The 54,436-nt window shown below is 60.6% G+C and overlaps 5 protein-coding genes and 2 long non-coding RNA genes across 12 annotated transcripts in view; 4 read left to right on the top strand and 3 right to left on the bottom strand.

Moving 5' to 3' along the window:
* Positions 1-7,436, top strand: part of LOC140696208 (endoplasmic reticulum mannosyl-oligosaccharide 1,2-alpha-mannosidase-like) — a 7,871-nt gene extending 435 nt beyond the window's left edge. Inside the window, exons 2-7 of the mRNA XM_072960563.1 lie at positions 1,483-1,591; positions 2,281-2,393; positions 4,026-4,162; positions 4,424-4,533; positions 5,111-5,296; positions 6,234-7,436. Of these exons, the coding sequence (XP_072816664.1) occupies positions 1,483-1,591; positions 2,281-2,393; positions 4,026-4,162; positions 4,424-4,533; positions 5,111-5,296; positions 6,234-6,358 (780 nt within the window). The 3' untranslated portion in view covers positions 6,359-7,436. The remainder of the gene's footprint in view (positions 1-1,482; positions 1,592-2,280; positions 2,394-4,025; positions 4,163-4,423; positions 4,534-5,110; positions 5,297-6,233) is intronic.
* Positions 7,437-10,043: 2,607 nt separating this feature from the next.
* On the bottom strand, positions 10,044-12,212 carry LOC140696207 (uncharacterized). Its single transcript, XR_012072380.1, has 2 exons — positions 11,225-12,212; positions 10,044-10,408 (listed from the first exon to the last, which is right to left on the bottom strand). It is a non-coding gene; the product is annotated as an uncharacterized lncRNA (long non-coding RNA).
* A 368-nt stretch (positions 12,213-12,580) lies between these two features.
* DPP7 (dipeptidyl peptidase 7) lies at positions 12,581-16,747 on the top strand. Of its 3 annotated transcripts, none has more exons than XM_072960561.1 (13): positions 12,585-13,095; positions 13,166-13,279; positions 13,367-13,506; positions 13,596-13,759; positions 14,003-14,138; positions 14,210-14,291; positions 14,390-14,556; positions 14,753-14,813; positions 15,247-15,344; positions 15,441-15,597; positions 15,757-15,821; positions 16,173-16,243; positions 16,367-16,747. In XM_072960561.1, exons 1-13 carry the CDS (start codon positions 13,008-13,010, stop codon positions 16,494-16,496), a joined length of 1,473 nt encoding a protein of 490 aa, XP_072816662.1. In that variant the 5' UTR covers positions 12,585-13,007; the 3' UTR covers positions 16,497-16,747. The 3 variants fall into 3 exon arrangements, with proteins under 3 accessions (XP_072816663.1, XP_072816662.1, XP_006219736.2); XM_006219674.4 differs by having other exon boundaries at positions 12,588-13,095; positions 15,226-15,344; XM_072960562.1 differs by lacking the exons at positions 16,173-16,243; positions 16,367-16,747 and adding an exon at positions 15,904-16,008 and having other exon boundaries at positions 12,581-13,095; positions 15,226-15,344; positions 15,757-15,869.
* Positions 16,748-17,494: 747 nt separating this feature from the next.
* MAN1B1 (mannosidase alpha class 1B member 1) lies at positions 17,495-28,638 on the bottom strand. 2 transcript variants are annotated; one of them, XM_072960558.1, is made up of 13 exons: positions 28,314-28,638; positions 27,743-27,851; positions 26,941-27,053; positions 25,211-25,347; positions 24,840-24,949; positions 24,077-24,262; positions 23,229-23,377; positions 22,687-22,875; positions 20,559-20,749; positions 20,003-20,123; positions 19,283-19,480; positions 19,068-19,199; positions 17,495-18,392 (listed from the first exon to the last, which is right to left on the bottom strand). In XM_072960558.1, the coding sequence occupies exons 1-13, from the start codon at positions 28,425-28,427 to the stop codon at positions 18,189-18,191; spliced, it is 1,953 nt and encodes a 650-aa protein (XP_072816659.1). In that variant the 5' UTR covers positions 28,428-28,638; the 3' UTR covers positions 17,495-18,188. The 2 variants fall into 2 exon arrangements, with proteins under 2 accessions (XP_072816659.1, XP_072816660.1); XM_072960559.1 differs by having other exon boundaries at positions 25,211-25,344.
* Positions 28,639-30,171: 1,533 nt separating this feature from the next.
* Positions 30,172-33,799, top strand: LOC140696206 (uncharacterized). The gene is made up of 2 exons (XR_012072379.1): positions 30,172-31,534; positions 33,612-33,799. It is a non-coding gene; the product is annotated as an uncharacterized lncRNA (long non-coding RNA).
* Positions 33,442-40,201, bottom strand: UAP1L1 (UDP-N-acetylglucosamine pyrophosphorylase 1 like 1). Of its 2 annotated transcripts, none has more exons than XM_006218247.4 (9): positions 39,856-40,201; positions 38,976-39,180; positions 38,578-38,753; positions 38,092-38,264; positions 37,761-37,954; positions 37,214-37,354; positions 36,501-36,686; positions 35,826-35,892; positions 33,442-35,348 (listed from the first exon to the last, which is right to left on the bottom strand). In XM_006218247.4, exons 1-9 carry the CDS (start codon positions 40,142-40,144, stop codon positions 35,265-35,267), a joined length of 1,515 nt encoding a protein of 504 aa, XP_006218309.2. In that variant the 5' UTR covers positions 40,145-40,201; the 3' UTR covers positions 33,442-35,264. The 2 variants fall into 2 exon arrangements, with proteins under 2 accessions (XP_006218309.2, XP_072816661.1); XM_072960560.1 differs by having other exon boundaries at positions 37,761-37,888.
* Positions 40,202-44,385: 4,184 nt separating this feature from the next.
* SAPCD2 (suppressor APC domain containing 2) lies at positions 44,386-51,963 on the top strand. 2 transcript variants are annotated; one of them, XM_031676142.2, is made up of 6 exons: positions 44,386-45,077; positions 47,655-47,767; positions 48,316-48,462; positions 48,778-48,885; positions 48,993-49,115; positions 49,192-51,963. In XM_031676142.2, the coding sequence occupies exons 1-6, from the start codon at positions 44,486-44,488 to the stop codon at positions 49,318-49,320; spliced, it is 1,212 nt and encodes a 403-aa protein (XP_031532002.2). In that variant the 5' UTR covers positions 44,386-44,485; the 3' UTR covers positions 49,321-51,963. The 2 variants fall into 2 exon arrangements, with proteins under 2 accessions (XP_031532002.2, XP_072816655.1); XM_072960554.1 differs by lacking the exon at positions 48,993-49,115.
* The last annotated feature ends 2,473 nt before the right edge of the window (positions 51,964-54,436 follow it).

Below are 54,436 nucleotides of genomic sequence, written 5' to 3'. Positions count from 1 at the left end.
CCCCCGCGGGGGTCCAGCCCGCCTCCCGCGGGGGTCCAGCCCCCCTCCCGCGGGGGTCCAGCCCCTCCTCCCGCCGGGGTCCAGCCCCTCCTCCCGCGGGGGTCCAGCCCCTCCTCCTGCCGGGGTCCAGTCCCCCCTCCTGCGGGGGTCCAGTCCCCTCTTCTGCGGGAGTCCAGTCCCCCCTCCTGCCAGGGTCCAGTCCGTCCTCCTGCCCGGGTCCAGTCCCTCCTGTGGGGCGTGTTCCTCACAGAAAGGCTTCACAGAGGGAGGTTCGTGGCCTTGGACGGAACCCTCAGACGGACCTGTCTGAAGGCCTCGTGCCTCTGCGTGCCCGAGGTGGTCCCTGCCCTTGGCCGGGAAGTCAGTCCACGCTGAGCGGACATCTGGTGTTCCATTCACACCGCAGCATTGCTGTGTGTGTGTTCCTAGGAGTAAGCCCCTTAGTGGTGTTTTAGTAATCTGATTACATTTCTGTTTCAACTTGGTGCAGTTTTATTCTGGTCTCTAACATCTGCTTCCTGATGGTTTGTCTGCCTCTCGGCTTTCTAATGTCTTCAACATTGTCTATCAGTCCGTCCTCATGCTGGCCTCTAGAGCTAAGACATTCAGAAGGTTTCTTCTCAATCTTGTTTCCTCTGGACAAACTTTGCCCCAGTCACCGTTTTAAGCTTTATACAGACTTCTTTCTCTGACCTGGATTTACATCCTGAGAGGTGATTTTCTTTTACTTCTGTCTAGAATCAGGAGATTTTGGTCTGGCTACTGAGAGGTGACAAACAACACAAACAAATCTCCCTTACCTTCATTCTGTGATTTCAGACTCCATGGTCTCATAGTAATTAAGGAGAAGCACAACACCCATCCCCTTTTCCTGGGCGCCCAACAGGCCCCTTCTGGTTCGTAAGTTTCCATTATATCACTGATCCCAAATTTAAGTTGTGCAAATTGTACTTGACCTCACCTCAATAAATTGTGTTTGCTGAGGGCACAGTGGTCCTATTATAAGACCTAATGGGTCAAGAATATCCAGCGGCCAAAACCATAGTCAGTTAGTACTCAATTTCCGTTCCACAAAGTCTTTAATGAGACACAAAGAACTTGCACATTTTCAGGGGCGAGGAGGTGGGGGCCACCGGTCCTGCTGTCCCGGGTCCCGGGCTGCGGGGCGGCGGCCCCGCACATCTCAGCAGAGGCAAGGCCCCCCCGGCCTCAGCCGGGACACGAGAGTTGCCTGTCTCTCTCCACTGCCCACGCGTGGGGTGGAAGCGCTTCCGACGTGTGTGTTCGTTCGCATCGCGCCACCAGTGCCGTGTGTCAGCTGCAGTGTGGTCCCCGCTGAGACGGAGCTTCCCGCATTTCAAAAGCAACAGGGCCCCTCACTGGACCTTCTGAATTCCTCCTCGTCCTCAAGGAGTTTGCCACAGTTGAGGTTTCCCGTTGTGTTACTGTCAGTAAAGAGTGTCGTTCTCTGCCCGCCCTCAGAAATGGAAGCAGCTGTCCAGGTTTCAGCGGAACGCCATTCTCTTCCTGCTGGCCTTTCTGATGCTCTGTGGCCTCCTGACCTACGTCAGCACGTCTGACCAGTGGCCAGGTACCCGCGGCACCCTCCTGACGGGACAGCTGAGGGGGCTGGGGGTGACTAGGCAGTAGCGCAGCGACCTCGCAGCTGCAGGAGGGGGACCTCACAGACTGGCAGGAAATGGAAATGGAGAGACAGGCCGAGAGCGTCCCCAGCACCTGGCTGCAACGTGGGTGTCACTCTGAGGCCGGCTGGCTGTTTCCCGGGCGTCTGGTTAAGCGCTGGCACCTGCTCCTCCGTCTCACAGTGAGATTCAGGTCCTGAGGGTGGAGGCTCAGTCCAGACACGTTCCGGGAACATCCTCACGCGTGCTGCCGGGCGCTGGGGACGGAGCGGGCCGGGTGCCGGCACACACGCGGAGGACCCCTCCCGAGCTCCTCTGAACTGGCTCTGGAGGAGGAAAACTAAAGGCCCAGTGGGTGCTCGAGCAGACTGCCCGCTTGCCACCGTCCATACGTGCTGAAACCGAAACTGCGAGGGGAGTGTTGTGTGCTGTGGGGGGGGGGGGCGTCGGGACCGCCAGGCGCTTTGGGGAAGGTTGGATTCCCTTTGGCCATTCTTGGCTTCCTTTGGCGCCTCTTCTGAGGTCTCCCACGTCCTTGTACAGGGAGTAACACGTGTGTGGACGTTGTCCTCGGGGCGCTCTGAACCTCCTGCAGGCCTCGTGGCGGACTTGAGATAAAACAGGTTCTCTTGTTCAGCCGAGAACAGGTCAGCGGAAGGGCAGAGGATGAGACCAGCAAACCCACCGGTCCTGCCAGCCCCTCAGAAAGCAGACGCTCACCCAGAAACCTTCCCGGGGCTCTCACCGCAGGTACTTTGAATACACTGTGTGTGGACTTGTAAGCGGGTCCGTTCCAGAAGCACTTCAGAGCAGTACGTGCTGTTTCAGGCAGACTGGGGAGAACTCTTTTTCTCCCGTCTGTTGGAGGCTTTAACCTCACCCTCCTTGCTCAGGGCTGGTCGGGCAAGTGGTAGCAGGGAGAGGAGGAGGAATGTTCTTTGCTCGTCTTACTTGCACACCTGCAGGGCCGGACCCCGGCAGGGTGTGAACAAAACCCATCCCTTCTCTCTGGGAGGTCCTGGCCCGGGCTGTGCCCAGACGGAGGTGTGGGGGCCCCGAGGGTCAGAGTTGCATCCTGGGATACAGGTTTGGGAGTGCTCAGGTGCAGGGGTGCGTGGCGTCCACAAAGGCTGGAGGAAAGGGGCAGGCCTAGCTCTGCGGCAGCCCCACGCGTGCAGTGCAGGGTGTGGAGATTAGAGGGCGTCATTGGCAGCGAGAGAGCCAGGGAAGGACCCCTCCAAAGGCAGGTGGCTCGGGGGCTGGCCTTGGAGAACTGGGAGCTGTGCACCTGGGGAGCCTCCCCCGCTGGCTGGGTGCCGGGGCCGCCAGGAGGGGATCCGGGCCAGGTGCTGGCTCACACCCTGCAGGGCTGCCCTGGGGAGAGACAGGAGGCCGCTCTCCCGTGTCTGGCGTGAGGGCCTGTGGAAAAGGCCAGATTTCTCCCCTCAAGAGCCCAAACGCATTCTGTCCCTCCTGCGGCCGCGCTCTTGCACGCTGACCTTCACGGTCGTGTGAAAGCACAAGGTGGCGCGTTTCCCCAACTGAAAGACACACGTCCACACCTCGACGTCCACGAGCCGGGCGCTGGTGTCCAGGAGGGGCGTGGACGTGACGGGGTGAGTGTGTGCCTCTTCCCTGGCCCAAGTCCCCTCGGGCACGCTGGGCTTCTGGAGGCCACCTTCTTAGACCTTCTGTCGCCTGGACCCCAGCACTCGTCCAGGCCTACTTTGGCTGCAGTGCCTCGTCTCGGCCAGGCCCCCTTCTCTTGGCCCAGGGGCCCCAGCTCCTGGGGTTTGAATCTTTGCAAGGAAGATGTCTTCACAGACCCTCTCCCGAGGCTGCCACAGATCCTGAAAAGCAAGGGTTTTCCGCTCACAAGCAGGCAACCCTCCCTCCCCGGAGCGGTGGCCGAGCACACCCGCTGGTGGGGACTGGCTGTGCCAGGAGCGGGGCTGCTCCCCGCACGGCGCTTTGTCGCTGCCCGGCCACCCCGCCACAGTGCTCTGAGGACCAAGCTGGGGAGCCCTAGACGCAGGCCAGCGACAGCATTCTCTGCAGCTCCGCCCATGGGGACACGGTGGTTCTACCCCTTCTTGGCCACCCTTAGGGTCTGACGTCTGTAAACGTCCTGGCCGGGGCTGGCCCGCTGACCCGGGCTGTCCTCGCCCGTCGGCAAAGCCTCCGTCCGGGTACCCAGAGCTCCCCGCAAATCTGCACATCGCAGGAGAAGTGAAAAGACCTTCCCCTGGGACAGCACAGCCGCACAGCCGGCCCACGGCACTCCGCGTGGCGGGGTCTGGCCACGGAGAGCGCCCCGGGCGGAAAAGGACAGCAGCTCGTCGGCAGGTGCGCCCTTTCAGGAGTGACTCTTGTTTTGTCCAGAAGCCTCCAAGGCATTTCCGACGGGGACCACCCAACCTGCAGATCAGAGCCCCCGACAGAGCTTCCAAGGACAGGGGGCAGGATGAGGCCGAGAGGAGGGCAGACGCGGTGGACGAAAAGGGGCAGAGAACCATCAGGTACGCGGGCAGACGGGTCTGAACGTGAGCAACCAGGAGGCTGGTCTCTTTGCTGTTTTCTTTTCCGAAAAACAAGGAGAACTCCCATGATGTTTGCCGTGTGTTCTCCTTTGAGGCAGACAGTCTGCGCCTGGTGAGGCAGGGCCCCGCCTCCTCGTGGTCCTGCCGCGTGGAGGGCACATCCGAGCCTGAGTTGGGCAGCGACCGCGGGGCATTTGCCCCCCTGAGCTGCTCTGAATGCTTTTCCTTCTCTCCTCCTAGCTGGAGGGGAGCAGTGATGGAGCCGGAGCAGGGCAGCGAGCTCCCTTCTAGGAAGGCAGAGGGCCCCCCTAGGCCTTCCCCACAGGCCCTCGGGATTCAGAACCCGGCAGGTAAGGTCCCGCCTGCGCCCTCCCGGGCCTCACCTGGGCATCTGGACAGAGATGGGGTGTGGACACGCAGAGGCGCCGCGGGGCGGGCGGTGCAGCTCCTGCTGTGCCTCCGGGCGCTGCGCAGCCTGGGACACCCCGGGGGCCCGGCGTCGGGGGCCAGGCACGCACTAGAGCGCTAGTGAGGACACGTGGGTCCTGGACGGTCTGTCGTCCCGTGTCCAGCCCTGCAGCCCCGGGAGGGATGCTCGTCAGGTGTTCTCGTCCGGGTCACCGGCCCCTGTCATGTTGGACGTCCCCACAGCCACTTTGCGCAGCGCAGCTGCCTTGCTTCTGGGGCCTCGGTTACCTTTGCTCCTTGAGTGTCCCGGCGCCCCGGAGGGTCACACCTGCCAGGCCCCTGGTGCAGGTGGACAGCCGGGCTTGGCGGCCAGGTCCGGCACTGAGCGTCCTGGCCTTCTCTGCGGTCCCCTGCTTCCTGTGGCCTGGACAGTGTCCCCCCATCTGCATCGCTCGCTGTGGGACCACAGAGCAGCTGGTCTCAGTGCTGACTGGTCCTCACAGCTGGCTTACCCCCCAGCCTCCCCCAAGGAGCGCCAGAAGGCCGTGATCGACGCCTTCCGCCATGCGTGGGCCGGGTACCGCAAGTTCGCCTGGGGCCATGACGAGCTGAGGCCCGTGTCCAGGTCCTTCAGTGAGTGGTTCGGCCTCGGCCTCACGCTGATCGACGCCCTGGACACCATGTGGATCTTGGGTCTGAAGAAAGGTATCTCTCCTTCCTACTGTGCAGCCAGGTCCCCGTGGGTGACCCTCGGGCCGTGGGCCAGCCTTGCCCAGGAGATCTAAGTGGCGCTCTTCCCTTCTGGACCACACATCCCCCCTTCCTGGGTGCTAGGATGGACGTGCTGGCCATGGGCAATTCCTTTGTCCCCTTACGTCTGGGCGTCCAGGGCTGGCTCAGGACAGGTGTCCCTTCTGGCCCCCGGAGGGCCGAATGTGGGCCCTGGATGTTTCTGTTGCATCAGAGGGGCCTCGTGGTTCAGGGGGTGACCCGTGACCCGACGCAGCCACTGGCGCCCCAAGTCTTGCCCGACACAGCTATTATGCCACAGAGATTGGGTTACGTGAAGATAATGTGTCTCTAGGTGCAAATGACCCAGGGGCAGGGGGCCAGCATGTGTGGCGAGGGTCCCTGCAGTGGCCTGAGGTGCACGTTGCGTGTCCCTCCTGGGTCCTCTGAGTGGCCTGGACAGCACGTTTGCACCTGGGGTGACCTCTGGGCTGTTGCTCCCCAGGACGGCTGCCATGACCATGGCGCCACCCGCACTGTGCTCAGGCTCGGCCACCCGTCTCACAGGCGGGGCCACGGCTCAGAGGTCACTTGACCCTTACCCTGTGGCATGTGAGGCCGTGTAGTTTACTCCCATCACGTGACCTCAGGGCCTTTGCAAGACCTCCAAGGCCCTTTCCATCTGGTCACTTGAGGGCTGCTGGCATCCCCCAGGGGCATCCAGAGGAATGCTGGCTGACTGCCAGGGCGGCAGGTCCCCCTGTGGGCCCCGGTGATCTCCCCATTCTAGTCCCTGCCCTGGGGGACTGTGTGTGCTGCGGTGGGAAGGGGCCTTCAGAGGGTGCCTCTGGCTGGCCGTCCTCGAGAGGGCCGAGCCCGCAGTCCTGACGCTGAGGCCTGGGCTCTCGTGCAGGTCCCCTCGGGCGGCTACTCCTCCATCAGCAACGTGCAGGACCCCAGCAATCCCCAGCCCAGGGACAAGATGGAGAGCTTCTTTCTGGGGGAGACGCTCAAGTACCTGTACCTGCTCTTCTCTGACGACCCAAACCTGCTCAGCCTGGACACCTACGTGTTCAACACTGAGGCTCACCCCCTGCCCATCTGGGCCCCCGCCTAGGGCGGGACGACTCCCGAGTGGGCGCTGCCCACGGGCCTACACTTCCCGTCATCAGGACCCTGACCCTGACCTTGGCTGTGCCACGTCCACCCAGCTGGCTGGACGTGCTCCAGGCCGGATTGATGGCAGCGGCCCCGTGGGCGACAGGGCCGGCACGTGTTGGGGCCCCGTAGGTGCTCGGGGCGGCCGCTGGGCCCGGCTCCTCGCCTGGTTCTCGTCAGGACACCGTCAGGAACAGACAGGAGCAAATGAGCGCTGTGATTCGGGGAGGCCCTGCCCACCCGGGAGCCTTCTTCCTTCTCCTGAGAAAATCGAATTCTGACTGCATTCCTGAGGCCCGACTGTCCTCCTGCTGGCCGTGCAAGGGCTTCGTGGGTGTCCTGGGGCCTCTGTCACCCGGGGCTACTCTGGCTCCCTGGAGCCCAGGGTGTGATCAGAGGCCGGAGCTGAGGGGACAGCCGGGTGCAGCTCAGCCTGGGGTCTCAGAGCCTGTGGACACGCCCTGACCTGAGGGTCTGGGGGCATCTGTGACCTGGGGATATGGGCTCCTGGCTGGCTGTGGTGTTTACACGTTGGACTCAGGGATCCTCCCACTGCCCTGCTCGGGCTGGGAGGGGCTGGGCGGGCAAGTCACCTGCTCCCAGGCCAGCCCGACAGATGGACTTTCAGTCGGGATAAAAGTACATTTGCTCTAACTGTGATATTTCCCATGTTGGTAAGCAGATCTCCGTCATTGTGAAATGTCTGGGTATAGATTGAGAGACTGAAGTTGTTTTGCTGTCACATCTCCAACTCTAGTCCTCTGATAGTCATATTTCCATCCAGGACAATCTTGCTATCTTCAGTCCTTAAGTTAATTCCACCCACAGCTTTCCTTTTGTCATGTCAGGTTGCATATTTAGTTTTGGAATAGGTAGTGGCATCTTATCCAGCTTACCACAAAACCAGACAGGAAAGGGGTGTAGCTAATGATGGAATAAAAGTTAATGCAATACGGAACTTAGGTATAATGGAAAGACCAGCAAAGCCAAAGAAGAGGGTAGGTTGTCATCCACAAGGCAGAGTAGGCAGCTCCAAGCTTTCATTCCCGCATAAACATTAAAAAAATCAGAACCATCAAAACCATATTTCAACAGCAGCAACAACAGAATCACTGGGAAAATTTAAAAAACAAGAAAGTACGGTCCACTCAAAGGAACAAAATGTTGATAGCCACCATCCCTGAAGAACTGCAGATATCAGAATTATTACAAAAAGACATTAAGAGAACTTTCTTTACAATGCTAACAAGAGTGCAAAGAAAACATGCACATGGAAGTAAAGGCAGTCATAAAAAATAACATATGAACAAAATGAGAGTATCAATAAGGAGGAATTATTAAAAGGAAACAAAGTCTCATACTGAAAAGTACAGTAACTAAAATGAAAACTTCATTAGGGGGCTCAGTAGCAGATTTGAGCAGCCAGAAGAAAGAATGAGCAAAGGTGGAGGCAGGACTATTGAAACTAATGTGAAGAGCAGAAAGAAAGAGTGGAGAACAGTGCACAGAGACCAGGGGACCTCTGGGATCCTATCCTAAGCAGGTCTCACGTGTGCATTATAGTAGTCTCAGAGAAGACAGAAGAGGGCAAAAAGAACATTTGAAAAAATATTCTTTAAAACTTCTCCAATTTAATGAAAGGTATGAACCTATAAATCCAAGAAGCTCAATGATCTCCAAGTAGGATCAACTCAAAGAGACCCACACCAAGACGCTTAAATAATCAAATTGTTGAAAGACAGACAGAATCTTGAAAATAGCACAAGAGAAATTACTTGTTATGTACAAGCAGTCTTCAGTAAGATAACATAATTTCTCACCAAAAAACGATAGAAGCCAGAAGACAATGGAACGACATACATAAACTGATAGGGGGAAAAGTTGTCAGCAAAGAATTCTATATCTGGCCAAAATGACCTTCAAAAATATGGCAGAATTTGAGGCATTCCCAGATAAACAAAAAGTGAGAGTTTGTTGCCACCAGCTCTGCCCAGCCAGAAATGCTGAACGGAGTCCTTCAGACTGAAATAATAGGACCTGAGACAGCACCTCGAAGACATGGGGAGACATTAAGATCTCTGTTAAAGGCAAATCCATGGGTAAGTGGAAGCATTAATATTGTATTTTTGGTTGTGACTCAACTTTTTATTTACCACCGGACTTCAAAGACAAATGCATAAAAATAATTACAAATGTATGTCATTGTGCATGTAATGTACAAACACGTAATATGCGATGGCAGTAACACAAAGAGGAAAGGATGGAGCTGTTTAGAAGCATAGTTTATGTATGTTACTGACGGAAGTTGTCCATTGAAGTAGATCATTATAAATTTACAGTGCTAAATGTAATCTCCATGGTAACCCAGAGGAAAAATATCTAGAAGCTGTGTGCAAAAGAATCTACAAGAAAGCTACCAGGGCTAATAAATTCAGGAAAGTGGCAAGGTACTGGATCAACCAGCAGAATCAGTCCTGTTCCTATGCACCTGCAATGACCAATCCAAAAGGAAGTCAAGAAAGCAATTCCATTTAAAATAGCATCTAAAAGAATAAAATGACCAGAAATAAATTCAACCAGGGAGGTGTTGCTGAAAGAAAGGAGACACAAATGAGGAGTGGGAAGACTTGACTTTAGGAGGTCAGTACTGCCCAAAGTCACCTGCAAGTTCAGTGCAATCCCTGTCAAAATTCCAGCAGTTTTTTTTTTGCAGAAGTTGAAAAGTCAATCCCCAATTTCACATGGAATCATTGCAAGGGGCGGGGACTGAATCGCTAAAATAATCTTGAATAAGAACAAGGTTGGAAGACACACATTTCCCAATTTTAAAACATCCTACAAAGGCACAGTATTCAAAACAGGACCCAAGTAAGGGTCTAGAAATAAACTCGTATATCTGCGGCCAGTTGGTTTTCGCAAGGGTAGTAAGTCTATTCCATGGAGGAAATAATTCGTTTTCAACAAATGATGTTGGGAAAACTGGATTTCCACGTGCAAAGGATGAAGTTAGACCCCTACTTCGCACCACATACAAAAAGTTAACTCAAAATGGATCAGTGACCTAAACGTTAGAGCTAAAAGCATGAAAGCCCTATAAACATAGCATACAGGTTAAGCTTCATGAGCTTGGAAATGACAATGGATTCTTAGATAAAACGCCAAAGCACAAGCAGTGGAAGACACAGACAAGTTGATTTCATCAGAATGAAAATTTTTGTGCACCCAAGGACACTAACAAGCGTGAAAAGGCAACCCTTGGAAGGGGAGAAAATACCTGCAAACTACGTACCTGTGCGAGTTTAAACCATCAGAATATATACATATGTGTATATGTAGAGCATTCCTCTTTATTGATGTACAGGCAGTTTACAATGCTGTGACAATATCTGGTGGACAGCATGATGTTTCGGTCATACATACCAGAATATATTTTTTAAAAGTTCTAAAACTTAGTAACGAAAGCAAACAAAACCTTTTGAAACACATCGAAAACAAAAAAACCCAAATTCTGCAACTAAAAACCCTCCTAAAACTCAGCAATGCATAAACAAAGAATGAAAACACGTTTCACAGTGCCACAAGGGAACCTTATGTATTATGTGTAACGTAGCACCCACACACATGAACGTGGACATGCGACTGCAAGGTGCTACGCGGGTCGGAGCTGAGGGCACCGGGACCTGCCTGGGGACAGCCCTTGGCTAGGGCCTGAGCAGATATTTTTCCAAAGAAGACTGATAAATGTTCCATAAGCACATGAAAAGCTGCCCAATATCGCTGATCATCAGGAAAATGCAGATCAAAATCACGAGGGACCGCCTCACCCTCATGGCAATGGCTGCTCTTAAACGGGAAACAAGGGCTCGATGAGGCTGTGGAGACGCTGGAACCTCTGTGCACTGCTGGCTGGAATGCAAAATGGTGCAGCCACTGTGGAAAAACAGTTCGGCAGTTTCTCCAAAAAGGAAACAGAATTACCATATGGTCCTGCAGTCCCACTTCTGTGTATATACTTGCCAAAAATTGAAAGCAGGGTCTTGAAGAGGTGTCCATACACCCAGGCTCACAGCAGCACTGTTAACAATAGCCAAAAGGGGGAAACGCCCCACGTGTCCACTGATGGGGGAATGGACATGCATGGTGTGGTCCACCCGTGCAACGGGGTGTTATCTGCCTTTAAAAAGGGAGGACGTCCTGACATGCACCACGACACGAACGGACCCTGAAGACCTTAGGCTCGGTGAAACCAGCCAGACACAGACAAGTTCTGTGGGATTCCACTCATATGAGGTACCTAGAGTAGGCAAACTCATAGAGACAGAGAGGACAGTAGGGGCTGGGGGAGGGGAATTGGGAATTGCAGCTCAATGAGTGAAGAGCTTCTGTGATGGAAGATGAAGTCGTTTTAGAACTAGATAATAACGATGGTGCGGATGTTCTTGAATCCAATGAACATGAACATGGTAAAAGGGTGTCAGTTCACACACACCCGTGACGTGGCCGCAAGTGGAGGTGCCACATGGGCCAGAGCTGAGAGCCCTGGGACCTACGTAGGGTCCTCCCGCTCTCCCACCCCCATCCTCTGAGCCTGCCAGCTTTGAGGTCTGAAAGGGGCAGAATAGGTTGTGACGAGGGTCTGGCTCCCCAGATCTGTGGGCTGTGGAGGCGGAATCAGGCCCCAGCCTTATTCCCAAAGTCAGCGACCTCAGGCAGCTGGGGGAAGGGCTTCTGGACCCTCAGACACACCTGCATGCTCAGGGCCACCAGGTGTGGCAGGACAGTGTCGGAGGGAATCAGAACGCACCTCCATGGGCCTTCCCGGTACCACCCCAGGCATGGAGGAGCTGCCTGGAGAGTTTGGAAGGGGAGTGTGGTGGGTCAGCGTTGGGAGGTCGGCTCAGGCCCCTGAGCTGAGAGGAGGGGAGGGGAGCGGGAGAAGCCAGGAGAGGGGCTGCGAGTCCTTGTGTCTTGTCCTGGCCCCCAACCTAAAGAGGCCATGGGGGGCTTGCAAGGGCAGCTCTCTCCTCAACACAGAACAGGCATCCCTAGGTGTGGGGACAGGGACACAGGAACAGGGACATAGGGACACGGGAACATGGGAACCTGGGGACACAGGGGTGGGGACATGGGGGCACAGGGACACAGGGACAGGGGCACAGGGCTGGGGACATGGGGATGCGGACATAGGGACATGGAGACATACAGACGGGGACATAGGGGTGGGCACACAGGGATGGGGACACGAGGCCATGGGAGACACGGGGCCACAGGGACGGGGCCATGGGGGGATGGGACACAAGGACGGGGATATGGGATGGGGACACAGGGTCGGGGACATGGGATTTGGCACACAGAGACATGGGAACAGGGGAGACATGGGGAAACAGGGATGGTGGCACAGGGATGGGGACACAGGGACATGGGGACATGGACAGAGGGACATGGGGACATGGGGACACAGGGACCAAAGGATGGGGATAGGGTCACAGGGCCAGGGACACAGAGACTGTGGGGTGATTGTGGTGTGGCACTGGGTGACCTCGGGGTGACCACAGCCATAGGGTGGTGTCACACAATGGACAGTCACTGTCACCCTGCGGATTGCCACAGCAACAGTCCTGGGACAGTGGGAGGGAAAGCCAAAGGGCTGCACACGTGGACCACACCCCACTCACCCCCCAGGCTGGCCCAGTTTCCTGATTTCACAGCGCAGTCAGAGCCCAGGACCCCAGCCCAGCCTGGGCCATCCCAGCACCAGACAGGCCAGGCCTGGGCAGAAGCCATGAGTCCTGCTGCCCAAGGACAGTCCTGGGAGTGGGTAGGGGTGGCTCCCCTCCCCTCTGCTGCCTAGGGCAGGGCCACCTCCCCCCACCTGCTTTGGGCCTGGCTCCCTGCCCACATCCCCAGCAGGACTGGCATGGTGCCCTCTGTGGCCCAGCTGGCCCCTCACCAGGCCCTGGATTACACACAGGGGCAAGGGTTGCCCCTTTGTCCTCTCGGTACTGGCACCTCCTGGGACCCCATCTCACTGAGGAGCCAGGACGGGACTAGCCCGAGGGGGAGGGGAGAGGACCCCAGATCCCTCTCACCCGCCAGGAGCCGCCCTAACTCCTGCCTGGGGGGCTCCCGACCACCCGCCTCCTGCCGCAGCCACACCGGCCCTCACTGTCCCTGGAACAGCTGGGGCTCCGTTCTCAGGGCCGCTGACCCTCTTTCAGGGACCCCGTGACCATCCTCAAGGGTCAGTCAGAGCCACCCCCGCAGGCAGCCTTCCCAGCCCTGCCCTTGGGAGCGCCCCTCCCCTTTGGCCGCTGGAGCCCTCACCCCACTTCACGTGTCCCCACGGAGACAGTCTCCATGGTGACACAGGGCTGCCCGAAGCTTGAGGACCTGGGCTTAAGGACCTGGAAGCAGGGCAGCTGGAAGAGAAGGAAGGACTGGCGCTGCTCACAGCCCCGCCCAGGCCGTCACGTGAGGGTGCCCCGCCGTCACCTGACCTTGCCCACATGACCCGAAGCAAACGGGCAAAATGGACGTGAGCCCCGCGCCCAGGCAGGCCCTGCTCTGGGCCCTGGCACTGCTGCTGGCACTGGAGCTGCGCAGCCTGGAGGCCAGGGGTGAGTGCCGACCCGCGGGCCTCCCCTGCCACCCGCGCGTCCCCTGCCCGCTGAGCGTCCTGCCCTCCAGTCCACAGAGACGCAGACCCTGGCTTTCAGGAGGCCTACTTCGAGCAGCTCCTGGACCATTTCAACTTCGAGAGGTTTGGGAACAAGACCTTCCTCCAGCGGTTCCTAGTGTCAGGTGAGATCACCCTGGGGACCGTTCCTGGTGACCGGTGAGACCCGGGGCGCCCCACACCTCACCCGGCCCCTTGCCTCCACCTGACAGAGAAGTTCTGGAAAAGGGGCGAGGGGCCCATATTCTTCTACACGGGCAACGAGGGGGACGTGTGGTCCTTTGCCAACAACTCAGGGTTCATCTTGGAGCTGGCGGCGCAGCAGGCAGCCCTTGTCGTTTTTGCGGAGCACGTGGGTACCCGCCGCGGCGGGGCCAGGGCGGGGGCGGCGCGGGGCCAATGGGGGCGCGGGACCAGTGTCTGCCGGTCGCTTGCCCGCAGCGGTACTACGGAAAGTCGCTTCCGTTCGGGGAGCGGTCCACGTGGCGCGGGTACACGGAGCTGCTGACGGTGGAGCAGGCCCTGGCCGACTTCGCAGGGCTGCTCCGGGCGCTGCGGCGGAAGCTTGGGGCCCTGGACGCCCCTGCCATCGCCTTTGGCGGGAGGTGCGTCCTCCTTTCCTTTCTCTCCTGGAACAAACGCTTGCTTTTTCTCGGCCAGAATTTCTATGGGCCTTAGAGGTTTCAGGGCCTTCAGGGGCAAGGAGTTGGGGAGTGGCGGCTCTGAGAAGGGAGAGCAGAGTGGGGATGTAGGAGGCGTATGCCGGCTGAAAGGTCGCCCTCCTGGGGCAGGTGGGCAGATGCTGTGCGGGTTGGGGGCCGGAGAGCTAACCTTGCACCCTCGCCCAGCTATGGGGGGATGCTCAGCGCCTACCTGAGGATGAAGTACCCCCACCTCGTGGCGGGGGCGCTGGCGGCAAGCGCACCTGTCGTCGCAGTGGCAGGCCTCGGTGACCCCTACCAGTTCTTCCGGGATGTCTCTGCGGTAAGTGAGGGCTCGGGGCCCCTGGACAGCCCAGGCAGCAGGGCCTGCAGCCACGCCCTCTCCTCCTCTAGGACTTTGAGGGCCAGAGTCCTGAGTGTGCCCAGGCCGCGCGGGATGCCTTCCAGCAGATCAAGGACTTGTTTCTACAGGGAGGTGAGGAGGCAGCCCCCCACCGGCCCCTGCCTCCCTGCCCCACCCCCTGACCCAGAGCCCGCAGCCTCCAGAGGCCCTTGTCCCACCCCTCCTGCCAGACTATGACACGGTCAGCCAGGAGTTTGGCACCTGCCAGCTGCTCTCTGGCTCAAAGGACCTACTGCAGCTCTTTGGGTTCGCCCGGAATGCCTTCACCCTGCTGGCCATGATGGACTACCCATACCCCACCGACTTCATGGGGCATCTTCCTGCCAACCCCGTCAAGGCGAGGCGCCCACTCCCGTCTGGCTGGAATCAGGGGAAGGCAGCGTCCCATGGACAGGGAAGGGGTGGTCAGTGCTGGCCAGCTTGAGGGCCTTGCACCTACTCTGCCACCTGGGAGCAGGGAAGGGTGAGCTGGGGAGGGGGCTGCATGTCTCAAGGAGGGGTCACCGGCTGAGGCACTCTTCTGGCAACTCCAGGTCGGCTGTGAGCGGCTGCTGAGCAAAAGCCAGAGGATCAAGGGGCTCCGTGAGCTGGCTGGTGCGTCTGCCCACCTTCCCGGGCTGCTGCCCTGTGTGAGGGGCCCGACGGTGGTGGTGGGCTGAGGAGTGAGGCCCAGCGAGGGCTGCATGGGGGCAGGGCACACAGAGGCCTCCACTTGGCCCCTGGGGAGGAAGTGGCCATTCCCTTCCTGGCCCAGCCTGGGAGCGGGGCTCCAAGGGCCCTCTGCAGTCCCCAGGTGCAAAGGGTGGCACGCCCTGCTGGGTGGGGGAATATCGAGCGGGCTGCCCAGCTGCCCTCAGCAGCCAGGACAGGAGCTGATAGCCCAGACCCCAGACACCCCACTCCTCACTGGGCCCATGGGATCCCAGAGCTCCTGACACCTGCAGGAACCCTCCAAGGGGGCAGGGTGGGTGTCCAGGCACCTGGCCCCAGCACGCCTCTCCCCCAGGGCTGGTGTACAATTCCTCAGGCCTGGCGCCCTGCTATGACATCTACCTGCAGTACCAGGCCTGTGCGGACCCCACAGGCTGTGGCTTGGGCCCCAATGCCAAGGCCTGGGACTACCAGGTATGGGGGTGCTGGGGGCCTGCGACTTCCGGGTATGGGGGTGCTTAACAAGATGGACCACCCCATCGGCTTGACCATGGTGCGGGTGTCCCACAGGCTTGTACTGAGATCAGCTTGACGTTTTCCAGCAACAACGTGTCAGACATCTTCCCCGACCTGCCGTTCACCGAGGCCCTCCGCCAGCAGTACTGCCTGGACACGTGGGGCGTGTGGCCCCGGCAGGACTGGCTGCAGACCAGCTTCGGGGGGGGCGGTGAGGCTCGAGGCAGGGGTTGGGGCGGCATCCTTCCCTCTGCACTGAGCTGGCTCTGCCCCCTCCCACTCCTGGGATACAGCTGGGGTCTGACCCAGCCCCTGGATCACGGATTTGGGGGGCTGTACCTGGTCCCCACCACCACATGCTCTCTTTCAGATCTTACAGCTGCCAGCAACATCATCTTCTCCAATGGTGACCTGGACCCCTGGGCAGGGGGCGGGGTGAGTCACGCCAGGCAGCCCCTGGCCCCCCTGCTGTGTGGGTCCCAGGCAGCCCCTGGCCCCCCTGCTGTGTGGGTCCCAGCGCTCTGGGCTCTGTAGCTCCTTCATGTACTGTTCCAGTCGTCATCGTTTCCTCCTCTCCCTCTGTTTTCGTTCTCTTCCTAACCTCTGATGGTGACCTTGCATCTGGCTCATTAACCTTAGCCTTTCCTTTCTAACGGGACCTTTCCAGGCTATGCAGCCACCTCAGTGCACCCTGAAAGCTGGGCTGTGTAGCGATCACGTTGTGCTGGGAGGGCTGAGGGTGAGCGCACACCACACTCCTGACACGAGTCTCCTTCACTGACACAGATCCAGAGCAACCTGAGCTCGTCGGTCCTCGCCATCACCATCCACGGGGGAGCACACCACCTGGACCTCAGGTACAGCCCTGCTTTGGGAGGGGCGCAGCTCCTGGCCTGGGCCGATGGCTGGTCATGGGCGAGGGTAGTATGAGTGTCGGGGTCTGCCAGCCTAGCTGAGTGCCCCCCACACCTGCTCCTCAGAACATCCCACCCAGAGGACCCGGAATCTGTGGTGGAGGCGCGCCAGCTGGAGGCCACCATCATTGGCAAGTGGGTGGAGGCAGCCAGGCAGGAGCGGCGACTGGCACAGCATACAAGGCCTAGAGGCTGAGGGGCGCTCCCGCAGTGGGACCAGAGAAGCCTTGCCCAGAGCAGCAGTCTGGGGAGAGAAGCCATGGCCCACCTTCCTAAACCCAGAGCTCAGCCCAGGGTGGGCAGGCCCTTGCCCGAGGGAGAGGCTGAACACTGGCAGCCTGGCAAGCATGTCCTGTCCTGGCTATGGCCAGGTCAGGAGAGCAGGGCACTGAGCACAAACACGTGACCTCCTAAACTCACTGTTGAATAAAGCAGTTCTCAGCTCCACTGCTGGCTGTCTTGGGCAATGGGGACATGGCCTTTACTGTGGCAGGCGGCTAACAAGGCAGGGCCCCTCTGGGGAGCCTGGCTGCCTCCCAGGTTGCCTGCCTGGGGCCAAGCCTGGGTGTGGGCTGGACAGTCGGCTTCTCAGCAGCCTCAGGCTGCACCCTGCAGTAGGACTGGGAACCCTCACGGTCGGGAGTCCCACACAGGTGCTGACTGGCTCCTGTCCTGGCAGCGGTAGGGGGTGACAGGGACCACAGGGCACCCCCCCCAGCTTGGGGGGCTCTGCAGCGAGCAGCCAGCAGCCACAAGGGCCGGGACTAGAGACCACTGGAGAGACAAGCCACACACACTTTCCATGCACATAGCGCGTGGGGCCTGTGAGTGAGGGGAGGCTGGGAGCCCCAGGGCACCCCAAGCCAAGTGGCAGGCCTGGGCCTGGTGACACTGGGGCCGCCCCGGGCACACGATCCTGAGGGGCCAGAGGCTCTAGGAATGACAACTCTGAGACTCCCACACCTGGCAGGGAAGCCGCAAGCAGGGGCCTGAAGCATCTTGCCCATGTCCTTGCTCTGGGCACCACAGTGGCCATCACCTGCCCTGTACAGCCGACACGTCCAAAGTCCCGCCACTGCTGGCAGATGCAGAGCTGACCTGTGGACCAAAGTGCGCCTGACCCAACTACTGCCCATCACTTCCACAGTGCACTTTCAGAGAGCCAAGACTTGTTTAAAGACAGCAGACACCAGATGGAACAAATGTACTTTTATCCCGACTGAAAGTCCATCTGTCGGGCTGGCCTGGGAGCAGGTGACTTGCCCGCCCAGCCCCTCCCAGCCCGAGCAGGGCAGTGGGAGGATCCCTGAGTCCAACGTGTAAACACCACAGCCAGCCAGGAGCCCATATCCCCAGGTCACAGATGCCCCCAGACCCTCAGGTCAGGGCGTGTCCACAGGCTCTGAGACCCCAGGCTGAGCTGCACCCGGCTGTCCCCTCAGCTCCGGCCTCTGATCACACCCTGGGCTCCAGGGAGCCAGAGTAGCCCCGGGTGACAGAGGCCCCAGGACACCCACGAAGCCCTTGCACGGCCAGCAGGAGGACAGTCGGGCCTCAGGAATGCAGTCAGAATTCGATTTTCTCAGGAGAAGGAAGAAGGCTCCCGGGTGGGCAGGGCCTCCCCGAATCACAGCGCTCATTTGCTCCTGTCTGTTCCTGACGGTGTCCTGACGAGAACCAGGCGAGGAGCCGGGCCCAGCGGCCGCCCCGAGCACCTACGGGGCCCCAACACGTGCCGGCCCTGTCGCCCACGGGGCCGCTGCCATCAATCCGGCCTGGAGCACGTCCAGCCAGCTGGGTGGACGTGGCACAGCCAAGGTCAGGGTCAGGGTCCTGATGACGGGAAGTGTAGGCCCGTGGGCAGCGCCCACTCGGGAGTCGTCCCGCCCTAGGCGGGGGCCCAGATGGGCAGGGGGTGAGCCTCAGTGTTGAACACGTAGGTGTCCAGGCTGAGCAGGTTTGGGTCGTCAGAGAAGAGCAGGTACAGGTACTTGAGCGTCTCCCCCAGAAAGAAGCTCTCCATCTTGTCCCTGGGCTGGGGATTGCTGGGGTCCTGCACGTTGCTGATGGAGGAGTAGCCGCCCGAGGGGACCTGCACGAGAGCCCAGGCCTCAGCGTCAGGACTGCGGGCTCGGCCCTCTCGAGGACGGCCAGCCAGAGGCACCCTCTGAAGGCCCCTTCCCACCGCAGCACACACAGTCCCCCAGGGCAGGGACTAGAATGGGGAGATCACCGGGGCCCACAGGGGGACCTGCCACCCTGGCAGTCAGCCAGCATTCCTCTGGATGCCCCTGGGGGATGCCAGCAGCCCTCAAGTGACCAGATGGAAAGGGCCTTGGAGGTCTTGCAAAGGCCCTGAGGTCACGTGATGGGAGTAAACTACACGGCCTCACATGCCACAGGGTAAGGGTCAAGTGACCTCTGAGCCGTGGCCCCGCCTGTGAGACGGGTGGCCGAGCCTGAGCACAGTGCGGGTGGCGCCATGGTCATGGCAGCCGTCCTGGGGAGCAACAGCCCAGAGGTCACCCCAGGTGCAAACGTGCTGTCCAGGCCACTCAGAGGACCCAGGAGGGACACGCAACGTGCACCTCAGGCCACTGCAGGGACCCTCGCCACACATGCCGGCCCCCTGCCCCTGGGTCATGTGTACCCTGGACCTCGAGGGACGTGCCGGGCAGCCGGGCCCTCCTGGCCAGGGTGTGGTCCCCTGGAGGCCACAGCGATCCTGGCCGGTCCCCTAGCCCCAGGCAGGTGGCCAGGGGCTCACCCTGGTGTAGGTGTTGAAGCTCTGCAGGATGTCCCAGCCCCAGTCCTGGTACTTGCGGTCGCCCGTGAAGCGGTACAGGTAGAACAGGCTCTCCACCGTCTCGGGCCGCAGCAGGTTGTGTCTGTCGGCCGCCTGGGGAGGAGCACGAGCTTTGGGTGAGCCCCGGCTGTGCTGCGCCGCGCCGCGGCCCCTAAGCCCGCCCCGGCCTGGCCCACCTTCACCAGCACGTCCTTCTGGGCCGGCTGCGGGGACAGGTTGAAGTGCACGATCTCGGGGCTCAGCCCAGTCTCCATCTGACGGTTCATCTGGTAGCAGGTGTCCATGAGCGCCCGGGCCAGCTCCATGTGGTCAGCGGGCAGGCCGTGGTGGGCGCCCAGAGCCAGTGTCCCTGGCAGGAAGCACACCAGGTGGTCCTGAAATCAGAGGGTCTCCTCACCACCAGGGAGCCTGCAGCCGCACGGGCTCCACACTGGGTCCAGCAACATCTCAGGCCACCCACATCCCCATGAGGCAGCAGACCTGGGTGTGTGTGACATACACGGTGGCAGAGCACCTGGGGCTCACAGTGGGCAGGGGAGAAGCAGCCGGAAGGACCCCCGCCTCCCGGGTCTCCCCCCACTCCCTTCCCCAAACGCCAATGGAGCACAGGCTGCAGGAGGTGGGGGAGCTGGACCCCCTGGGGGAGAGGGAGGGCCCTGCGGGGAGGAGAGGGCTCTGGGGAAGGCGGCCTGGCACCCCACAGACCTCAGCTCCCCGGCTGTCACAGGACAGCCCAGGCCGGGCAGCCCACGTCCCCCTGTGACAGCTCACACTCCGCGGTCAGAAGTGCGTGGTTCCCTCTAACATCCAGACTCTTGGAGCCTTGATACGTCAAGGACAGAGGGAGGGGCCCGAAGCCCCCCAGACTGGACCCTCTGGACCGCCCTCCGGCTCACCATCTTGGCGCTGAAGCGGCCGTGGGTGAGCTCCCCCACGAAGGTGAGCTTCGTTGGCTCGGACCTGCGCAGCAGGTGCCTCTTGATTCCCTCCACAGCTTCGAGGTAGTCCTCCAGCAGCCTGTGGGGACCAGCAGGTCGTGTGTGCGCGCACCAGGTGGGTGCACGGCCCCTGGGACCCGACGAGCCCACCCAGCTCTCTGGGGAATGCGGCCCCCACCCCCGATTCCGGGGCGCATCACCCCCGGGCTTGAGCCTGAGGCGAGTCCAGCTCCCGAAGGAGGCTCTATCTGCCCTCTGCACACTGTGGGACAGCTGCTGCACGGCTGTCCGGGGAAGCCTGCGTTTCACGTCAGAGTGAAAATGTGCGTGACGAGGCCCACAGGTGCCTGGCCGCCTTGCTCCGGGCACCGCCGGGCAGAGCCACGGGCCTGCCGAGCCTGGACGGCGGGGACCGGCCACGCCCACCCCCTGCAGACAGGCCGGGCCGGGGAGGGGCCCGGGAACTGGGGACCTGGGGCCTGGGGACCCGCCCGAGGCAGAAAGCAGGCCTCACTGCGGCTCCTTCTTCCCGCCCTGGATCCACTGCTTCAGCAGGTACTCGTAGTAGCTGTCGGCCCTGGCGCCCAAGGTGAACACGCCCAGGTGGGTGAAGAGGCCGCTGTGCGTGTTGATGAACATGGGTACCAGCCCGTCCTTCTTCCCCGAAAGGGAGTGGATGTGCCTCGTCACCTCCTCCGCGGCCTCCTGGGCAGACAAGGGGAGGTGCGGCTGAGGACCGGGCAGTCGCGGGGGGTCTGCGTGCGCTCTGCCCCTGGTGGCTGATCCCTCCTCCGTGGACACCCAGGTGGGGCCTCTGAAGAAGGATGCACCCCGCAGGGCAGGCAGGTCTGCGCCCTCCGAGGCGACGGGGCTGAGTGTGTCCTCTCAGCAGGTCTCGGCCCCGCCGCAGGGGCCAGGGTCTGAAGACCAGCCACAGCCAGGCTCGGCGGGACCACCTGCCCAGGACGGCCACAGGCTGCTGCTTCCCACGGGGCAGGCGGGCACACTTGCTCTGGCCCCTGGGTTGCTGCCGAACACACTGACCGCCTCGGAGCCCTCATCCACCTGGTGAACTCCTATTCACCCTTCAGCACCTAAGCAGCCCGGGCTCCTCTGAGCTCACCTGTCTGGCCTGGGCAGCACCGTGTGTCTGTGCTGCCACAGCTCTGTGCACATTTTATCACAGTCCTCAGGACCCTGCAGGGGTGATTCCCGGTCTCCACCCGACACACACCCCCACGCCAGTTCAGAGAATTCTCTGGCGAGCGGGCTGGGGGCTGCCTGATGCCTTCTTGATCCCCAGCAACCGCCAAAGCCCGGCAGCATGCGGGTGCGGGGCGGGCATCTCCTGACAAGTGTTAGCGCACCCACAGCACAGGAGATGGCAAGCTCAGTCCGACCGCGGGACCTGAGAACGCCCTTCTGCGCAAACACACCGAGGCTGCCAAGTAAACCGGAGAGGCACCGCTGCTCATCATAAAGGGTAAATCCAAAGGGAGACACCATCGCACACCCCTCACGAGGTTTACCTTAAAGACAGAAGAAACAGTGCTGGCCGGATGCGGAAAAACAGAAGCTCCGCGCAGGGAGGGAACTGCGGACAGGAAACCGTTCTCACTGACCCAAGTGGCAAGGAAGTCACGAGCTCGGTAACAGGAAAGGACTGAAGAGGCCCTGCCTGGCGTCACGGAGGGAAGGGCCCGAGAGGCACCGCACCCGTGAAAACACGCTGACTGACGGACCAGACAGGCGGGCCGGGGTCGGGCTTAACGCTTGCCGTTCAGAGGGGCGCCGTCTACAGGGAGGAGCCGAGCCTGGCAGGCAGGGGCTGAGGAAGGGCCCAGGGGAACAGTCACAAGGAGTCCGAGCTCCCCCTGGGGACTGGCCTGGCCTGGCCTGGCCGGGGATTACGGCGTTGGCCGCAAAGTACGAGCGCACTGCGACCTGCAAAGGAAAGTCACGACTTCCTGCTGTGTAAACTGTGTGTCAGTTTACCAAAAAAAAAAAAAAAAAAAAAAGCTGATGGAATGCAGGTCAAATTTAGAGGACACCCACTTGCTGAAGGTTCACCCTCAAGAGAAGAGGCCCCCCCAACACTTTTGACACGTTACAAACAACACAGGTGGACCCGCCATGCCTCTTCCACAAGCACAGCCTGGCAACAGCAGGGCGCCCCATCGGAGGAGCTGACCCCGGCCACCCGCCCAGCACAGACGTGTACCCAGGGTCTGCTCCAGCTGCCGTCCGCACAGAAGCGGCTACAAACAACTAGTGTCCGGACACACAGCCCAGAGAGGGCAGCCACAACAGAGGCGGCCCCCGCACAGGCTGCAGGTGGACACAGGGCCACGCAGAAGACTGCGTGACAAGCCCCCAGCGCTGTCAGGGCCCTAAGGACAAAAACAGGACAGTACAAACACCAGGCCGGGCAGAAGACTCACCCCCAGTCAGTGCCCTCAGGCCTACACACCTGGTAGCAACGAGAAAACGGGGTTCTCCAGAAAAAAAAAATGTGGCAACCAAACAACAATGGTCTTAGGGCCCAGAATCCACGTCCCTGCGAGCCTGCACGGGCTTCCATGAGCCACGGCGCCTCCCGCACAAAACCTGCTCCAGCGAGAAACTCAGCGCTCCCTCCATACCTGAAACTTCTTAACTCCCGTGAGACGAGAGAGCTCTCGGAACTCCAGCTGAATGCTTGTCACCTCAGCCACCGTGCTGTCAGAGGTCCACCGGGGAGGGTGGGCAGCGCCAGTGCCAATGTTTACATCGGAGTACGGGATCTTGGACGGTGTCTGGAACGCAGGCATTAGCCGATTTCCAAAATCCTCCTGACGCACAACACAGCGCTGAGTCAGCAACTCCTACACACGGTGGCCCCGTCTCGACACTACCACACTGACCCATCACCCGCTCCATCCAACTGAGCAGAGGGACGTTGACTTTGCTGGCTTCACCCGGCCCCAGCACTCAATGGCAGCAAAACTGCTCTGAGGGAGGCTGCCTGCAGCAGCCAGGGACAGGCAGGGCCGCTCCAGCTCAGGCCCGAGCACAGAGACTGGCTCCACACCCTGGAGGAGATGGAGCTGACATAGCCCCCAACCCTTGAGGGAAGGAATGACTGCAGAACACTCAAGACTCGCACTCCCCAGGGAGACAGACGACCTGGTGCTGGGACACTCACAGCCTTCTGCAGGAAGAGGACGTCCCCTGACAGGTGGAAGGCGCTCAGGAGCCCCCCCAGGATCCGGATTGTGCTCTCAAACAGGTTGACGTCCACGTTCTTCTGAAACTCTAACTTCTTGGACACCCACTTCTTGGCTTCTTCAAACTCTAACACATGAAACAGAAGAGCCACAGGAAGACATTCATACTCCCAGAGCCCCCCCGACCACGGCCTCTGGCTCGACATGCGTTCCCGTGTCTGCCTTTCCCTGCAGGGTCTCAACATCACTCCTAGTGCAGAGGCCCGGAGGCCTTAGTTCTGCAGACAGAAGGGAGCCCGCACACAGCTGGGAAGCCCCTGCACGTGGGGGCACGTGCTCGTCATCTAAGGCCCCGCTACACGGGACCCCAGGAGTCACCACGAGGCAGGCAGTCTTCAGCCCAGTCGGAAACCTTAAAACAGCTTTAAGGTGCCAGTAGAGAAACAGCTAGAGACACGTTATCCTCGTGTAACCCAATCTCTGTGGCATAATGGCGATGTCGGGCAAGACTTGGGGCGCCAGTGGCTGCATCGGGTCACGGGTCACCCCCTGAACCACGAGGCCCCTCTGATGCAACAGAAACATCCAGGGCCCACATTCGGCCCTCCGGGGGCCAGAAGGGACACCTGTCCTGAGCCAGCCCTGGACGCCCAGACGTAAGGGGACAAAGGAATTGCCCATGGCCAGCACGTCCATCCTAGCACCCAGGAAGGGGGGATGTGTGGTCCAGAAGGGAAGAGCGCCACTTAGATCTCCTGGGCAAGGCTGGCCCACGGCCCGAGGGTCACCCACGGGGACCTGGCTGCACAGTAGGAAGGAGAGATACCTTTCTTCAGACCCAAGATCCACATGGTGTCCAGGGCGTCGATCAGCGTGAGGCCGAGGCCGAACCACTCACTGAAGGACCTGGACACGGGCCTCAGCTCGTCATGGCCCCAGGCGAACTTGCGGTACCCGGCCCACGCATGGCGGAAGGCGTCGATCACGGCCTTCTGGCGCTCCTTGGGGGAGGCTGGGGGGTAAGCCAGCTGTGAGGACCAGTCAGCACTGAGACCAGCTGCTCTGTGGTCCCACAGCGAGCGATGCAGATGGGGGGACACTGTCCAGGCCACAGGAAGCAGGGGACCGCAGAGAAGGCCAGGACGCTCAGTGCCGGACCTGGCCGCCAAGCCCGGCTGTCCACCTGCACCAGGGGCCTGGCAGGTGTGACCCTCCGGGGCGCCGGGACACTCAAGGAGCAAAGGTAACCGAGGCCCCAGAAGCAAGGCAGCTGCGCTGCGCAAAGTGGCTGTGGGGACGTCCAACGTGACAGGGGCCGGTGACCCGGACGAGAACACCTGACGAGCATCCCTCCCGGGGCTGCAGGGCTGGACACGGGACGACAGACCGTCCAGGACCCACGTGTCCTCACTAGCGCTCTAGTGCGTGCCTGGCCCCCGACGCCGGGCCCCCGGGGTGTCCCAGGCTGCGCAGCGCCCGGAGGCACAGCAGGAGCTGCACCGCCCGCCCCGCGGCGCCTCTGCGTGTCCACACCCCATCTCTGTCCAGATGCCCAGGTGAGGCCCGGGAGGGCGCAGGCGGGACCTTACCTGCCGGGTTCTGAATCCCGAGGGCCTGTGGGGAAGGCCTAGGGGGGCCCTCTGCCTTCCTAGAAGGGAGCTCGCTGCCCTGCTCCGGCTCCATCACTGCTCCCCTCCAGCTAGGAGGAGAGAAGGAAAAGCATTCAGAGCAGCTCAGGGGGGCAAATGCCCCGCGGTCGCTGCCCAACTCAGGCTCGGACGTGCCCTCCACGCGGCAGGACCACGAGGAGGCGGGGCCCTGCCTCACCAGGCGCAGACTGTCTGCCTCAAAGGAGAACACACGGCAAACATCATGGGAGTTCTCCTTGTTTTTCGGAAAAGAAAACAGCAAAGAGACCAGCCTCCTGGTTGCTCACGTTCAGACCCGTCTGCCCGCGTACCTGATGGTTCTCTGCCCCTTTTCGTCCACCGCGTCTGCCCTCCTCTCGGCCTCATCCTGCCCCCTGTCCTTGGAAGCTCTGTCGGGGGCTCTGATCTGCAGGTTGGGTGGTCCCCGTCGGAAATGCCTTGGAGGCTTCTGGACAAAACAAGAGTCACTCCTGAAAGGGCGCACCTGCCGACGAGCTGCTGTCCTTTTCCGCCCGGGGCGCTCTCCGTGGCCAGACCCCGCCACGCGGAGTGCCGTGGGCCGGCTGTGCGGCTGTGCTGTCCCAGGGGAAGGTCTTTTCACTTCTCCTGCGATGTGCAGATTTGCGGGGAGCTCTGGGTACCCGGACGGAGGCTTTGCCGACGGGCGAGGACAGCCCGGGTCAGCGGGCCAGCCCCGGCCAGGACGTTTACAGACGTCAGACCCTAAGGGTGGCCAAGAAGGGGTAGAACCACCGTGTCCCCATGGGCGGAGCTGCAGAGAATGCTGTCGCTGGCCTGCGTCTAGGGCTCCCCAGCTTGGAGCGCCGTGCGGGGAGCAGCCCCGCTCCTGGCACAGCCAGTCCCCACCAGCGGGTGTGCTCGGCCACCGCTCCGGGGAGGGAGGGTTGCCTGCTTGTGAGCGGAAAACCCTTGCTTTTCAGGATCTGTGGCAGCCTCGGGAGAGGGTCTGTGAAGACATCTTCCTTGCAAAGATTCAAACCCCAGGAGCTGGGGCCCCTGGGCCAAGAGAAGGGGGCCTGGCCGAGACGAGGCACTGCAGCCAAAGTAGGCCTGGACGAGTGCTGGGGTCCAGGCGACAGAAGGTCTAAGAAGGTGGCCTCCAGAAGCCCAGCGTGCCCGAGGGGACTTGGGCCAGGGAAGAGGCACACACTCACCCCGTCACGTCCACGCCCCTCCTGGACACCAGCGCCCGGCTCGTGGACGTCGAGGTGTGGACGTGTGTCTTTCAGTTGGGGAAACGCGCCACCTTGTGCTTTCACACGACCGTGAAGGTCAGCGTGCAAGAGCGCGGCCGCAGGAGGGACAGAATGCGTTTGGGCTCTTGAGGGGAGAAATCTGGCCTTTTCCACAGGCCCTCACGCCAGACACGGGAGAGCGGCCTCCTGTCTCTCCCCAGGGCAGCCCTGCAGGGTGTGAGCCAGCACCTGGCCCGGATCCCCTCCTGGCGGCCCCGGCACCCAGCCAGCGGGGGAGGCTCCCCAGGTGCACAGCTCCCAGTTCTCCAAGGCCAGCCCCCGAGCCACCTGCCTTTGGAGGGGTCCTTCCCTGGCTCTCTCGCTGCCAATGACGCCCTCTAATCTCCACACCCTGCACTGCATGCGTGGGGCTGCCGCAGAGCTAGGCCTGCCCCTTTCCTCCAGCCTTTGTGGACGCCACGCACCCCTGCACCTGAGCACTCCCAAACCTGTATCCCAGGATGCAACTCTGACCCTCGGGGCCCCCACACCTCCGTCTGGGCACAGCCCGGGCCAGGACCTCCCAGAGAGAAGGGATGGGTTTTGTTCACACCCTGCCGGGGTCCGGCCCTGCAGGTGTGCAAGTAAGACGAGCAAAGAACATCCCTCCTCCTCTCCCTGCTACCACTTGCCCGACCAGCCCTGAGCAAGGAGGGTGAGGTTAAAGCCTCCAACAGACGGGAGAAAAAGAGTTCTCCCCAGTCTGCCTGAAACAGCACGTACTGCTCTGAAGTGCTTCTGGAACGGACCCGCTTACAAGTCCACACACAGTGTATTCAAAGTACCTGCGGTGAGAGCCCCGGGAAGGTTTCTGGGTGAGCGTCTGCTTTCTGAGGGGCTGGCAGGACCGGTGGGTTTGCTGGTCTCATCCTCTGCCCTTCCGCTGACCTGTTCTCGGCTGAACAAGAGAACCTGTTTTATCTCAAGTCCGCCACGAGGCCTGCAGGAGGTTCAGAGCGCCCCGAGGACAACGTCCACACACGTGTTACTCCCTGTACAAGGACGTGGGAGACCTCAGAAGAGGCGCCAAAGGAAGCCAAGAATGGCCAAAGGGAATCCAACCTTCCCCAAAGCGCCTGGCGGTCCCGACGCCCCCCCCCCCCACAGCACACAACACTCCCCTCGCAGTTTCGGTTTCAGCACGTATGGACGGTGGCAAGCGGGCAGTCTGCTCGAGCACCCACTGGGCCTTTAGTTTTCCTCCTCCAGAGCCAGTTCAGAGGAGCTCGGGAGGGGTCCTCCGCGTGTGTGCCGGCACCCGGCCCGCTCCGTCCCCAGCGCCCGGCAGCACGCGTGAGGATGTTCCCGGAACGTGTCTGGACTGAGCCTCCACCCTCAGGACCTGAATCTCACTGTGAGACGGAGGAGCAGGTGCCAGCGCTTAACCAGACGCCCGGGAAACAGCCAGCCGGCCTCAGAGTGACACCCACGTTGCAGCCAGGTGCTGGGGACGCTCTCGGCCTGTCTCTCCATTTCCATTTCCTGCCAGTCTGTGAGGTCCCCCTCCTGCAGCTGCGAGGTCGCTGCGCTACTGCCTAGTCACCCCCAGCCCCCTCAGCTGTCCCGTCAGGAGGGTGCCGCGGGTACCTGGCCACTGGTCAGACGTGCTGACGTAGGTCAGGAGGCCACAGAGCATCAGAAAGGCCAGCAGGAAGAGAATGGCGTTCCGCTGAAACCTGGACAGCTGCTTCCATTTCTGAGGGCGGGCAGAGAACGACACTCTTTACTGACAGTAACACAACGGGAAACCTCAACTGTGGCAAACTCCTTGAGGACGAGGAGGAATTCAGAAGGTCCAGTGAGGGGCCCTGTTGCTTTTGAAATGCGGGAAGCTCCGTCTCAGCGGGGACCACACTGCAGCTGACACACGGCACTGGTGGCGCGATGCGAACGAACACACACGTCGGAAGCGCTTCCGCCCCACGCGTGGGCAGTGGAGAGAGACGGGCAACTCTCGTGTCCCGGCTGAGGCCGGGGGGGCCTTGCCTCTGCCGAGATGTGCGGGGCCGCCGCCCCGCAGCCCGGGACCCGGGACAGCAGGACCCGCATCCCGCGCCTCCGCACCCCGAGGGAGGCCCCCCGGCTCCGCCCGCCCGCGCATCCCGGCCCCTGCGGCTCCGGCCGGCTTCCCTCCCGGACGCGCGGGGCGCTCGCTCACCCGCCAGCACGAGCGGCGTCGCCAGCCTTTGCTGCCGTCGTAGCCTGGGCTCGGGCTCAGCGTCACCGAGATGAAGTCCCGCTGCGGCGCCGGGGGCGGCGGCGGCGGATACATGGTAGCGGCGGAGGCCCGCGGCTCCCCGCCCGCCTGCGGCGTCAGGACTCCGCGCTCTGAGCGGGTCCAGCAGGTCCAGCGGTCCGACTCCCGCGAGCGGCCATCGCAGCTCCGTCAGCTCCCTGCCCTGCGCGCCGCGCCGCCAATGCGCCTTCGCCGCGCCTTCGTAGTCCCTTCGCGCCTGCGCCCGTCGTCCCCGCCCCTGCGTGCGGCTCCACGGCCGCGCGTGCGTACGCGCGGCCCCGTCAGTGCGCGGTGACGTCACTCCCGCCGTCGCTCGCTGTCCGCGCCTGCGCACGCCTGTCAGCAGTGCGTCCTTGGCTGCCAGGCGGGAGGGGTTCCGCTGGTTCCCGTCTTACCCGGTCCCCGTCGTTGCGCCTCCTGCTCCCACGGCCTGGCTCCCTTGAGTGCCTGTGGGCGGGGAGGATCGGCCGGGCCTTCTCGGGGTTGCGGTGACCGCAGGCAGGTGTCCCACCTGCCCGCAGCGTTAGCAGGGAGTTCCTGCGCACCCGGACCCCGGGCTCGACCCCGCGCCCCACCGGGTGGATTCGAGGAGGGTTCCCGGCCGGGCCCTAGGGAGACGGGGGCAGTGGGGCGGCTCAGCGGGAGGACCGGTCCAGCTGCAGTGGAGGGCAGGGCGGCTCTGGGAGTTTTCATCCATTGGACCTATCAGCCTGAAAAATAAAGCTGCCAGTTTAGCAAAATGAGGAGGCGAGTAAAGACTTGAAAAGTATAGGAAACAATAGGAAGGCCAGTGACCCAGGAGAGGAACTACTACAGAGAAAAAAGGGAAGTCGGGAGGCGGTGCTTTGTAGGAAAGTTCATTGGAGGTGTTGGCCTTAACAGTAAAAGAGGCCGTTATTGTACCAGAAAAATGGGCCCCTTCAGTTATAGCAGAGAATTACAATTTGGGATAAGCACGCAATGGAAAAACTACAGGCAAGTGAGTAGAAACAACGGGGAGGAAAATTCGTTTGTACCTAAAAAAAGGAAGTGAGTTATTTCAATAGTAGCCAGCTAGCCCTAAAAAAGTCTCATAACTGGGGCTTAGTTTTCGGTTTGGGGAAGTTCAGATATCTTGAAACCCACCTGGATGCAAACATCGTCCTTGTTTCAAGATCCTGTGCCCTAAACAGCAATCCTGACGTTGCCTAATTGCGGCCCTTCCTTGGCGCCTTTACGTCCCTTCAAGGCCAAAAGCCCTTACAGGTGGGTGCTGCCTTCTTAGGAAGAGGTTCGAGAAGGGGAGCTGGGAAGCAAATCATCTATACAATTGGCCCTTGAATGATGTGGGGGTTCAGGGTGCCCCCCAACACACAGTCGAAATCCACGTATAAGTTTACAATCAGCTCTGTGCATCTGCAGTCCCGAACCTGTGGATTCAAGCAGCAGTACCGTAGTATTTACTGAAAAAGGAAACCGCCTCTACGGGGACCTGCACACTTCAAACCCGTGCTGTCCAAAGGTCAACTGTACGTTGTAACAAAGTTGAGCCTGCGAAAACTTGTCATCATCCAAATCAGAGCTCAAGGTTTGTGGGAAGCAGGAGGGATTTTCTGCAAAACCTGGGGCATTCCTGTCCAGGTGCACTGTCATCTTTCCCAGGTGAAGGGCAGAAGATCCTGGGCGGCAGCCTCAGCTGGAGTCCTGAAGCGCGCACTGCACAGATCAGTTATGGGGACGTTTTTGCTTTCAGTAGGAAGGCTTGCTTGTAGAATGTGGGTGTTAAGAACGGGGTGTCAAGGGGTAGCAGTGCTGACTGTTGCTTGGAGATCCTGGAAAAACCTCCATCTGAGGCCACTAGGCTTTCTCACGGGTTGAATAGGAGTATTGCAGGGACTGGTGCCAGGGGTAATGGGGCCCTGGGCCTTGTAATCCTCCTATGGGCTTTATACCTTGAAGGGCTTCTTTACTTATAGGGGGTTAGTTCCGGGGAGAGGTTATGAGGGACCTACTGGAATCTTGATGGGAGAATCGCTGGGGATTTTGTCCCTGAGGAGCATGGTAGCCTGTTCAGTAGGAACAGATGGTTAGTGAGCGCCAGGGCCGTCGGAGACAGAGCCAAGCACGGATGGCGGAGGGCCACTTAGTTCAGCTGGCTGGCCGTTCTGATTGTTACCGTCAAGTTCTAGAATTACTTCCCTCTTTGGTACGAAAAATTCCAGCACGCTATTTTCTAAGACATCTTGAATGGGGCAGAGGAGCTAAGGAGGAACGGGTGGATATCTCTCAAAGGGCCTAAACCAGAGGGAGCAGGTTCTGGGACAGGGCCCTGTTAGGGTTCACGGAGACCCTACTATTTGGACCGTATTTGTTCTCCGAGGCAGGGGCTGCTTTTTCGCAGGGAGCTGAGCACTGAAAGCATGGTCCTTGGTGTCAGTAAGAGAGAGACTCATTCCCCATCCGGAGAGGGGTCTCTCTGAGCTGCTGAGGGCGGGGTGGGACATGCCCTGTGAGAGAAGGTTTGGACGGCGCTGGGAAGGCTGGGGAGAGGCTGAGGCGCCTGAAGCGCTCGGGCCTGTGACAGTCTGTTCTCCAGTGTTCTGGCTTCTTCGGCAACAGTAGCAGGAACCAGGAGAGTTTTGTTTCTGTTTGGGGGCTTCCATTTGCTGCTGTTGGAAGTTGAGGGTTTCAGAGGTCTTTTGGCTGAATTCTCTAGGGTACAGGTGAGTTGCCTGGCTAAAGTAACTAAATCTGGAGTAGAAACGGCATCCCATTCCGTCCTGGCCCTTTTAACCAGAAGGGACAGATCCCCATTCTGTCTGTCAGTGAACAGAGAGAGCTGAAGTCTACCTGAGTGGGTTCAGCCTCCCAAGGAAGCCCGGAGTTCTCTTTCAAGACAACCTGAAGTCGGCTCTGACAGCCGTGGTCAGGCGTGTCGGTCTTACCCTGCAAGCCCGACGGTGTGCGTCCCCGTCAGCAGGCTGAGGAAAGACGTTTGAAATTGTTCGGTAAAGATCTCCGGCACGTCCTCGGGCCTCCTGTCAACAGTCAGGGGCTGTTTTTCCAAATCCCTTCCAGAATTTCCCCATCTGGCAAGTTTCATGCCATGTTGGGCCCAACCTTCACCGACAATGATGAGGACTGACACAAATCTGAGAAGCCAGGTTGGTAAGACGGAATAATGTTAAATTCTTCAGCAAACCTGTGGGCATCCTGACTTACCTTTGGGAAACCTTGGACTGTGGCTTGCAACTCAACTTTATTTGACTTAGGGAACGTAAAAACTAAGAATTTAGCGTCTGGACCCCCAGATGGGTGGGTCTTAATAAGCTCAGGGGAGGGGGAAGCGAAGAGAGGTTTGGAGAAAAGGGGGAGGTCAGCAAGAGGGTTAGAAGGAGGGTGTGGGGGGCACAGAGGGGGCGAGCGTGGGCAGAGGGGCAGGGAAGGTGGTGCTAGGGCCACAGGAGGAGGGGAGGGGGGCTTCTGTCAGAAGCCACTTCGTCCTTTGTTTATTGGCGTCAGTTAGTTTAGGAGTGCTATTTCGCGAAGAGGCCACCTTAGACGCCTCAGGTACCAAAAAATAAGCATCGCAGGCAGGGAGGGTAGCAGAGCGTGTGCTGAGCGTGCGGGAGGCGCTGGGCCCAACCCCCAGCAGTTCCATCAGAGAGAAAAGTGAGCACCCCCTTCAGTCTGTGTAGGCTCAGGGCCACAGCTTTCTGATTCGGTTCTGAAAGAAACAAGCTTGGGGAGGCCCAGAGTTCCCTGTGGTGGCCACTGGTGTTCTGAATTATTTTCAGTTAAGGGAGCACAGTTTTTCAGCATGAAACCAGCTGGGGCCCCTGAAGGGGGGCCGCCCTTAGAGCATGTGGGCGACTGGGACCCCACTTCTCAGAGGTTTTCTCGAGAAAAAAAAATTCCTAGAAACCCAGTTCCAAAGGAGTTTTTACCCAAATTCCAGCACGCTTCCACCAGGGAGATAAGATGCGCACTCAGCACAGGGACGAGGCCTCTGCACACGCAGCAAAAAGGAAACCACGCTCCCAAAGCTGGAGCGCTCAGCCGGAGCGAGGGCTCAAACCCCGGGCAGGCCTGCCAGATGAGCGGGAAGGGCTCGAGGAGCAGAGGCAGGGGCTCCTTCAGACCCCACTTCCGGACACCACGTGGCATCAGCCTGAATGAGACAGCCACTTATTCTGCCAGCAGAAAGTTTATTTGGGAGTAACAGGAACTGGAACTAGGACGTGCAAAGCATAGGCAGGTCCAGGGAGCAAAGAACAGGAACGTTACGGAGAAACGGGGGACGTCTGGCCTGCAGGAAAGTCCGCTGGAGGCGGCGGGGCACAGGTGCTGCTGCCGTGGAGGGAGTGAGGGAGCGGTTGCGTGGGCTCCCCCTTTGGGGCATCCTGAGGATAGCAGGCTCCGGGGGGCCCCCTGATGCTCCCCAGTGGGTGAGCCCACTGCTTCCTGCAGTCCTGTCCATGACATCCCTGGGTATTACGGGGGCTCCTCGGTGCCTGCGCCTCCCGCTCAGCTCCTTGGCTTGTCTGAGCCTGCTCCAGAAAGGTCTTCCTCCCCTCCTGCCCCTTCCTTTCTCAGGGCCGTCCCTGAGGTCTCTGTAGGTCTTACCCCACTCACAGCTCTGCTGGCAGTTCCAGCGACACCCTTAGGCACTCCTCCCTGCACAACCCGTTGTCAGGGAAATGGTGGCATCTGAAGGATGCATGTGCAGGAGGGTGAGTCATGGGCTCTCAAAGCTAGGGGCGCAGGAGCCCATCCCTGGAGCACTGGCTCAAGGGGCAGGTTCTGGGCCGGCCCCCAGGGTGCCTGACTCACTAGGTTGTCTCGGGCTCCCCTGAGAGCCTGGGCAGAGCTGGACGGGACTACGGGACAGGGGGCAGCCCAGAGCGGCTTCAGCTCAGTGTGTGGGCTCTCGTCCCCAAAGGGCCCCCAGCAGGCTGCAGCCCTGGATGGAGGCAGACCTGTGAACACCCTGCGCTGTTCCCACCACGTGTGCTGGTCGGAAACTGCACTTGCCAGGCCAGGGATCAATCACTGTACGTGGGCTTTACTGGGAACCCCCCCCCCCACTGTGGAAAAACAAGTTTGGCAGTCTCTCAAAACTCAGTTATTTTATTAGCAGTTGTCTGGGTGAGAGGTGGTGTGGGGTGTGGCTACGAGGGAGGCAGGAGGGAGGTCTTTGTGGTGATGGCACCAACTGACCTTGCTGCCTCTTGAATGCAGAGTGGGCACAGGGAGCCACACCTGCGACAAACGGCTCAGCTCTACCAATGTCTCCTGCCTCGCGGCATCCTCCAACCACACAGGATGCAAACATTACGGGAACTCGGGGAAGGGTGCCCTGGACCTCTCTGTGCTGTTTGAGACTCTATGTAAAGATACAATAAAAAGTTTACTGACTTGAAAATAAAGTTTTTCCAAAAGCAAGCTGTTTCAATAGCTTACCCAACTATCTCTACCTGTGTAGAAAAGAGCTTGCCCGGGTGTCCCACTGGGACTGGGGCGGTACCCGGCACCACGGCCTCTGCCCGAGGGACCCTCCTCTGCCCAGGCCCTCTGCTCGCCTGTGGAGCAGCCGGGAGGGCACTAAGGCAAGGGGCTCAATTTTGAGTCTGAGAAGCCCAGCAGGGCCTGGGTGGGGCAGTGTCCCCTGGGCCTTGGGCAGGGCCCTGACCCCACCATCACGCCCAGGATGGGATGTGTGGACGCAGCCACCATCCGCTCCAGGCTACTGGAGGGACCGTTGCATCTGAACCCACCCCTGGATAACACCCTTCCCTGGGGAAGCCATGGCTCCACACGGGCCGCGCGCTGAGGTGGAGCGGGGAGGGGGGGCAGGCAGCCTCGGCCGAGCAGCGACGTGTTTTGTGACACTCATCACATCAGGAGGAAGAGGTAGGTGCCACTGTGTTGCTCTCCAGAGCAGCAAAGTCAGGGAGGGGCAAGGGACCAGGGTCAGCTGGTGTCTCCCGGCCTCAGCCGGGCTGCAGCGCTGCAGCAAGGGCACCCCGGCCCCGAATGTGGAGGCTGTTTCCCCTCCCCAACCCCCAGCACAGGGGAGGGGCATGAGCACCAAAATCTGCCAGAGCGACAGGCAGGCTGGGCAAAGGGTGGCACTGCCCTCCTGGTTCAACTCCTGATTAATCAGCCCCAACAGGAGGCCACCAGTATTGGTCCCACTGGTTCCTGGGGGAGCACCAAACCAGCAGCCTAAACCGGCTGCAGAAGAGAGACCAAGGGGCTGAGGCCTTGGATGGCAGAAATCGAGAGAACTGTCTCCAGTGCGCAGGCCCAGCTCCTGGGGAGCCAGCTCCCCTGGTGCAGCCGGCCCTTCACTGGGATGATCGGACGCCTGCTGCTGCCGGCCTCAGCTGGGCGGGGACAGGGCTGGGCCGCGGCTCCCAAGTTCAGCTGCCAGGGAGGGAGGGGCAGCCCCTTCAAACACGGCACCCTGGAGGGAAAGACGTCATCCCCCTCCTCTGTCCGCAGAAGAGCTCGGGGTGGCTAGTGCTCCTCACCACGGGGTCTGGGTGTGGGGCTGAGGAGCCACCACCATTCTGTCCAGGCACTCCTCCCCCAGAGCCCACCCTAGCCTCCTTTGAGCCCCACTGTCCGAGGTCCTGAGACCCTCAGACCCCATGGCCAGGAGGGAAGCTGGAGAGCCCGCGCTGGCCCACAGCAGGGCAGAGTCGCTTGTGTCCAGGGGACCCAGTGATGGGAGAGTTCCCAGTGTCGTGGAGGAGACCAGCACGCTTCCCTCTGTGCTCCATGTTCCGCAGGCCAGAAACACGTGGCAGCCTGCTTTCCCACCCAGAGCCCTGGCCGGGGCTGCGTCCTCACCCGTGGGGACCCGGGGCTGGCAGGGCCAGGAGGGAGTCAGGGCTGCAGTGCCCTGGCCTGGTTCTCGTCCAGGATGAACGGGGACCTTAACTCCCGGCCTTGCAGATACACCTCCAGACCCTGGAAACAAGCAAGTCATGACAGCCAAGTGTCCACCTCTTTTGGCCCCGGGGTGGGGGGTGGGGTCCCAATTCAGCCTGGAGCCAGTGAGGGGCAGGGCCAGAGACGCTCCCAGGAACAGGAGTTGGATGCCTCCCCGAGACCTCAGGCTAGCATAAGCCCTCCCACAAGCTCCGGCCAGGACTTACCAGAGAAGGGAAGACGCGGCGCTGCCCGCCCAGCGGGGCTCCCACGGAAGCCCAGCTGGCCCAGGCCCCTGCCGCAGACCAGCCTGCTTGTTCTCCCAACCCTCCCAGGCCTCTGGACACCTCACCACGCCCCACATCCTAGAAAGTCCTCCGCAAGCTGAGGGACTCCTTACCCCACCGGTCAACCAGCGCAGAGCTGGGACTTCCCCCCGCACCCTCCTCGCCCTGGCCCTCCTCTGATCACGCAAGCCCCACTCCAGAAGACCCAGACGGGCCGGGTGGCTCTCACCTCTCCAGAGTACGACACCAAAGGCGAGATCTCACAGACGGCTGCAGGTTCTCCGCTGCTGGGCAGGCTGCGGGAGCCCGCCTGTCAGCATCTGCGCTGGGATGCGCACCCCGGCACCACCCGCCCCAGCACCACCCACCACAGGAGCCGGCCCAGCCCCTGCCTGGCCTAGCAGGCTGTCCACCACACACTCTGCCCTGTCTCGGCAATCTCCTTTTTCTCTGGACACTAGAGCCCTGGGCATTGCCCCACCTGAGAAACAGGCCCTGATTTGGGCTGGAAAACACCCCTCCACCCCCCGCAGGCATCCCAGAGCCTGTGCAGCCAGGTTAGGTGGTGGCCATGGACAACTGGGGAGGTGGACACCTAAGGGCCTTTTCTTTCCCAGCCCTACAAAGAGATCTGCCCACTGCTTTCTGTTTGTCGGGGCTGGGTCTCGGCTTCAAAGAACTTCTGAATAAGCAGGGGAGGGTGTGGTCCCCACTTACCCCAGGGCCCCGAGCAGACTTCAGAGGGCTGGGCCAAAAGGCCGCAGGGGCAGGCACCACGGCCAGGGGGGCACACGGCCCTGGCACTCGGCGCGGTGCTGGGCAGAAGCCCCCACCCCAGCCTAGACAGCGGCAGAGCCAGCAGGGCACCGGGGCTGTAACACCCTGACTCCCTTGTCCCGCTCACCTTGGCTGCTCCGGGAGCCGGGCTCCACGTGGGCCCAGGAAACGGGCTCCCGCCTGCAGGGCCCACCGGTAGTGCTGAGCAAGCAGGGCTCGCCGGGCCGTGGAGGGGTTGTCCCTGTCGGCCGAATCCGCGTTCTTCAGTGGGGAGAACTCCTCCTCCCGCGGCACTTGAAAGGCCACAAAGTTCCTGGTGGGGAAAATAGCTGAGGACTCAATGTCCTGGCCCACAGGCCTGGTCCTGCGCAACTGAAGGCCAGACCAGGTTACAGTGACGAAGTGGGGGCTGCTTTGTGGGCAGCAGGCCAGGGAGGGCCCCACAGGCACTGCATGAGTCTTTGTTCCTAAGCCCCTCAGAGCTACCTGAAGTCCTCCCTTTGCTCCCCTTCCCACCAGCCAGAACCCAGGACCCCACAGGGAGGACCAAATACCCTGGGAGCCCCCAGCAACCCCACCTGGAAACAGCTTTGAGCCCCAGGCCAGGGGCAGATGGTGGGTTCAGCAGGGGACACAGGTGTCTCCCAAAGCACACAACCTAAAGGGCTCTGGCGGCCCCAGGTGGTCCCTATGCTCGCACCCCCAGGGCCTTTCCTCTGGCCTTCTCTCCCTGAGCCCCCTACGGTGAAGCCCTCAGCCTCCACTTCCCTGCCAGGCGGGTCTCAGAAGCCACCACTAGGACAAGAAGGGAAGAAGGAAAAAGCAAAGGACTTCACTAACCTGGCAAACGGCAGCACATCAAACACGAACTTCTCCATCTTTATTCCATTTGGCTTGAGCGGCTTCACTGGATTCCCCTCCTCGTCCACGTAGGGGACCTTTTTCACAGCCACGTGTGGCTTCAGCAAGGGCTCGAACTCCCTGGGGACAAGAGGACAAAGGAGGAAAGACACAGTTCAGACAGGACACCCTGGAGCCCCCTGGAGCTGGGGCAGGCGGGCAGGTGGACACACCCAGCACAGAGCAGTGGGGGCCAAGCCACGTCGCTGGGAGGGTAAGACAGTCTCCTGCGACCTCACATGAGAGCCACGCACCATCCGCCACATTCCTGCCCAAGCGCAGAGGCAGCCGCAAAGCCATGGGGTGGAAGTGGTGCCTGTGGGCAGCAGCCGCTCCACCGGAGGAGGGCCAGGCCAACTCTGGTGCCTCCAGCTTGCTTAAACTCAAGCCCCTCTCTCCACCCCAATCCACAGCCCCACCCAGCTCAGCTCTGCCCCAACCCCTGTGGCCTGGCTGGCCAACACCCACAGCTCCCTGCCGCGCACACCTGGTGACCCTCTGGAGGAAGTCTCGGGTGAAGAAGTGGTTGCAGATATTGCCTGCGTTGTAGAGCAGGCCCCCACCCGGCGCACGAAGCCGCGCGGTCTCAGGGCTGATCTCGCTGTACTCCACCACCTGGGGGACGCCGTCCACCTGGCACACCACGCCCACCGGCTCCTCGGGGTAGGCTTTTTCCACCACCTGCGGCCCACGGGATGGGCTGGGATAGCTGCCTGGGGCGGGGCAAGGTGGGCGGGGAGGGGCGGGGCAAGGGGCGGGGCCGAAGTGAGACGAATGGGGAAGAGGGCGGAGCAAGGCGGGGTGGCGTGCAGACTCACCTTGGCGCCACAGTCTGCGCCGCGCAGGACGCAGAAGCCGATGAAGACCGGGTCGGCCAGCCGCACCAGGATGTTATCCACACAGTACACGTGCACAAACTCCACTCCTCGCCGCTCCATGTCCTCTAAAATCTGGTGGTCCGCCAGTGCGCAGTACAGGCCCCCGTTGCCATCTGCGGAGGGAGAAAGGGATGGGCCTTGCGAGGCTTCCAGCCAGGCCTCAGCCAGCTAGTTGAGGGCATGCGAGAGGCAGGGGAGGCCCCTCGGGGCTGGACCTTGTGCCTGAGGCAGCTCTCTGTCACTATCGAAGTGGCCCTGTGGTTGTTCCATGTGACAGATGGAAATCAAGGCCCAGAGAGGGGAAGCCACTCGCTCAGGACCACACAGCCTCGGGGCAGCATATTCTGGCCTCCATCCGGGGTCTCCTGACCCCTAGCTAGCTTCACATTCCAGGCGTACCCTCCCTGCCTCAGGGATGGGGCGTACCTGGGGCCATGGCAACCTTGTCTTTCCGCTCCAAGATGGCCCTGCCATCGAAGGTCACAGCAGGCAGCATGCGCTGCTCAAACATGACCACGTTGTTGGGGTCCAGGTGGAAAAAGTCATGCTCCTTGAAGAACTCGGCCGTGGGCCCAAGCGTGAATTCACTGGTCATGATGTACCTGCAAGCAGAGGCGAGGGTCAGGGTTAGCCCGCCTTTCAGGGGGTCTGGCCCCCGATAGATGGGGCTGGCATCAGGGCCCAGTCTTAGGGCAGCGGTCAGGCCTCTGTCTGGGTGGGCGCTGGGCTCTGTCAGGGGTTGGGGTTCAAGTCATGGTGGGGGCAGGACTGGGGCTACGTGGGGCAGGACACTCTGGGGCCAAGGTAAGGCAGAGAGGGCACACCAGGGCACTGTGCAGCGGGTCCCATAGCGTTCGCCAGCCAGCTGCTCCACCCGCCGAATCCGTTCTGCCTGCAGCTGATACAGGGTCTTCTGGCTGGGCAGCCCCACCTGATACATGCCCTTGGGGTAGGTCACGCCCAGGCGAGTGCCCTGCCCACCAGCCAGCAGCAGCACAGCCACCTTGTTCAGGGCGATCTGGTGGAAACCTGGGGGTATGGGGTACCATGAGGGGATGCCTGGAACCCACCACACAACCGCCCCTTCATTTCAGAGCAAATCAGGCTTGTGCCTGGGACTATGAGATGCCTGACAGACACAGAAGACAAATTTCCAGGTAACATTCTGATCTGGGCCACAGCCTCATCCGCACCTAACCTTGCCCTGACCCTGCTGAGGTTCTGACAACATCCCCCTGGGTTCATTCCCAACCTGGGTCCTTCAGAAGAAACACTGGGTCGGCCTGGCCAGAAGGGTACAGCTGGGGCCCTGGGAGGTCTCCCCTCCAGGAATAACTGCCTCACATCCAGGCCAAGAAGCTAGAGTGCACCTGTGCCGGGCGCGAAAAGGAGCGTGTGCAAGTGTCCGAGAGGTCCCCTGCTGTCAATATGTGGGCTGGGCAGCTGGCCACCCAGATGTGCTCATGCACAAAGCATTCTCCCCAGGGAATGCGGCCAGGGGGCGGCTGCCAGCTTGGCAGCGCTCAAGGTTCATATCACACCCCAGTTGCGAGCCGGTACGTATGAAAAGGGTTGGCGGTTTCACGAAGGCAAGCTAAACTTTACCAAGTACAACTTCTCCTCTCGCCCCGCTCTGCGGGCGAGGCCCCCTTCAGGCCAAGAGCGCCCGCCGCCTCGATCCCCGCGCCGCCCCACCCAGCCTACCTTCCTCCTCCCAGAGCCGCCGCGACTGGGGGTCGCCCCCGCTCGCGGTGCCCATGCGCTCGGGAGGCAGAGGCCGTAGGCGTGCGGCCAGCTCGGGTGGAGGGCCAGAGGGGTGCGCGCGGGCGGCAGCCGCGCGCCGGCAGTGCTCGCCCAGCGCCTCGGGCTCCAGCGGTTCCAACTGGGCCAGGAGCGCGGCGCGCGGCCCGGGAGCCAGTTCGGCGCAGAAGCGCAGGAGGTGCTCTTGGCCGGCGCGCTGCAGCCGGGCGCGAATGTCCCGCTCTGAAGCCATGTCGCCGCCGCCGCCGCCGCCGGCCTCGCTGGCACTCGTGACCGGAGCGCTCCGACCAGTGTCACGGGACCCAGAGGGCGGTGCCGAGCCCAGCGTGGGCGGGCCCAGGGCGCCCCGCCTTAACCCCGCCCCGGCCCGCCCCGGCCCGGTCAAGGATCCCCCACCCACCCGCCTCTCTTCCGCCCCGACTCCGCCCCGGCCCCGCCCCCTGAGTCCCCGCCTCTCTTCCTCCCCCGGAGGCCACTCCGGGCCCCGCCCCTGCTCGCTCAGGCGCTGGAGGGCTGACTGCAGTTCTAATCACCCCAACCCCGGCTCCCAGCCCTGAAGGGTAGGGCACCCGAGGGGGAGGTTAGGGTCTGTCCTTGCCCGTGGCCACGTTTGCATTTACCAAGACGCCTAGCACCAGGGACAACAGTCCAGGGGCTCAGTGAAGAGGCCAGTAGGCTCAGGGCTGGGCTGAGCTGGGAAGGAGAGAGCCACACCGTCAGCAGGGCCAGAAGTCTGGATATCACCAAAGCCCCCAGAAGGCCACACTGCATCCCGAGGGGCTGCCTACTTCACACGCCTCCTCCTTCCCGTTGCCCTGTGACCAGAACCCAACCATGCAGGGGCTGCTCCTCCCTTGCCTTGTTATTGTAGCTATTGGGTTTTAAATACCTTGCTGTTTATAAGCTTCCTTGTGAAAAATATGAGAGTAGCTTCAGTCACATGGAGACAAAACTTCCTTTTAGAAACTAACTTTATTAAGTCTAAAAGTAATACATGCACTTGTTTTGAAACAAGTTCAGGTGGTGCTCTAAGAGCCAGAATGAGAAGTGGGATGTCCCCCAGCCTGTTCCAGCTAACCCCTGTTAAGACAATTGTGTCTCCTTGCCAGCAGCTTCTGTCCATAGATCCCCACCCCCTGCACAAACCAGTCCTGGGTGAGGAGGCGGAGATTTACAGCAGGCTAGAGGCCTGCTATAGTCCTCATGGACCTGAAAGAAGTAGGCCTGCCTCAGGGCCTTTGCACTTGCTGTCTCTCCTACCTGGATGGCTCGTCCACACAAAGTCACGTGACTTCCTGCCCCACTTTGCCAGATGTCACAGTAAGACCTGTGAGGAGACCCTCTCATCCTTTTCTGCTCCTTCCTGCTTTTCTCCATTCTCTGCTTCCTGACTTCCCCTTGAGAAGTAAACTCCATGAGAGCTGGACGTTTTTTGGCTCACTGCTCCACCCCATCACTTTAGAGCAATGCCTAGCACACAGTAGGCACTCAGAAAATGTTTGTTAATGGAATGAATGTGTTGGATCCCACACATAGCACAGTGACTGGGCCATCCAAGTGTTTGAGAGCAGGTGGTGAATGAGTGGACGTTCTGCTCCAATAGTCTGGCAGTTATAGGTGGTCTGGCGCATGTCGGAGGTGGGGGTGTGGGTGGGAGGCAGAGAATCAGGGAGCAGAGAGGGCTCCACATGCCAGGCCAGAGTCCATGGGAATTCTTACTGCCCCTGCACCTGTGCCCACAACATGAGCTTAGGGTCCATCTTGGGGTAACCCCTAAATCCCAGCTCAAGGTGGGGGTGGAGCTGAGATCAGAAGGGTCTGGACAATTGGGGCTGTGCAGTCCAAGGCACCTGCAAGGCCACGGAAAAGGGAGCTGACCCACTTGGGTAGGCAGGGGCGCAGATGGGCGGGAGTACTAGCGAGACAGAGGTGGGTAGCAACTTCCTGGACCACCTGCCAAGGGCAGACTTGTGGCCAAGAAGTCACCCTTTCTTTGTCCTAGGGCCTCGTCCAAAGGGTTCAGGAGAGTAGCATTAGTTCCTGGTTGTCATTGCAGGAGTGGAGACCAGAGAGCCCTGGGACAGGCCTCGGGGCTGGAGGCAGTTGGCCATCCTTTGGTCCATGCCCAGTGCTGAGCAGAGGACAGAGGGGCCCAGCAGCCCTGCCCACTCCAAGGACTCCGGGCTAGCACAGTGAAATTACAACTGCGATGAGTACCTCAAAAAGTACAGGGGCCGCAGAGGACCCACATGGCCTGGGGCTCCAGGAACCCTGCCCCAAGGGTTGGCAGCAAAGCTGAAAGCTGCAGGTGGGAGCATGCTGGGCCAGGCTGGAAGCAGTGTGGAAGGAGGAGCTCAGGATCAGAAAGACACAGGGGCCTCGCCTTGGCACCATGCCCAGAGCATGCATGAACTCCAGTTCCTTCTGTACCTTCCTCCAGTGCCTTACCAGGGGCCATGGGAAAGTCCACAGACTAAGCCGGCCTCTGGTCTCCATTCCTTCAATGACAACCCTTCCCCTCAGCTCCAGATGCCTTGAGAAGACCTTGTTTCCTCTGCACAGTGGGCTCAGGCTCTCTGGGGCCCTGGCCGAGCCTGGGTGCCGTGGGCCACGTGGTCCTGAGCTGCAGCATCGTCGTTCGCTGCCAGCCGCTGGCCCCTACTCCCACACTGACCCCCACAGACTTGTCCCCAGGCCTGCCCATCCCATAGGCCTCACCCTGCTTTGGTGTCCCACACAAAGATGCTGTTTCTGCTGTGACCCCCAGGATGGTTTCCTGTGTGCCAGCCATCCTGTGAGCACCACTGTGGGCCAGGCCCTGCTCCCAAAGAGCACAGGGATCAGCCAGGAACAAACAGGAAGGGTCTTCCTAGTAGGAAAGCCACCATGAGCAAAGGCCCAAAGGTGAGGGAATCCTGGGACCCTGAGGATAGGGGCCTGGGGTGGGTGCTGGAAGCAGAGAGGGAGGGGGAGATGAACTACAGGACAAAAGGCTTGAATGCTGTCCTGGAACTTTGGCTGGTCCTGCCACTAAAGAGGAAGGCAGAGCTGGGCAGGGCTCCCTGGGGTGACTCCAGGCTTACAGCTTTCCATGTGCCCTCCAAGTTCCATACCAAAAGAGCTCTCACTTTGAGGGATAACCCCAGGGGAGAAGTGGGCCCAGGACACTCCCTGGCCGGTGCAGCTGCCCTTACAGCCTGAGACGCAAACCAGTACCTTGGGGCCCAAGGACACAGAGGCCCAGGTCGGCAGGTCAGCCAGAGGGTGGATCCCATACCTTGTGACAGAAGCCTCTCTGGAGGAGGTATTTGGCAACTCTTTACTGTTTTATCCTGGAAGGTGGACAGTCTGCTTCTAAATCAGCAGGTAACACATGCGCAACATTCAGTGGCAAGGTGCCAGAAGCATGAGCTGTCTGCAAAGACGTCAGGGGAGGGTAAGGAGCAGGGCAAGGCCTGGAGGACAGGCTACGGTGAAGGCAGGGGTTCCAGGCAGACAGTGTCTTGGGCACCTCCCTGGCTTCAGGAGGGTTGCATCAGTCGGTCCTGTTGGGAGTCTCCCAGTGCTGGACTGCAGGCTAAGCCCTGGCCCTTCCCAGACTAACCAGACAGTGACTAGATCCTGGCTAGAAATGAATCAGGGGCAGTTAAGGGGAGGACACAGGGCTGCCTGGCCTGCTTGAGGAGGCCATAGAGCCAGGCGAGCATCTGGAGGAGGTGTCCAGCCAGAGAAAGGGGCCAGACCAGAGGACCTCGGGGGCAGAAGGAACTGGTCATCAGACGGGGATCTGGGGACACAGGAAAAGTGGCTTTGTCCTGCAGCGGGCAGGAAAGGCCAGGCTATCCCCAGGGGCCAGAGGAGGAGCTAGCAGCAGTGGGGACAGAGAAGCCTCTGTGAGGGGAAGCGCCCAGCTGGCTGGAGCCCACAGTCCTCTTGGGACCCCCCTGGCACAAGAGAAAGGAGCCCCAGGATTGGCGGTGCTTGTTCCGGGGGACCCTCAGTGAAGAGTGCCCAGGGGAGCTAGAGGGGGAAGGTGGGTCCCTTGAGGGCGGTGCTCCCCATCCTTATCCCACGAGGCCACCTGGGGACAGGTCTTCTGCAGGGCGCCTGGCCCCGCCTTTCGGAGAGGTGGCTGGGCGGCCAAACCCAGCGAGGGCTGAGCCGCCGCGGGAGGGCCGGCGTGGCGGGAGTGGGGGACTATGAGGAGGACTCTCGGGGCTCCCTCGCCCACCCGCAAGGTCGGGAGGGAGGCAGAGTTGGGAGGCCCCGCCCCCTGCCAGCCGAGCCTCCGCGCGCCCCCGGCCCCTCCCGGCACGGCGGGAGCGCGCAAGGCGCGGGTCCCTCAGCCCGAAAATCAAACCGGGCTGGCGGCCTCTCAGCCAATCGGAGAGGAGATTGGCCAGCCTGGGCCAATGGCCGCCGCGAATGCTAATGAGCGCTGACGCCGCGAGGAGGCCCATTCAAAAAGTCGCAGCTATTGTCGCGGCGGGTTGCGAGCCGCCGGGCCCGCCGTCGGGCCACGCGGGGACCATCCCCGGGCGGGCCGAGGACCGAGCCCTGCCGGCGGGCGCCCATGGCCGGAGCCGCAATGGCCGAGCCGGGCCGCGGGCCGCGCCCAGCACCCGCGCCCGGCACGGAGGGGCTGCCGCGCGCGTTCCTGCAGAGCCTGCGCACCCTGTTCGACATCCTGGACGACCGGCGGCGCGGCTTCGTGCACCTGCGCGAGATTGAGTCCCGCTGGCAGGGCACCGACGCGCGCGAGCTGCCCCGCGGTGTGCTGGAGGGCCTGCGCCAGGTGGCCCCGGCCAGCGGCTACCTGACCTTCGAGCGCTTCGTGGCCGGCCTGCGCACCTCGCTGCTGAGCGCCGACGGCGGCACGCGGGCTCCGGCGCGCGCCCCCGCCCGGGGAGGCTGCCCGGCACTGCCTGGGGGCCAGCCGCCGCCGCCGCCGCCCCAGCGCCTGGTGTTCGCGCCGGCCGACGAGCCGCGGACTGTCCTGGAGAGGAAGCCCCTGCCCCTGGGCGCGCGCCCCACGCCGGCAGGTCCCGGAGGTGCGGCCCGGAGCCTAGAGAAGATGTGTGGCCCGGCCGAGGCGGTGCCCGACCCCGCGGAGCCCGAGAGGCCCCAGGGCGCGGCGCTGGAGCGGAGCCCGAGCACGGACGCCGGTGAGTGCCGGGCGGTCCCCGGACCCGCCTCCTAACTTCTCCTGGCCGGCGCCTGAGGCCCGAGCCCGAGCGGTACTGCCTGAGCATCTCCCACCGTGGGATGAGGGCCAGCAGCTCTTCGTGGGCTTGTGAGCCTGGAAAGCACCTTGCGGTCTGGAGGGAAAGAGAAAACGTTTCCATCCCTGTGTGCTCAGGGACGCGGGTAGAGGGGCTGATGGGTGACTCGGCAAACCCCACCAGGAAGCCACTCAGTGCCAAATCTGAGCTGGATACTGGGGAACCTGCCTGGTATGAGGAAGCTGTCCACCGCTAATACCTGCCCACACCTGGGGACACCTGGGCCCTTGGGCTCATCTCTGGTGACTTAGACTCCCCTGCTGGTATAGGAAGAGGGTCCCCAGACTGTGGAGAAGGGCCCTTGTTGCCTTTTTGGGTCCTTGTTCAGTTTGACAGTTCTGCCCAGAGGCCTGGGCCCACTGACCCACTGTGAGGCCAGGGCAGGCAGAAGCTGCTAGAGGTGGTCCAGGAAGACCTGACCGGGTTGCCAGGAAGGACAAAGGGGTGGGTGGTCTCCAGGCCTGGAGCCATGGAGCCTCTGATACCTGGGAGGGACCGACCACAGTCCCTGGGGATGGCCTGGCTTCCGGTCCAGTTGGCAGGGACAGGAGATCGCTGAATGGTCCTGTTTGTCCCCTAGAGACTGCCTTGGGAACAAGACCTGCATTATGGCCGGGGGCGGGGGCTGGGCCCCTCAGCCCATTCAGCCTGTGCGCGTGCCCGCCAGGTGCAGGCCTTCCCCCGGGGCAGCTGCCAGCCCTTGTTGTGTTGCCCACGGCTCTGCCAGCCTCGCTGGACACCCTGCCCAGCCTTGGACATATTCCCCAGCCCCATGACTGCCAGTTGGAGCTTCAGCAGCCCCCAGCCTCCCTGGTGAACTTATCGAGCCGCTCACCACAGGCTGGAGCTCCTCCATCCTGGCTCCTCATTGCCCAACTTCCGTGTCCCCATGGTGTATGTATGTGTTGGGCAGGATTCTGGGTGTGGCTGGCCCTGAGTGCAGGGTGCCATCCACGTGACTGCACACAGTTGGAAATCAGCCACAGGACTGAGGCTTGGAGGCCCCTGGCCTGTGGTCCAGCCTTGCTCTGCCCTGGTGCCCTGTGTGGCACTAGGTTAGTTACTGCAGCCCTCTAAGGTCCAGTACAGGGTGAGGAATGTGGCCAGTGCCCACCACGGGGCAGTGTTCATGCCAGTCCCTCTGGAGGGTCAGGCCAGGGCTCTTGCTGTCACCTTCCAGAGGCAGAGGCACAGACAAGGGGCATGACATACTCTTCGGGCGCCAAGCCTGGAGCTCAGAGAGCCAGCCCCCCACAGCCTCTCAGGCCCTCCTTCCTTGTGCACCCCAGGCTGGCCTGAGCCCTGTAGGCATAGGCTGCTTGATCAGACCCAGACAGGGGCAGGGCTGCCTCTGCTTGCTGGTTATCTAGCTGGGCGTCCAGCATGCTATCATCTAGGACCTCTGGAGTTGCCCTCCAGATGATAGTGCAACTAGCCGAGCTGTTCTGGGGTGTCCTCTCCCCACTCCCTCTGCTGTGCCTTCTCTGCTTGCCCCGCAAGCGCAGGAGGTTGGAAGGTAAACTCTGAGCCTGCCTGGAGCCCTCTGGACGTGTCCCTGGGGGGCATGCCTGTACCTCTTCTTGCATCCTCTACTGCCGTGGCCAGGCGGGGTGCAGAGCTCGGGAACCAGGGGAGGGCGCCCTCCTCCACACCTGCACCCCACTCCTCCCCGCCTGGGAAGCCCTGCACGTACTCCTCCACCCCCAAGGAAGCTGTCTGGCCCTCCTGGAGGCCCGCACTGAGAAGCACCTGGCTTTCTGGCCCCCAGCCAGCTCTGCAAGTAGGTGTGTACACTGCAGTAGCTCCTCAGCTACCTGCTGACCGGGCTGCTGCTGCCCACATCCAGGGACTCACTTAACAGCATGCTCACCTCCCTGGGAAAAATCAGGCCCCTGCCACCCACGCCTCACCTTTTTCCTGCACAACCTGTGGTCATCCTTAAAGCGCCAGAGCAGATAGGAGACAGGAGCGGAGACCAGAGGCCGCTCCATCCCCAACTCTGTTCCGGCAGCCTCGAGCCCCTGAGGTGTACCTGATGGATCCGGGGCCCTGGGGGTGCAGGCACAAGCCAGATGAAGCCCCTGCCCTCAGGGAGCTCACATCTGAGGCACATGTGGTATGTGTGCAAACGTGCCACCTGGCCCTCCCCAAGGCAGGTGCAAGGGGAGCTTGTGGGGATCAAGGGAGGACCAGACCCAAGCCAGGCACAGGCAAAGGGGGTCGGGGCTAGGCCGGTGCCCCAAGACCCTGGGTCCAACTGAGATGGGGAGGGGCCCAGCAGAAGCCTTGACTTGCTGATGATCCCAGTGGCCTGCAGGCCTGGACACCTGGCTCTGCATTGCCAGGGTGGCTGGGGGTGGGTCTAGGATGGACCTGGAAGTCAGGCTTTGCGGGGTGAGGGAAGTTGAGCTCGACTAAGCAGGCCTGGAGGCGAGCTAGGCCTTCACCTCTCTGCTGCAGGTGCAGTGGTCTGCAGGGCCAGGGAGCTAGGTACGGGGGATGCCCGGTGGGCCCCCCGTGCCCGAGGGGAACGTCGGAGGCACACCATCACCAATGGTGTGGACTGTGACCTGGTGAGTAGGAGCCCGGGGGGGTCTGGGGGACTCTCCATCTTGCCTGGGGTTGGACTTGGCCCCCACCGTTGGTCTCCTGGAGCACACCTCTGCCTGGGAAGGGGCAGCTAGGTTCTGGGGGAGCCTGTGGTGGGAACGTCAGTCAGTTCCAAGCTTCTCTCCCCTCCTAGTTGGAATTCACTTGAGGGACGGCCCAGGGTCAGGTCAAGAAGTCCTTCAGGGAGAAGGCTGGGTCCCCTCCCCAGCACTGTCTGCTTCCCTGCCAAGTTAGGCCAGCTCCAGCTGAATGCTGTCCACTGGCCGTAAAGAGAGGAAGGGTCCCCTGGGGAAGCCGGCATGGAGGGGCTGAGGAAGGCCCAGAACCCCGGGAGGAAGAGTGGGGCGATGCTGCTCAATGCAGAGGCACGAGGGCTCACCCGTGTCCAGGTGTCTGCACCCAGGTTGGTGGACCTGCACCTGCGTGGACTGGCTCCTTGCGAACACAAGGGCAGAGGCGGGCTCGCCCACGGGTGTGTTCATGGGTATGTGGGCATCCCTGTGTGTGGCAGCTGAAGCAGATGAAGGAGCTGGAGCAGGAACAGGAGGTGCTGCTGCAGGGTCTGGAGATGATGGCGCGGGGCCGCGAGTGGTACCAGCAGCAGCTACAGCGTGTGCAGGAACGCCAGCGTCGCCTGGGCCAAAGCAGGGCCAGCGCTGTGAGTGATGCTGCCCAGGACTAGGCTGCCCCCATCCCCAGGCGGGTGACCCCCCCTAACACACACAGCGATCACCCACCTAAACCCAGGCACCTGGGGTGGGGCGTAAGGCTGCCCTACTCCAGAGCACAGGGGCTGTCCTTCTTCCCAGGATACGGGGACCCTCCCCCCGTGATACTCCCCTCCTGCAACATGCCTGGGCTCCTTCGGCTCTGAGCACTGACTTCACCTGTGGGGACCCCCCCACCCCGAGGCACTGGGCTGATGCTGGGCTGGGCCTGTCCTCTGACCACTCTGCCCCTGCTTTCCTCTCAGGACTTTGGGGCTGAGGGGAGTCCCCGCCTGCTGGGGCAGCTGCTGCCCAAGGTCCAGGAGGTGGCCCGGTGCCTGGGGGATCTGCTGGCTACGGCCTGTGCTGGCAGGGTGAGTGTCCCCCAGACCAGCTGGCACCAGCTCTGTGCCACCCCTCCTCCTCGTCCTAGAGGCTGTGCCAGGGAATGCCAGGCCTGCCTGACTGTGCCCTTCTGCAGGCCCTGCCCTCATCCTCCTCGGGGGCCCCGTGCCCCACCCTGGCCCCTGCCTCGCCCTCCGCCCTAGGCTGGCAGCAGCAGACTATTCTCATGCTGAAAGAGCAGAACAGGCTTCTCACCCAGGTGAGGTGCAGGGAGGGGCATGGGGCAGTGCCAGAGGCCCAGCAGGCCCTGACTGCCACCCCCCCCCCCCGCCCAGGAGGTGACGGACAAGAGCGAACGCATCACACAGCTGGAGCAGGAGAAGTCTGCCCTTATCAAGCAGCTGTTTGAGGCTCGCGCCCTCAGCCAGCAGGATGCTGGGCCTCTGGACTCCACATTCATCTAGCCGGGCACCAGCCCAGACACGGGGCCTTGCAGCCTGGCCTGGCCCTCAGCCCCGGGCAGGCACTTCCTTGAGCCCCACCTCTCAGGCTGAAGGCACCTGGCCAGCCTGGACACCACCCTCCCTCTTCCCTTCCAATCTAGGCTGCCCCAGGGCCTTCCTCAGGCCTCCCCCAACCCCAGCGCCCAGAACTAACTCCATCCTGGTCATCGGGGGAGGGGGGCTGACCTGGGGTGGAACTCCATCGTGCCAGCACAGCCTGAAGCTGCTACTGTCACTGTCAGTGGACAGTGGCACCCCCTCATGTTTACCTGAGCTCAGGCAATCCTGGGCACCTGCCCGGGTGTTTTCAGCTGGCCTGTCTCCCTTCCCACCTGGAGTCTCCAGCACTCGTCACATTAGGCTGCACTTCCAAGAGCGGCCAGCAGAGAGCGCTACATGCACCGGTCACTGTGGCCCTAACGCCCCCACGGTGGTGTCTCAGATGGGGCCTGCAGTAGGGGGCCCAGCAGGTGATTGGCTCCGGGGGCCCAAGAGCATCTTCCTTCCCTAAAAACTAAGGGTCTGTCCCTCAGCCAGGAGCAGATGGAGGGTAGCCTCTAAGAGGGGTTCTACTTGCATCCAGTTCCAGGGGAGCCCCCAGGGGTGGTGTTCTGGATTCGTGCCTGGACCAAGTTTGGCCTGATTGCGCCTCCCCACAGACCTCGAATGCTAAACAAACTTGGGTTAGCTGTCATCCCTCCTGGCCAAGACCACTGAGCAATCTGTGACCCAGGTGCAGAGTCTTGGGCCTGCCAGGTGAGCTGGCCAGGGCAGACTATGGTCACCAAGTAGGCTCAAGTGTGCCCTTCCATGGGCCGGGCGCTGTCTCCAGAAAGTGTGTCAACCTGGGCCCCCCAGACACGCCTCAAGGGGCCTCATGGGCTGAGCAGGACCTCCCTAGTGACCAGATTCAAGGTTCCCCAAGTATGGGGACCTGCCACCCCCTCCACCCTGCCACCCCCAGCTTGGCCTTGGCTCTGGGCCCCAGGAAAGGGACCCACAGGACATAGGAAGAGGCTGGCTGCCGGTCCCATCAGGAGTCATTCCCTGTGCCCAGCGCCAGGCCTGCTCTAGGGGGGACGCCCTGCTCAGCTGGGCCTGCTAACAGCACCTCCACCGCCGCCCCCCTCAAGCCAAGGGCACAATGACATTACAGGCAGGCTGAGTGGTCGAGAGTCCTGGATATGGTGTGGGCATATTTGGGGACCTGGGGACTGAAGAGGTTGTGTGCATGGCCTCCCATGGCCCCGGAGGGCAGGCTGACCATGGAGGAGGGGTCCAGGGTGCAGGGCAGCCGCTCTGTGCCAGGCCAGCAGCAACCTGGCTGGAGCTGCTCCCCACGGCGCTCAGGGCTGGCGGGGGATGGACGCTTGTCCCCAGTCAGGCCCAGCCCTTCTCAGAGGAAAGGGGTGGGTTCTCCTGGGGACCATGCGCCCTTTGACCTAGACCTCTTGGGCAGGTTCCCTGGGATGGGAGGCAGGAAAGGGAGCTGGTCCTGAAGGACCAGACCTGGCCTCCAGCTCCCAAGCAGACTCGTGGTGCAGCGGCTAGACCGGTGCCCACTGAGGAGAGGTCTGCCCTCCATCAGGCTACCCAGCTGGGGCTTGCCCACCAGGACCTTCCTGAGGCCATCCAGTCCTGATTCTTGGATCGCTCCCTACTTCCATCCCATGGCCAGTCCCCCCACTGGCACGGGGAGTCCCTCTGCCTGCACGTGCTCCCAGCACAGCCCTTGTCAATCCCAGAACGGAAAACGGCCCCCTCCCCTGCTCCTCATCCCTCATTCACCCCCTCAGGACTCAAGGCAGACCCAGGCCCCAAGCAGGGTTCAGCCTCCACGGCCCCCACCCTGCAGCCCTGCCGGCAGCCGGGTCCTCCCACCTCTGGGCTTTGCACGGTTGTCCCTGTCCTGGAGCGCCGCTCCTGGCTATGCCTGGCTGGCTCCTGCCCAGCCCTCCAGCACAGATGCAGGGTGAACGAGCCTGCAGAGGCCAAAACAGCAAAGGCGGCAACCTTGGGCAAGTGGCCGAGGTGGCCAAGACGCAGTGTCTGCTCGGGGCGACTGTCTTCAGTAGACCTCCCACTGAAAGTGGAGCCTGCGGCCTCAGGTGGAGTAAACCTGAGACTCAGGGAGAGGCTGCTCGTGGCGTTGGCACTCTGCGCAGGGCGGGAAGTGCACCCTCTGCCTGCAGCCTGGAATCTAGGCTGCCTGTGTGGCCCCGGAGACCTCGAGGGGAGAACAGTAAGTGGTCCCAGGTTGGCAGGGGCCAGGTGGCCGACAGAAGCACAACACATCCACGCTACAGCAGTGTTTCTTAGCTGCACATGGGGGACGTTTGGGGCCGGGTGAGTTGAGGGAGTGGTCTGTGCACTGTGGGATGGTTAGCAGTGTCCCCAGCCTCTGTCCGCTAGATGCCAGCAACACACACACACACACACACACACACACACACACTCAGCTCTGATGACCAAAATGTCTCGGGGTGTTGCCAATGCCCAGACGTGGCGGTAGGGCAAAGTCAGCCTTGGCTGAGCATCTCTGCTCCAGAGCAGTGCAGCTCTGCCAGGCCTCAAGGATTTCCTGTCGACCGAGCCCCAGGAGGATGAGCATCTCCAGGTTAAAATCCTTTTCACAGACACCACAAGGAAAGGATCTACCATGAAAGCCAGCCGGAACAACAGACTCTGAAGCCATGTCGGATATTGGAATAATCAGACAGTGGATATAAAGTAATCGTTTTGTACAACTGAATAAAAGACATCCTTGAAAACATGAACAAGGACAAGCCTTTACAGTTTCTTATTCCGTTAAGAAAAAATCCGATCTTTTATTCTAGAAAAGTGATCAATTAATATGAAAAGGAAACAAATAGAATTAGAAATTTAAAAATATGTAGTTAGTAAGTGAAATTTAAAAGTAAAATGGACTTCAGGTGGGAAATTTCAGCATCGCTAATAAGAGACTTAAGGACTTGCGAGACAGCACTTCAGAAATGATCCCGAACACGGCCCAGAGGGACAGGGCGTGGGCAGGTGAGGGAGGAGGAGGGCGGGAATGACAGAGGGAAAGGGCTGTTTGGATGGATTTCCTGAAGGAGGGACAATACATGAAGTTAAACTGGCTTCAGTTTTTCCGGAATTGTCTAAAAAATAATCAATTCTCAGATCCAGGTATTCCCGTGGTTCCCAGGCAGGACGAATAAAAAGAAACACCTACTTTCTCTTACCAGACTGTTAAAGAATTGGAGACGGAAAGCCAGGTGCCTACAAGGGAGCCGCCACAGTGACATCGGAGGCCAGAGTGGGTGAAACGCCTTCAGTGGCCAAGACAGCGTCGCGACTAACCCCGAAGCCCGCGCCCAGAGACACTGTCTTTCAAGAGTGAGGGCGAAATGAAAGCAGGTTCAAACAAACTGACGTTGAGAGTTTCCAACCAAGAGAACTTGACTAAAGGCAACTCCGGAGGAAGGACTTCAGAGAGAAGGCAAAATTCTAGAAGGAATCACAGACAGGGATGAGTTAGTGACCCATTGCTGCAGAATACGTCAGCTTAAAACTTGGTGGCTTAAAGCAACACTTATTTTCTTGCCGTTTCTGTGGGAACCAGATGGGCTTGGGGTCTCGTGAGGCTGCGGTGAAGACCGTCTGCTGCGCCCACGGTCCCCTCCAAGGCTGACCAGGGCTGGAGGACGTACTTCCGAGATGGCACATCCACAGGGCTGTTGGCAGAATGTCTCAGTTTCTCGTCTCCTTGGTAAAAATAATGATAATAATGATGCTCACTGGGCCGGGTGGGATAGAACCTAAACAGTGTCGATAATGGTATACACGTGGGGAGGAGTGTGCGGAGCTGAGGCATTCTAAAGCACTTCAGCTGCTCCTCAGGAGGGAAAAGACACTAACTTTCTGTTTCACTGTGTGTGTTAAAACAACCAGGAGAACCAGGCGAAATTACTGCTATCCAGCGCACACCTTCCAGAGAAGGGCGGGGCAGGGACACGGGGGAGAAAGGAAAAGAAGTTCAACTTAAAAAGAAAGAAAATCAGAAAACACGTAATAAAGTTGAAGAAATACATTCGTAACCACAGTATATGTGACTTGATTAAACTCTAGTGAGTCATCAGATCGGATTTTGAGAAATTCAGGTATAAGCTAGTTTTTTAATTGCTGCCTTTTTTAAATTGCATTTTTTGGGGGGGGGTAATTAGGTTTATTTATTTACTTATTTAATATTTATTTATTATTATTTTTTTAATTGAGGTACTGGGGATTGAACTCAGGACCTCATGCATGCTAGACATGTGCTCTATAGCTAAGCTATACCCTCCCTCCAGGTATCAGCTATTTTAAGAGACACATAAAATATAACAGCAGCAACAAAAAGCTAGAGAAGCTGTAATACAAAACAAAACAGATGCTAAGGGAAGAGACGTTACTAGTGACGAACGGAATAAACACCTCATCATAAAAGTTGTATTTATGAGGAAGATATAAGAACCCTAAAGTTGTAATCACCCAGTAACACGTTAAAATTCACAAGGATATGCAGACATTTCACCAAGGGAGATATACAGATGGCGTATAGCACATGCAAAAATGTTCAGTATCACTCGCCATTAGAAAAATGCAAACTAAAACTGCAGTGGGAGTAGCTATACCTCAATCAGAGTAGCTGAGATGAAGATCTGATCACACCGTACGCTGGTGAGAATGTGGAGAAACTGGATTTCTCACACATTATTGGGGGAATGTCCAATGATACAACCCCTCTGTAAAATAATTTGGTAATTCCTTTTTTTTTTAATTGAAGTACAGTCAGTTACAATGTGTCAATTTCTGGTGTGCAGCACAATGTTCCAGTCGTGTATATTTTCAAATTCTTTTTCATTAAAGGTTGTTACAAGATATTGAATAGTGTTCCCTGTGCTGTACAGAAGAAATCTGTTTTCTATCTATTTTTATATATAGTAGTTAGTATTTGCAAATCTCGAACTCCCAAATTTAGCTCTTCCCACCCCCTTTCCCCCGGTAACCATAAGATTTTTTACTATGTCTGAGTCTGTTTCTGTTTTGTAGA

This window comes from Vicugna pacos, chromosome 4, assembly GCF_048564905.1.
Source record: "Vicugna pacos chromosome 4, VicPac4, whole genome shotgun sequence".
NCBI classification, from domain to species: Eukaryota; Metazoa; Chordata; class Mammalia; order Artiodactyla; family Camelidae; genus Vicugna; species Vicugna pacos.
This window is presented reverse-complemented; position numbering and strand designations above follow the sequence as displayed.

Bases quoted from the DNA above. Each gene is read 5' to 3' on its own strand.
- DPP7 (XM_006219674.4), top strand. From the start codon at position 13,008: ATGGACGTGAGCCCCGCGCCCAGGCAGGCCCTGCTCTGGGCCCTGGCA. The intron at 13,096-13,165 runs GTGAGTGCCGAC...CCTGCCCTCCAG, and splicing joins GCGCAGCCTGGAGGCCAGGG to TCCACAGAGACGCAGACCCT. The intron at 14,557-14,752 runs GCGAGGCGCCCA...TGGCAACTCCAG, and splicing joins TTCCTGCCAACCCCGTCAAG to GTCGGCTGTGAGCGGCTGCT.
- MAN1B1 (XM_072960558.1), bottom strand. From the start codon at position 28,427: ATGTATCCGCCGCCGCCGCCCCCGGCGCCGCAGCGGGACTTCATCTCG. The intron at 24,263-24,839 runs GTAAGGTCCCGC...CTTACCCCCCAG, and splicing joins CGGGATTCAGAACCCGGCAG to CCTCCCCCAAGGAGCGCCAG. The intron at 23,378-24,076 runs GTATCTCTCCTT...TTCATGTGTTAG, and splicing joins GATCTTGGGTCTGAAGAAAG to AGTTTGAAGAAGCCAAGAAG.
- UAP1L1 (XM_006218247.4), bottom strand. From the start codon at position 40,144: ATGGCTTCAGAGCGGGACATTCGCGCCCGGCTGCAGCGCGCCGGCCAA. The intron at 37,955-38,091 runs GTGAGTCTGCAC...CGTGGGCCGCAG, and splicing joins GCGCAGACTGTGGCGCCAAG to GTGGTGGAAAAAGCCTACCC. The intron at 36,687-37,213 runs GTTAGTGAAGTC...TTTCCCCACCAG, and splicing joins GATGTGCTGCCGTTTGCCAG to GAACTTTGTGGCCTTTCAAG.
- SAPCD2 (XM_031676142.2), top strand. From the start codon at position 44,486: ATGGCCGGAGCCGCAATGGCCGAGCCGGGCCGCGGGCCGCGCCCAGCA. The intron at 47,768-48,315 runs GTGAGTAGGAGC...TGTGTGTGGCAG, and splicing joins ATGGTGTGGACTGTGACCTG to CTGAAGCAGATGAAGGAGCT. The intron at 49,116-49,191 runs GTGAGGTGCAGG...CCCCCCGCCCAG, and splicing joins AGAACAGGCTTCTCACCCAG to GAGGTGACGGACAAGAGCGA.